The 72,089-nt window shown below is 33.9% G+C and overlaps 1 protein-coding gene and 1 non-coding gene across 2 annotated transcripts; one reads left to right on the top strand and one right to left on the bottom strand.

Moving 5' to 3' along the window:
- Positions 1–24,744: 24,744 nt before the first annotated feature.
- LOC122476666 lies at positions 24,745–24,851 on the bottom strand. Its single transcript, XR_006295580.1, has one exon. It is a non-coding gene; the product is annotated as a U6 spliceosomal RNA (small nuclear RNA).
- Positions 24,852–29,452: 4,601 nt separating this feature from the next.
- On the top strand, positions 29,453–52,216 carry RGS18 (regulator of G protein signaling 18). Its single transcript, XM_043567829.1, has 5 exons — positions 29,453–29,775; positions 30,241–30,342; positions 31,413–31,474; positions 49,135–49,301; positions 50,750–52,216. Exons 1-5 carry the CDS (start codon positions 29,657–29,659, stop codon positions 51,005–51,007), a joined length of 708 nt encoding a protein of 235 aa, XP_043423764.1. The 5' UTR covers positions 29,453–29,656; the 3' UTR covers positions 51,008–52,216.
- The last annotated feature ends 19,873 nt before the right edge of the window (positions 52,217–72,089 follow it).

The following is a 72,089-nucleotide window of genomic DNA, read 5'->3' as shown; positions in this document are numbered from 1 at the left end:
CCCATGATCTCTAAGTGATGAGCAGTAGTCACTACAGCAGGTCCAGTTGTGATCCTCTCTTGATCCACAGATATATCAGAAAACTGTATGCCCACTTCCAAAAAATCTACAGTGATTGAAAACAAAGCAAAACAAAACAGGACTATCAAAGTAAGCACTCCCATTCACAAGTAGTAAAAAAAGGAAAGGATGTTAATGGTCCAGAGCAGTTCTGAAATCCCATGGTCAAAAGCTCCAAGAAGACCCTATACTGTTTGTGGCAAGCATATCTCAGTTGAGCCCTGATTCCAATGTCAGGAAATTCTGGTCATTGGCTTCTTAGATCCTTAGCTCTTTCTCCACAGATATCTTCTCTCTTCTATTATTCTGGCACTTCTGAAGAGGGTATTGAAAACTTTGATGTCATTAGGGACTGATCTGCTTTCTTAGCCTACCTCTCATCCATAGAAAGCTGAGGACTTCAAATAAGCACAGATATTTTTTAGCCTAGGCTCCGTGGTTACTTTGGCAGGATAACTCTCTCAAGAAGTTAGCTTCAAATCTGTTTGATTCCAGCCAGTCCCATGAGCCATGAGCTATATCCAGATTTAATGTATCTCTCTTGGTTTAACTATAGGAACCTTGAGCCTCTTCAGGCACAGTGGGAGAGTTGTACCCTTAGACTCATTCCCTGAACTATTTTGTCCAATGAAATGAATATACCTTCTATCACCTTAATCCATCAAGTAGTTTTAACAATGGATGTGACAGCCAAACCATTGATTGCATTCTTGCTGCACGGCTGAGTTTTAATCAACCTTTGTTGTTTGAGGAATTTCTCGATAGTATCTTTTATTGCTCGGGATTGAGAAGCAATTGCTTTTTCCAATCCTATAATTCCTTACATTTTTGGATGCTCTCTATGCTCTCTCGTTTCTGCTTACAAATTGGCCAGTTATTTTTTAATGCATTTCTTCATCTCTTCTTTGTATTTCTCAAATGCAGCCAATGATAGCTAGCACACATTACTAATATTCTATTTTCCAAACACATTCCCTAAAGTGACAAGGTCAGAAGATTATCTGCATTGCACATTTTACAGCTTTATCATCATGTATTTCTCCATTGTATATCATGGATGAATATCTTTCTAATCTCTAATAACAGTTTCCTCACTACTAGGCAAATTTCTTATAGCAATGCAAAATATGTTGTTTTATTATTATAGCTCTTGTCTTTCAGTGCCAAATTTGCATCAGTTAAGATAGGCTATCTTAGGCTGTGAAAAAAAGAAAGATAGGAAGGAAGGAAGGAAGGAAGGAAGGAAGGAAGGAAGGAAAGAAGGAAGGAAAGAAGGAAGGAAGGAAAGAAGGAAGGAAGGAAGGAAGGAAGGAAGGAAGGAAGGAAGGAAAGAAGGAAGGAAGGGAGAAAAAGCCCCTAAGTATCAGTATTTAAGGAAACAAAGTTTTAGCTTTTGTTCTCCTTATATGTGCACTGTTGTTTAGCAAGAGTACTGTATACATACAGAATCTTAGTTCAGGAAACTAATCTATAACAGCAATCTTGTAAATATTGCTGCTTATGTGTTAGGGTTTTTTTTTTTATTGCTTTGTAAAAAATTACCACAAGCTCCATGGCCTAAAATAACACTTAAAACAATGTACATTTATTATCTTATAGTTTTTTGTGGGTCAGGGCCTGGGCACAATCTAGCTGGGTATTCTCCCATCATATCAAAAAATGGCAGTCAGCATTCTTTATGGAACCATGGTCTTCATCCAAAATCACATGGTTGTTGGCAGAATTCAGTTCTTTGTGGATGTAGGACAGAGGTCTACTTACGGTTGTTGACTGCTACTCAGGGTTTGCTCTCAGGTTCTAAGAGTCACTCATAGTTCTTTACCACTTACCCCACTCACAGACAACATGTCAGCTCACTCTCTTAAGGTAAGCAGGAAATTTTCTCTTTTAAGGGATTCCCTGATTAAATCAAGCCTGGCCAGAATAATTTTTTTTAATTCAAAGTCAACTGATTAGGGATGTTAATTATATCTGTAAAATCTCTTTAGATTTTCCATATAATGTAACCCAATCACAATAGTGATATCTCAGTGGGTCTTCTCCACTTCAAGGGAGAGGGGATTGTACATGGAATGTATACTCGCAGCAGGAGCTTTAAGGCCATCTTATGCCTACTATGTGTTATAAGAAAGAACAAGAGAAAATTTGAGGGTTCTGTCCTGCCATTCAATGCCCAGACCATAGTTTCCTTCTGCTCACAACCCATTGGCTAGAACTAGCCTCATATCTCTACTGAAACAGAAGAGGCCATAAAATCAATCTTACCATATTTCTGAAAATATTAAGTCTTTGATCAATGATTCCCACATAGCCTGCAGATAGAAAAATGTGTAGAAATCACTATCTACTAAATCTTTTAGATATCTATAACACAGACTCAAAACCAGTGATATGAGAAAGCAACATTATACACTTGTTTTTTTGGTTTTTTTGTTTTGTTTTTTAATCATACATATTAGTCTGAGTGTAGAGCCCAGATCTGGAATATGGAAAAGAAGGAAACAGCCTCTCTGAGGTTAAAGGACTTACCTTTGGTCATACTAGGTGTTAGTAACAGAGTTAACATTTAACCTAGTTTCTCTATGCTCTGTCCACTATCCAAGCTATTTTCTATGTACGTGGACTGTGTAGGAACACTGTTCTGTGAATTTCCAGAGTGCTAGAAATTTGAAGCAGAGATTTTTCATGCTTGATAAACAATAATCATCTAGTAATTTTTTTCATTGATTTGCTCAAAAACAAGTATTGATCATCCACCACATTTCAGGCATTAGCTTTGAAGTAGAAATAAAACAATATTAAGATACAAACCAATACTTCAAATTTGTTTCATTAAATTTAAAGATAACTGTGTAGAAGACTCTTCTGAAGTTTCACAGTAAAAAAGTTTCATAGTTTTTCATAGTAAAGATAGAGACAAGGAGCTATCTTACCTCAGCTCTCCCTTTCCTTCTTAGTATGAGAATTCTTTTATTCCACGATGTAGGAACATAACTATATTCTGCCTGTGAGATGTAAGTATAAGCCTTGGAGTCTGGTTTAACAGCCAAATCTAATTCTGACACCCTTCTACCATTCAATGTTCTTGTCATCATTCTTAGAGACGTCAGTACCCATGAAAATGATTTGCCCAATATTATGACTTCTCAATTTCTTAGTCTTATCAACCCCAAAGATCTATGTTACTTCCTGATCTCACCCAATCATTCACATCCCCATCTTGATTCATAGTAAGAGTTTATTTCTTAAGCTTCTTTTCATTTATTATTAAAATGTCACATTACTTCCTCCCTGTACCTTACTCTCAGCTGATGACCTGACACACTCATTGAGCCTTTGCACTTACTGTTCCGTCTTCATGAGTGCTTTTCTGTGCATGACTGGTTTGTTCCTAGGACCTTCCCACAGAGTCAGTTAAGAACAAGAGTCTGAACGGGCTGGAGTTACAGTTGAGTGAAGCATGACCAAAAGCCAAAAGTGAGAATTGGCATTATATACAGAAACAAACAAACAAACAAGAAACCCTGAAGTTAAAAAACAATGCAATAGCTTTCTTACAAAGTAAACAATAGTTGAATAAGCAATGCTGGAACTGAAAAGATAAGACATAATAACACCTTTGTCAGAAAGATATTGAGAAAGAAAGGCCTGGAAAATGTAGTTGACCAAGGTCCTTACTCTCCAGCAACAGAGATGAGTTGTGTGAATTCCTCCTCAACTATATAATGGACTGAAATACAAATGTTAAAATATATATAACTATATTTATTGACTTAGAAAAATGTCCCTGATATATTTTTAATGAAAAAGGTTTTTAAAAAAAGAATGAAATCTTGCCATTTACAACAATGTGGGTGGAGCTGGAGGGTAATTAAGCTAAGCGAATTAAGTCAGTCAGAGGGAAACAGATATATGATTTCACTCACATGTGGAATTTGAGAAACAGAACAGATGAACAAAGGGGAAGGGAAGGAAAAATAAGATGAAAACAGAGAGGGAGGCAAACCAGAAGAGACTCTTGAATATAGAGAACAAACTGAGAGTTGCTGGAGGAAAGGTGGGTAGGGAGATGGGCTAAATGGGTGATGGGCATTAAGGAAGGCACATGTTAAGATAAACACAGGATGTCATATCTAAGAGATGAATCACTGGGTTCTACTTTTGAAGCCAAGACTACACTGTATGTTAACTCACTTGGATTTATTTTATTTTATTTTATTTTATTTTATTTTATTTTATTTTTAAGTTTATTTATTTTTCAGAGAGACAGCATGAGCAGAAGAGGGGCAGAGTGAGAGGGAGAGAAAATCCCAAGCAGGCCTTGCACTGTAAGCTCAGAGCCCAATGTGGGGCTCAAACTCAAGAAACCATGAGATCATGACCTGAGCTGAAACCAGAGTCAGACACTTAACTGACAGAGCCACCCAGGTGTCCCACTAACTTGAATTTTAATTAAAAAAAAAATAATAATAAATTTTAAAAAACATTTTTAAAACTACTAAGAAAATAAACAATTATAGAGAAATCAGAGTGGTAGTATGTAGTTCAGAGTGCAGGGGAATAGGCAAGGCCTGTCAAGTACAGTGAAAATAGCACTCTAAACTCTCAGGTTGAAGTCTGGCTTCAGCAGTAACTAACTGAACAACCTAGGAAAGCCACTTAATATCTCAGAGCTTCTGTTTCCTCATCATAAAAATGCCTACTTCTCAAGGTTGGTATGAGAACCAACTGAAATGATGTACAGTAAATATTTCACCAACACCCCCTCACACACACACACAAAAGAAATCTGTATAATGTACTCTGCTTTTTAAAAAACAATGGAAGGCCATAACCCAATATTAAAACTAATAACTTGGAGTAAAATTATGGGTAATTTATTGATTTTTCATGTTTTTCATATTTTGTTTTATACTGAATATACCAATTATGTAATAAGAAATAATGGAGAATGACTAGTTTGGAATAAATCATCCAAATGGTCCATATGCATCCTGGCATATGAAAAATATACATTGGGACAGCAGATGAGAAGGACAAGACAAGATCAAGAGTCATAATCTTCATTGTATGCATTAGGTATACTCTGATAGAAAATAATATCCATGTGGCCAGCCTGAAATGTAAGAAATAACATGTACAGAACCCTAGAAAGATTCACTAGTATAATGACAACAACAAAAAAGGCATTTTCCTAAATGCCAATATTTCCTAAATGCCAGTTATTTTTATAAGTTCTAAAGCTCAAAATAAGTTTGATAGATCATAGTGTTTGTTTCAGTTCTTTATATTACCAATTCTTAGAGTTTACTTATTGGGAGATATGTTTCAATGATACCTTCAAAATCTATAAAAATTATATTAGAATTATGTTTTTATTAATTTAATTTTTATTTATGGGTGGAATTAGTATATCTACCTTTTTTTTCAATAGGACTATTTATAGGATGCCTGGAATATAGGCTATTACTAGGAAAAAATGTGGTGACAAGTCAAGGAACTAAAATTTTTAAAAGAGGGTTTGGTTCCTTGGACAATATGACCTTTGCAGCAGCCCAGTGCTCAGTGGGCATCTACACTTGATTTAATGCTCTGATGTTGCCATCTCGAAATTCTTAATAATTTTTTAGTAAGAAGCACTTAATTTTATTTTTCCCTGAGCTACACAAATTATATAGCTGATTCTGCTTATAGTATGTTATAACTTGTGATCTGCATTGCTCTGAGATGAGATGGGAAAACTCACACCATCAAACATAAAAGATTAATTCATTGGATGTCAAATATACAGATATTAGGAATAGTCAACTGACAATTTGGGCAATGACCAAAGGAAATATTAGTTTGGAAGATATCGGGAAGTTTAGTTTTAAAACTTGATAATTACATAAAGATTATTGTTTAAGATTTGTATAGAGCAGGATATCAAAGCTATGCATGCATTTATGATTAATTTCAAAGGTGTTTTGAAATCGCTTTAACTATTTCCTGATATAAAAAAAACTCTTGCAAAGGATTTAAGGTAACAGAATCAGAAAATAAAGTAGGATTTCTAGAATTACATAGATTATTTCAGCATGACTTTGTCTATGTCAGGACTTGTTACCATCAGAAGCTGGCAGTTACAGGCAACCCCTGGACCTTGTGAGTGGTAAGAAGCAATTGAACAATTTTATATTTATTTATTGCCTATAGGATTTACCCAAGTATTGTCCCTGTTGCGTCAGCATTTTTTACAAAGTCTTTGGAAAAACAGGACATAGGGGACAATGGCAATCTTTAAGAAGAACATTTTTTTTTAATGTGAAAGGTGAGAAAGAAGAAATTTTGTTTTTCTAATAAAAACAGAGCACAGCTTGGTGAATATGATACCTTCTCACAAACCCATAAAGAACTGAAAGTTTATGCAATTTTAAAATACCTCAGGAAATGTTCATGAATATCTTTTAATTCCAAGTCATTTAACTTGCATTTAAACATGCTAGCCTAGCAAAATCATATTGGTAATTTCATTGGTACAAATGAAATAGATCTGAATGGAGTGGGATTTGGGGAAAAGAAAGAAAATTAAAATTATTGCCTTTAGGAAATAACACTTTTATGACATAAGAAAATTTTAATAACTTTAAGTTTATCTACCAAAAAAATCTTTTTAAAGAGTTTGAATCCAAGCAATTAGTCGAGCTGGAGAGACTATTGTAAAAATTCTCACTCCTTTAGTTACAAGCTGACTTAGGGTATGTGATATAACCTTTCTCAAGAGCACACTGTTCATCTGATTATAATGCTTTTTTTTTCAATGCTATTTGGAGACTGAATGTAAAAATATATGCAAAATGGTTGGCCTGTTGATGTACAAAAGATGCAACTTCTTGATCTCCATTTTTATTCAATAAAATTATATATCCATATGCCACATGTATACATATTTGGCAATCAGTTTGTTGTCTATCCACTCTGTGGGCATAAAAGAGAACCCAGGGTCCATCTTTCTCCCTTCTCAACTCTCCTCTTAATTCCTCCAGTCTCCCCCAAGATCTGACTTGTTCTTTTCTCAGCCTCTGGCCTATGTCAGTCCCATCAAGTACTGGAAGGGTTTAATGGGCTTTAGCAATCCCAGGTGGGAGGGGAAGGAAAAAAGATATATATATTTTTTCCCAATCCAACTTTAAAATGAAACAACTAGCAGGCAAATATATCTTACCATACCTAAGTTTGTTTGGCCACTTAGCATTAACTTTCGTATGTTAATATGCTAAAAAGAGTTCCGGTTTTTCTTTTCCAACCATCCTAGAGGCTCCCTTCTGCTCTCCTAGATTGATCAGGTGGTGGGTAGGAGGTAGTGTGGTGGTACCCTGCACTGAGAAAGGGATAATCCTGGGAGTCAGAAATTCTGGAAAATAAGTATTTAGAGAAAGGTGCATATTTAGAGTGTATTTTATATAATCAATTAGTTGGTAAGTGAGATACATCTTTGAACATTTAATGGATAAATGGACTATTCCGAGAGGTTTGGATAGTTTAACTGCAGGAAGATGAACAAAGCAAAGTATGCTCTATAAATATTGATCTCAGTGGAATCAGACACAGACTCCTCACTATTTAAATCTTCATAGGGTCCAAACTTCCTGCAAAAATTACAAATTATTTACATTAGAATATTGGACTAAAAGCAGTAAGCTTCTTACAAAAAATGATTAAGAAAGCCTGAATGGTTAAAAAAAAAATAGCAGTGGAAAAGAATAATGATTGTGTGGTAGTTTTCCTCTTTGAATCTAAGGGTGTAAGCACTAAGGAATATAGTAGAAATAAGAAATTTTAATTTGTCCAAAAATGACAGAGAAAAGACAAGCAGTTATATTATTTTAAAAAATTACTTGAGCAATTTAAGGTAGGAACACTTCAGTGTGCTTTTGTTTGTCGTTGGGACAGCACAGTTCAGATCATAAATTACAGGCCTGGAAAATGCTATAGTTTAGTGAGATTAATTTTTTTAATGTCGCACAATGCTTTGACATTGCAATCTGTACTTGTGTTTGTGTGTCAAAGGCCTTTACATTACTTTATACGTACTTTATATAGAGAAACTATGTTTGAACTTTGTCTAGGTGGTTAATTGCCCTGATATTCCTAAAGGAAGAATCTTTATAAAGGAAGCTCCCTTTCCTTCTCATGAACGCTGTATCAGGGACTGTGCTAAGCTACCTAAGTCCATACATTTGGGAATCTCTGTATTCTATCTAAGCCACATGTACTGCCTCTAAGTTGGCAGATTCAGACAACAACTTCTTCCTCCACATCATGGGAAATTAGGAAATAGATGTCTTTCATGGTTAAAGGCTAGTATTTATATGGTTCTCAACAATTAATCAATGAAAATAATATCAACTTAGAAGTTTAAAAAGCTATGAGAGATATCCAAAAAGTGAAATATCTTCCAAAGTAATAATAATAATAGTGTGTACCTCTCCACAGGTACACATAACATACACATTAACACATATTCCAAGGCACATACATACACACACCACACTCACACATATAAGTGAAATAACATTTTTAAGGAAAACAACAACAGCTATTTTAGATATTAAATATAATATAATCAAATACATGAGTAGTCTTATAGGACTAAATATGTTTTAGGAAACATGTTCAGCTTTATTCTAACTGATTTATGTATGAATTCCTCACATAAGTTATATCTATCCTAAGAAATTAGTCAGTGTGGTTAATACGCACCTTAAAAATGCTGATGGGAAATACAGAGAAAGTAGTATCTTCCTCTGTCAAAGGACGTGCATTTAAGATTAGAAAGCAATAAATAGAATTTTTATAAAATAGAAAACAGTGTTATTAAAGGGATTGTCAACTGAAATTCAAAATACTAAATTAAATAACTTGGTAACACTCTTTAAAAATTATTCCTCTGTTTTAAAAAATATTTTTAAAGCAATTACTCATTCATTAATTTTATAAAATTGTTGGTGTAAATCAGTATTAAATCCTGTAACTGATGCTATACTTTCCGGAGTAAGTAATTTAGTTTTTTTTTTTTTTCTTGCACTCGTTTCTATGCAGTGTCTCCACTGTCTGGGGACAAATAGAAATATGTACACCTAGAATATTATTATGAAACTATCTTATCCTACACAAATACTGTATGGTATCAGCTATATGTGGAATCTAAAAAGTCCAACTCATAGAAACAGAGTAGAATAGAGGTTACCAAGGGCGAGGTGTTGGAAAAAATGGGGAAATGTTGGTCAAAGGGTTCAAACTTTCAGTTATATGATAAGTAAGTTGTGGGGATCTAATATATAGCATGGAGATTATAGTTAATAATACTGTACTTGTACTTGAAAGTTGCTAGGAAAGAAGGTTTTAAATGTTCTTATCACAAAAACGAAATGGAAGTTTTGTGAGGTGATAAAGGTGTTACTTAATGCTATGGTCATAATCATTTTACAATATATAAGTGTGTCAAATCAACTTGTACACCTTACACTTATATAATGCAATATGTTAATTATGTCCCAATAAGACTTGAAAAATAAAATAGCATATGATTATAATAAAAATTGAAAAGATAGATTGCTTGCATTCATCAGTTATTATGCATAACATGTGGCCCTAAAAGCACTCATTCATTAATGTAGGTGGTGCATCTTTGCATTTTATTCAGTATGTGACATCATGATAGAGTGATACAATTTCATAAAATGTAAAAATATGTAAATTTTACTCCATGCTATAAAAAATACTGTGATTTACTTAGTCTTTCAGAAATTCAAAATATGTTCAAATGTAAGTTTGGTTTGAACTAAATTATAATACAGAATCTAATTCTTTTTTCCTTTGCCAAATCTCAGATCTCCATGTGTGCACCAAGACCCATTTTTAAATCACGTTCAATAAAATAGCTAAATTTATGTTATTTTTCAGTTAAGGATGATGTTTGCAATCTAAGACAATTATCCAAGATGCAAATTGAAAATTTTACATGCTATTATATTAAAACCATTCTGAAAGACTTTCTTTATAATAATACAAAATAAATTGCAAGCATTAACATGGTCTGTGAGATGTTCAATGATACCTCCTCTCCCTACTGCTCCATCCTTATCTCAAGTCTCCAGTTAGCACCTGCTTCATTCTTCATATCAGGGGCTACAGAAACAAAAGTCTTCAGAAGTTTGACAACTTACCTAAATGTGTGTCCACAGTTGGGCCCTCTTCCTTAGGTCCACCTCTGAATTCACCTGCGGCTATAGAAAATGGTTCTTGGCATGTCAGTAGCATTTCACTCTAAACACTGCATCTCTCTCCTTTCCTGCGTGAGGGCTAATTCTAACCCCACGGAAGCTTGCTGACTAGGGGCAGTTACAACTGAAATTCTTGAGAATGACTGCTTCAAGGGTGAACCTTCACCCAATGGTGAGTGTGGACAGGTGGAGGTTGGTGAATAAATGCCCGTCTCTCCATCTTCTTGTGGAACAATTCAGAAGGATGTTCTACATGGTTTCTCAGAGGGTCCCCATTTTGAGCTCCAATTGCCTAAAATGGAAACCCACTTATTAACACACACCTATTTGTGTTTCTTTCTGTTTCTTTTTCAGCTCTTTTTCCTTTGTGCTTCTTAGGATCATCTCTCAAGCAGGTACCTATTCCCAAGTTCTTGTTCCCAGGTTTGCTTAATTTAACTTAAAAGGAATGGGAAGCATTGTGTTCATCTGAAGAATCAATGACCAACACCAAAACATTTGATTTCTTCTAAGCAAATGAAGGTGGGGAGGAGGGGGTCTTCAGAGGTATAAGTCCTTATGATTAAGCTTTCTGATACTGAATTGCTAGAAGTTCCCTGCATATATTGTTTTACTTCATGTGTCTATGTCTTTTGTGCTATTTTCTGAATGAAATGCCCTTCCTCAGCTTTTCACTCAGGTAATTTCTTACCTTTAAGAAGCCGTTCAGGTATTCTGAGAAACCCAGAGCTCAATTTCTTCCATAGAAACAGGCATGGATTTCATACTCTACACATTATATTGAGATGATCAGGCTAAGTTCTTTGAAAATAGAAGCCACAACTAATTCACCTTTGAGACTCCAGGATAGCACAGTGCCTGGTATGAACTCGGTACCTATAATACTAAATGAGTTAATACCTTCCCCCCCCCCAAAAAAAAAGCACATAGATGTCAGGCAATGCTTTAAGTGCTTTCCTATATTAACTCATTTAATCCTCATGACAACCTCTTGAAGTCTGTACCATTATTATCACCATATAAAAATGAAAAAGCTGAGGCAGAGTGAGGCCAAGTGACCTGCAGGTCACACAGCTCGCAATTTATGAGCCCAGGACAGACTAAGGCTAGAAGCTATGTTGTTCACAGCTCCCTATCATTGCTTCTCATGAATTAAATATCAAACCATAACACCTAACCAATATAAAACACCATTTCCCAAGGTGCCTGGGTGGCTCAGTCGGTTAAGCATCTGACTTCGGCTCAGGTCATGATCTCATGGTCTGTGAGTTCGAGCCCCACGTTGGGCTCTGTGCTGACAGCTCAGGGCCAGGAGCCTGTTTGGGATTCTATGTCTCCCTCTCTCTGTGGCCCTCCCCCATTCATGCTCTGTCTCTCCCTGTCTCAAAAGATAAATAAACATTAAAAAAAATTTTTTAATTAAAAAAAACACAATTTCCTACCATTTTTAGAGACCTCTATATAATCTGAGATAGTCCTTATTCTGTGTCTCTACCTAGTTTTCAAAAGAAGAAGCAAAAATCCTCTCTCAAATTACACAATACTATTTACAAAAGCACTAGTAAAAAAAAACATTTGAAATGCAACATTCCTAAACATCATATGATTTGTAAGTAATTATTGTAGATTTCCTTGTGTACCAGAAATTTATTTAAAAAATTTTAACATTCTATGAAAAATAAGATGCTCTGGGTGTTACTGGTTTTTAGAGGTCACTACTCTTTTGAGAAAAGATTCAATGATTATTTCTCAAAAGCGAATGACAAATGATCAATTCTCAATGCATTGTTTTGCTATGTAAATAAAACCAAAATGTTAGGCTCCTGCTACAGATGCTGTTAATGGCAATAGACTTGGTAAATTTCAGAGAACAAGCCTCAAGTGATGCTGCAAGTCCTGTTTCACACTGTGTGCATCCTGTTTCCTGTCGACAGTGGCTGTAATGGGCACATAAACTAAAATTTACACACTATTTAGTCTGCAAATGTTCTGTGTCCTTAGCCTTTAGCAATGGAAATATGCCAGTATCTTTTTCTTACATAATACCCTATCTTTATCAGATTTGAGGCAATTTTATCTATCATGGAATTATAAACTGTTAATGTCATATAAACTTAAATCCAGATAAAGAGTTAAACTTAAATTATACCACAGTTATCTGATCAGAAAAGCCTACAGTACATATCTAAAATATATTGCATTAAAAACAACTTTAAATGCATAACCTACATAAACTTGAGAAATTATTTACAAATTTAGGAGTCGTTGGCCAAATCTCCACTGAGAGATGAAACTTCTAAAAGCATTATCTAAATGAGTAGGGCAAAGTGAAGAGATTTATTTTGTTAGCCAAATCATATAATTTAACATTGACCTTTACTTTTTTCCTTTCCTAAATTTTCTATTATCTCATTTAAGCCATTATTTTAGGTATATGATTTATTCACCACATTCTTCCTTTCTAAGTAAATCTTAATAAGCAAACAGGATTTTTTAAATGTGATGATTATTTAAAGTTTCAAACTCTTTTGTTTTTTCTAATAAATATTCTAGTAATAATTTACCAGAAACTACAGACCAGAATAAAAAGGAAAATTAAATGAAAGGCTATGACCATACGTAGAGTAGGATATTGACTTATTGACAGCTGAGTTTATATATCTCACCAAATACATTATTTTTATTTTTCTAAGAGTTATTTTCCAATTATGTTTGTCATAAAGCATGGTAATCTCTCCAGCATACAGAACTACTCAATGAAACAATGTACTTTAGGTTTTAGGTAGAAATTTTAGAATTGTTATGAATGCCTTTCTTCATTTGTATGGAATTGGGGTTTATCAAAAGTGGGAGTACTATTTCTTGAAGGCTTAAATCAGGGATGAAATTTGAAGACAGATTTGGCTTAACAATTTTAAAAATTTGATCTGAGACGTTATGAGGTAATTATCAAGTGGCACTAATGAGTATATCTTAATTCTGTAAAATAAATGAATTTTAAATTATTTCTTTAATGTTATACTAGACAACTACTAGATGGGAATAAAAAATCAATTTATTTGCATATTTATGTTTCAGAATTATCAACACATTTTCCTCGTAAATTTCCAGATTCTTGCTTATTTTGAAGTGTCAAAAATGAAGCAATAGTATTTTGCAATGCTGTGAACAAAAATTGTGTTGTTGATGGAGATTAGGAAGATAGACTTGAAAGGCTTTTGACTTGTAGGAAGTGGTTTGCAATTTGCATTTACCATGCATTTCTGGAGTTCAGAGTTAACTACAAAGGACCTGTGAACTTGAATATCTATGTGTACAAAACTGCATAAAATGAATACGTAGATAACATCACACACTTCTTGTTCCATTGCCTAAAACATATGCATGGTAAGGAATGTAGATACTTACTTAAAGCCATTAATTAAATCACAGTATTTTTTGTTATGATATATTTCTCGATCAACATATGCTGTAAGTATCACAACTAACTTGGTATAAAATTGCATTGATATTATAAAAAAAATCTTCATATTCAAAACACTTCGGAAACTTTCCACCAAGGGGAAGACTTGCCACCAAGGAGAAAATTATTTATACGTTCAATTTCAGAGTATTTACTGTTCATATTGACTGATGTAGAGAATAACTTCAGTATGTCATTGTAGTAAAAGAACCACTTTCTACTAGGAGTGAGGAGGTCAAGGACATGAATGGATTGTAGAGACAAAAAATTCCTCTTCATTCCACATTTACATTTTTACTAGAGATCTGAACTGTAATATTTAGGCATCAAAGAGACCATAGAAGAAAAAACAATTTAAACAATGAAATGTATGCAGACTCAAAATCATTCTTACTTTCAAAAGTATACACTGTCATTAAACCAAACTCTCAACTATGAGGATAATTGAAATTTACCCTAATCCTGTTTTATGGGCTTTTCTTGTTATGAATGTATGTGTGGTAGAGAGACTAATGGTCTTCCAAAAATGTCCGGGCCCTATTCCCTAGAGCTTTTTAATATGTTTCATGGTCAAGGGGAATTAAAATAATAGACAGAATTAAGATTGCTAGTCAGTTGATCTAAAAATAAAGAGATTAGCATGCATTATCCTTATGGTACCAGTGTAATCACAAGGGTACTTAAATGCGGAAGAGGGAGGCAGAAAAGTCAGTGTTAAAGTGATGCCAAGGGAAAAAAAAAAGAAGACGTGGGGCTCCTGGGTGGCTTAGTCAGTTAAGCACCTGACTCCTGCTTTCAGCTCAGGTCATGATCTCACCATTCGTGAAATGGAGCCCCGTGTCAGGCTCTGTGTTGACAGTGTGGGGCCTGCTTGGGATTCTCTTTCTCCCTGTCTCTGTTCCTCTCTCTCTCAAAATAAATAAACATTAAAAAAAAGAAAAAAGCGTCAACTGGACATTGCAGTTTTTGGAGCAGGACCATGAGCACCTCTAGAAGCTGGAAAAGGCAAGAAGATGGATTTACTCCAGAGCCTCCAGAAAGGAATACGGCCCTGCCGACACTTTGATTTTAACCCAGTCAGACACATTTTGGATTTCCAACCTACAAAACTGTAAGAGAAAAAAATGTGTGTTGTTTTAAGTCACCTGGTTTGTAGTAATTTCATACAGCAGCAATAGGAAACTGGTAGAGTATGCTAAGGTCTATGCATTTGATAAATATATAAATTTTCATGAACATAGAAAGAATTCAAGTGAAATAACAATGAATTAGTTTATCCCTCTCCCAACATAATTGCTTAAACATAATGACATTTTTGATATAATGACAAAAGATGCCCTGCTTGTCCTTAGAAAAGAACATTTGAGCAAGTAGGATGAGGCAGAAATCTGGATAGGTGTATCAAGTTTATGGGGGTGAACAAAGCACTGGGCCAAAACTGTTCAATCAGGGCCATTCCAGGACCACCTGGTCTTTGACTTGATCATCACAGCACTGATTCTGCACAGAGACAGGCAGAACAACTTAATGAAACTACATGATTCATAGGCAAGTGTGAATACTCCACAGGAGATAATGGGACTTTCTGTGGGAGAAGAAATCCCTGGGTAGGGGGAGGTAAAGTTAGAAAGGAAATTATGAATTTATTCTGGAAAAGGCAGAAGCAGCTCTAAGTATAATTTTATTATTGAAAAGACTTACATACTCAAGGGTAGGAAGGGCTAGGCATTTGATTTACATTTGAACGTGTCTCAATGGATTAATTAAAGAGGAAAAAAATGCAAATAATAAACGAGGAATGTAATTTATGTGTTCAAAACCAGAGCACTTCTTCCCTGGGTCTTCAGTCAAGAGCACTTCCTTTACAGTGCCAAGGCAACCAGGTACTTGAAAGCTCGTGTTTGCTTCATGGACAGAGAACAAGAGCAAAAGAAATAGAATGTCCTGAAAGAATATTTTATCTGGTCATGAAAAAACACAATGAACTATCCTTGCTCAAAAACCTTGCTCAAAAACTTTCCAGTGAGTCAAACACTAATGTCACTTGAAATACTACAATATTTCTCTCAGTGTCTTGGACTTAGACTGACCTGGAAAGAAAATGTCAAATTTTAGTATTTAAATTGTTAGAATAAGCAGTTAGTTAGGTCTAACAAGATGCCTGGAGGCCAGCAAGGAGGAAGTCATGGCTACTTAAGAGAAAGTTAGAGGACTGTCCTGGTAGCATTCCAAAAGAAAGCCACAAGAAACCAGATCAAACCAGACAGGTCCAAAGTAGCTGGCAAAGTAGGCTGGAATCCCCTGAATAAACAAGGAAGAAAAGGCACATTCTTGGAAGAGACCACCCTGCTTCAAAGAAATCCCCACCTGAAGTAATGAATATTCCACCCATCTGTTAACAACTGTCTATAAAAATAGAAACCTAAACCCAGAATCCAGCTCTCCCTTGAGCTTGTCTGCTCTATGCTTTCACTTTAATAAGTTTTCCTGCTTGTACTGCTTATCCGCTGTGTTGTCTGTCCTTTTAATTCTTTCTTGTGACAAGACCAAGAGACTTTGGCAAATCTTTTGGATGGGCTGGGTTGAGGCCTCAGGGTCTAGGTCTCCCAAGTCCACCTAGCAACAGAATCACCTTTATGAACTTATATGAGCCATATTTAAACACAAAGTTATGAAAAATGGCTTAAAACAAAAATATAATTTGTTATATTTTATATTTAGTTTTATTTTTGTCCTAAGGGTAAAACCTGGTCAGCTGGAATTTGAGAGTCTCCTGTCTTCATTAGGAATTCAATTATATAAGCAATATTTTAAGTTGGATTTCTAAAGATTGTCTGTCTGTCTCTTTTTTAACTCTTTCTCATTCTTTCTCCCTGGATACATAGGTACTTTGATTATTATCGGTATCCTTCTCAATTTTGACATCAGCTCCATATCCTAGATATTTTATTTTGGCCATCTATATTCTAATGTGAAAAAATAAAGCAAACAAACAGCAAAACTTTTTTGACTAATGCTTAGGGAATATGCATATGAAAGTTACCAGGTTCCAAAAGCAGAGTAAAACTAAGACCAAAGACAGTTTTCATTAAAACTGTTTCTCAGAGGTCATTTCTTTCACACACTTCCTAAGAATGACAACATACTGATCACAGAAGGAAACTTAGAATCATAGGCAATCAGTGATAAATGTCAGCACATCCAATCAAGACCACAAAGGAAATGTAGAAACATCACCCAAACGGTGGCCATTTTTACCCTTAAAAGAGTGGTGTGAGTAAATATGTGCATGTGGAGCTGGGAGGGAATTTCATTATAAAAACACTCCAGGACTCTGTGTGAAATGTTCATGAAATTAAAAATAACAGAATTATGTGTAAATTTCCAACAGAGATGCCTACAACTACAATATATACTTAATCATTACTGGCCTCCTCTGACTGAGACACTCATTTATACTAAATGTGAAAAAATCACCACAATCAAGCTAAAACACTTATCCATCCCTCCATATAGTTACCATTGTGTGTGTGTTTGTGTCCATAAGATTTAAGATCTATCCTCTTAACATATGTAAAGCAGACAATGCAATATAATTAACTATCATCACTATGCGGTTCCTTAGATCTCCAGAACTCATTCATCTTGTATAACTGAAAATGTGTACCTTTGGGAGGTACAATATAATTAACTAAATTATTGACTTCACTCAGATTTCCCCAATAATTCCCTAAATACCCCTAAATGCTTGTTCAATTTTCCCTCGTCCAATGACTAAGACTGAGCATAGTTTCATATATTTAAATCCCACTTACATTTATTTTTCTGTGAACTCTTTTTATAATCTTTTCCATTTTTCCATTGAGTTTAATCTTTTTTTATTTTTAGTAGCTCTTTAAATATTAGGGATATTAACCCTTTCTATGTGTTCTATATTTTATTTGTCCCACAGTTTGTTTTTTGGCTTTTGTTTCTGGTTTTTCAGTTTATGTTTGAATAAAATTCTGTTTTTATTTTAATATGCTCAAATTTATTAAACATTTTAAAAACTAAAACACTTTCAGATTTTGAGTTATTTTTAGGAAGAATTCTATCCTCTCCCAGATTTTAATGAAATCTACCCATGTCTTCTTTTAACTTGTAAAGGGTTGTATAGTTTCATTTTTAATATTTAAGTCCTTGGGGCATTTGGATTTTATCATCTTATAAATAACAAGGTAAGGATCTACATTTATCTTTTTATAATGGTTATACATTTGTCTCACCATAATTGTTTTTAAAACGCCAATCTTTTCCCACTGATGTAAAAGGTACTATTATTAAATATTGATTTTCTCTAATATTTAAGTCTACCTCTAAACTTCAGATTTTTTTCTATCGGTCTATCAAAAATTACAACACATTTTTTTAAACTGTGGAAACTTTATGATTTGTTAAGTATAGGCTTCTTCTCTTTGTTATATGACTTTCTTGACCATTAATATGTATTCTTTTTTTTCTGTGTCATTGTTTAAATAGCACTGGGTTGGGAGGCAGGGGCACTGTTTGGATATAACTGAAATTTTATTAACATCGTGTCCATTTTTTTTAATTAAAAGTAAAGTCTTTATTTGTATTTCAGGAGTGTTTTAATGTTTTTCCCCAGATATATTTTACATATTTTTATTATTATTTTATGTTATATTTCAAAAGGGAACAAAAAGAATATAGAATGTTTTTCTTGAAAATCATCAGTAGGTGGGAATTTTAGAAATTTTGTCACAATGGTAATGCATATATAAATACTATACCTCAAAATGGAATTGAATTATTTAAAAAATAAGGACAGGGTGCCTGGGTGACTCAGTCAGTTGTGCATCCAGCTCTTGATTTCAGCTCAGTTCATGATCCCAGGGTCATAGGATCAAGCCCCACATTAGGCTCTATGCTTAACATAGAATCTACATAGATTCTCTCTCTCCCTCTTCCCCACTCCCCAGCTTATGCTCTCTCTACAATAAGAAAGAAAGAAAGAAAGAAAGAAAGAAAGAAAGAAAGAAAGAAGAAAGAAAAAGAAAGAAAGAAAAATAAGGACATAAAGGATAAATAAAGTGTGGCAACACATTGCTAGTTTTAAAACTGAGCATTAAAGTGTATGGGGAATTATGATATTCTAATTCCAAACTATAGCAAACATTGTATGTTTTTTTCAAAGATTTTTTTTTGTCAGCAAAATCCATCACATTAACTTAAAAAATTATTTCAAGATTTATTGATATAAAAAAAAATTGCTTCCACTAGTAACAGTTAAGAAATGAAGTGTATTTAATTACTTAAAAATCCTGCAACAAGGAACTAATTTGAGTTACCAATGACAAAAGCTGGAACTATTGGATATCAAAATAAATACTGCGGTTACTAGATTGTAACTGAAAATGTAAATACACATGAGTCTGTATTGATGGAATAAATTATTGAATAAATAAATGTAAGAGAAGAGATAAATCTTCCTTACAAAAGAATTAGAAATAATTTGTGTGGATACTTCCTCTTCCAGGAGGTAGAACTTAATTTTGCCCCCCTCCCTCTTGAAGGCAGGCTGAACTTAGTGACTTGCTTCCTATGAATAGAGCATAAAAAGTTTGGGAAAAAAACTTTCAGTGGAAAATCCTGGCAAATTCTACCTAAGCCAAATGATCAAGGTTAACATCACCAATGCAAGTCATGTTGATAGTATATACCCACTGATAGGTTGTGATAAAAAGACATTCCACTTCTTTGGTATTTTTTTCCTAAACTCATCCAATCTAGTCATGGTAAAAACATCAGACAAACCCAAAGTAAGAGATACTTTACAAAATACCTCACCAGTATTCCTCAAAACTTCCAAAGTGGTGAAAAACAAGGAAAGACAGACACTGTCATGGATAGAGGTAACTAATTAGGCATGACTAGTAAATACAATGTGGAAAAAATAAAAAAAGTGCAATAGGGAATTCTTGATTAGAACTTGGAACAGAAAAATGGCATTAGTGGAAAAAAGTGAAATCCAAATCAAAGCCAGTTTAGTTCATCATCTAGGCACCAATAGTGATTTCTTTGTTTTCACAAATACACTATGGTAATGTAAGACATTAACAATGGTGGAAACTGAGGAAAGAATATGTGGGGAACTCCTATACTATCTTTGCAATATTTCTATAAATCTGATTCTTTCAAAATAAAATGTTTATTAAAAATAAAAATTTCTAATAAAATTTAAAAACTTAAAATATATTGAGTCCTATTATAATTAGCAATAAAGGATCAGAAAATAAGCCTGTTACAGGTCTGCAGGTGGGGAAGACCACCATCAAACTATGATGTAATAGTAGAGCAAAAAAAGTGGGAGAACTGTCAGAGGACTAGAGGCTAGAAGAGAGGCAGAATAATGGTAGCTCTTTCTTTTAATGTTTCTTTATTTATTTTGAAAGAGAGAGAGAGAGAGAGAGAGAGAGAGAGAGAGAGAACACAAGTAGGGGAGGGGCAGAGAGAGAATCCCAAGCAGGCTCCATACCACCAGCACAGAGCCCAAAGCAGGACTCGAACTCATGAACAGCAAGATGATGACCTTAGCTGAAGTCAGACACTTAACTGACTGAGCCACCCAGGCACCCTGGTAGCTCTTTTTTTAATCTAGCTTTTTTTTTTTTTTTAAATCCAGTTGCAGGTTAAAGCCCCAGTGGAAGAAAAAAAAGGAATCTTGTAGGAGGCTAGTAAAGTCACAAGCAAACTGGAGTGCTTAGACATGGGACATGAGTAGAGCATTTTCCAAGCCAAAAGCTTTTAGTCACTTTCAGATGAGCTGAGGGAAGGCCCAGGAGTTATAAAAATCTTATTCCATTTTCAACTCTGCCAGTAATATGCTGACAGTCAGCAAGTCATTAAATTTTTCTCATCCTGGTTCTCTCGTCTATGGGTTGAAATCCATCCATAGTTTTGGTTCTATGAATTTACAAAGACAAGTTTTTTAATCCTTTTGGAAATGTTAAATGAAGTTGTATATTTGACAATGACATAAAAATTAAAATAGGTTGCAATATAAAAAGGAAAAAAGTTTTGGTCAATATATAAAGGTTTAAATTTTCATTTTGGCAAGTCCTTGGACATGGTCCAAGGTAATTTATCATACGATTACAGCATAGGCAGTTTTGACCATAGTCATGCCTTTAATTCCTGAAGTATTCATCATGCTTGCTATAATAATACCTGAAAATATCATTCATAATCAGAAGAATATGTTGAACTGCACCATGAATGTACAATCAGCAAGATTCAGATAGTGGGGAAAATTATAGCTCAGTTTTTCAACAGATAAATTTTAAGGAAAAGAAGGGGATTGATGAGGGACCTATTAAAAGAGACTTAAAAGTCATAGTAAGTTGAAAAAAGGGAGAGGATAAATATAATATCAAAGGATACATATCTGGGTTATAAAATTAAAAATCAATGATCTTTTTGAAATTCAGAATAATAGTTACCCATGAGAAGATGGAGGGCTGGTAATTGTGGTGTGGCACATGGATGGGGCTTCTGTGTGGCTGGCAAAGTACTGTTTTTTTTTTTTACCTGAATAATGATTACAAGGGTGTTAACATTTAAATAATTTTTATGGCATGCATTTGTTTTGTGTGGTTTTCAGCACTTTTAGTGTGTATTACAATGTGTGATTAAATGTTCAAAAAGGTAAAATTATGATTTTTTTCCAAATGTAAAATAAACATACATCTAAGGTTTTATTTAACTCACTAGTTAACGAGGGAATCAGTAAGACATTATAAGGGGTTCAAAAGAGAATTGAAAACATTCGCACATATACTGGTCATCAAGAACACTAAAATGAATTTACAAATAGATGCAAAATTATCAACATCCATAGGGCAATAGTCAAATGCATCTCCTTAGGGCTAATCTGCATATCTGTGAACAGGAATCACAGGCATTACTATCCGTGTTCATAATTTATAGAACTGTAATATGCTTCAAAGACAATGAAAAGGGAAGATAACTCTGAAGGGTGAACTGGGCAGGACACTCAGTAATCTTTTCCCTATTTTAAAGTCTTTTACTATTATTCCTGACAGTATAAATACTAAGTATTGCAAAACAGTACCATCCATTGTAAGAATGGCAATGATTTTATATAGCTGGGGTTAAAAGGACAGAATGGACGGGGTGAGAAATGAGGCTGGAAAGATGGGCAGGGCCCATATCATGAAGCTGAGTGATGCCTTTTATTTTGTTTGGCACTGGGGAAGAGGTAGAGACAACTCTGGATGGCTCTGCTTGTCCTCTCCTCTTCTTTTTTCTGTAGGATAGGAATAATTTAGCATAGCAGTTGTGAGTTAGCTCAGTAGAAGAGTGTAGTAGACTCTGGAGATTCTTTCTTTCAAATAAGGGCATTTCCTCAACCAGTGCACTCCCATTGATACACAGCTGCTATCTGTCCTCCTTTCCTTATAAATATTTTGATGATTGAGGTAAAGTCTCTGTCTTGAAGCTCTTCTATGAAGTTGTCAAGTGCAGTTATGCCCATGTCAAACATACTTTTAGGTGAAGCAGTGCAGGTGTGGGAGATCTTTTACGCTTTGCTGTTTCTCTGCCTGTGAGCTTCCTCAGTAAAACATAATATATAACATTTGCACTGAGGATGTAGGAACTTTTTCCCCCTTTGCATTAGAGGTAGTCATTGAATTTGTTTTCCGTTTGGTTTTTTTATTGCTATTGCTGGTAGTAGAAATATCGTGATTTTTGAATTAGTATAATCCTGTAGAGTATTGGAAGAACTAGTGTGTTCCAGTATTCACCCTGAGCTCCTGTGTTGAAAAATTACCAAATTACTATGATTGAGAGTAGTTGGGGGTAATTATGGAAAGGGAGACTTGATTTATTTTCTGATATGTAAGTTCTTATAGAATTTCCTTACCCCGGGTGTTTACGCAGTTATTCTTAAAATGCCTAGTAAAATCATATGTCAATTTTGACCACGTGATTAGTAGTAGAACATGGGTGTTTTCTAGATAAAAATCAAATAGACTTTCAGGTCGAACTAATGAAGCAATTAGTTCTTTATTTGAAAATACATATTTGGTTTATAGATTAATATTTTTCAGTCGGTCCACAGATACAATTCTAATTCCCCCTTATTTCAATCACCTTTTCCTTGAAGAAGTGAACTATATAGTTTCCCCCAGTCTGGATCTCACTGATTGCACATTCATGGTGCAGTTCAACATGTTCCTCTGTCTTCTCTCATTCCTGCTAACTAGCAACTGGGTCCAGAGACTGGATCAAACTCTGATCTGATCTCTTTGGAAAACTGTAAGCGGGATATGGCAAGGCTATAGGAAACCTATAATGTTTGTCTCTTTTTGTGACCTTAGCAACCATTGAAGCTTAATGCCTATATCTAAATATTTGTTTGTTTAAAAAGTTGAAATTTCGATGCTATTATTTCACTTTTCTTTGTTGGTTAGAATAATTTTAAGAGAAATACTTCCTCTTATCTACTGTTTGATTACTCATCGCAGAATTAATAGGAAAGGCAGGAAAACGGCTTAATTCTTATTTTAAAATTTTTATTTAATTTATTTTTTAAGTTTACATCCAAGTTAGTTAGCATATAGTGCAACAATGATTTTGGGAGTAGATTCCTTAGTGCCTCTTACCCATTTACCCCATACCCCCCCCCACAACCCCTCCAGTAACCCTCTATTTGTTCTCCATATTTAAGTCTCTTATGTTTTTGTCCCCTTCCCTGTTTTTATATTATTTTTGCTTCCCTTCCCTTATGTTCATCTGTTTTGTCTCTTAAAGTCCTCATATGAATGAAGTCATATGATGTTTGTCTTTCTCTGACTAATTTCACTTAGCATAATACCCTCTAGCTCCATCCACATAGTTGCAAATGGCAAGATTTCATTCTTTTTGATCGCTGAGTAATACTCCATTTTATTTATACACCGCATCTTCTTTATCCATTTATCCATCGGTGGACATTTGGGCTCTTTCCATACTATGGCTATTGTTGATAGTGCTGCTATAAACATTGGGGTGCATGTGCCTCTTCAAAACAGCATACCCGTGTCCCTTAGAGAAATACCTAGTAGTGTAATTGCTGGGTCATAGAGTAGTTCTATTTTAATTCTTTGAAGAACGTACATACTGTTTTCCAGAGTGGCTGCACCAGTTTGCATTCCCACCAGCAGTGCAAAAGAGATCTTTCTCCACATCCTTGCCAGCATCTGTTGTTGCCTGAGTTGTTAATGTTAGCCATTCTGACAGGTGTGAGGTGATATCTCATTGTGGTTTTGATTTGTATTTCTCTGATGATGAATGATGTTGAGCATTTTTCATGTGTGGGTTGGTCATCTGAATGTCTTCTTTGTAGAAGTGTCTATTCATGTCTTTTGCCCATTTCTTTACTGGATTATTTGGTTTTTTGGGGTGTTGAGTTTGATAACTTCTTCATAGATCTTGGATACTAACCCTTTAACTGACATGCCGTTTGCACATATCTTCTCCCATTCCATCAGTTGCCTTTTAGTTTTTCTGATTGTTTCCTTCACCATGCAGAAGGTTTTAATTTTGATGAGGTCCCAATTGTTCATTTTTGTTTTTGTTTCCCTTGCCTCTGGAGACATGTTGAGTAAGAAGTTGCTGCGGCCAAAGTCAAAGAGATTTTTGCTTGTTTTCTCCTCAAGGATTTTGATGGTTTCCTGTCTTACATTTAGGTCTTTCATCCATTTTGAGTTTATTTTTGTGTATGGTGTAAGAAAGTGGTCCAGGTTCATTGTTCTGCATGTTGCTGTCCAGCTTTCCCAGCACCACTTGCTGAAGAGACTGTCTTTATTCCATTGGATATTCTTTCCTGCTTTGTCAAAGATTAGTTGGCCATACATTTGTGGGTCCATTTCTGGGTTCTCTATTCTGTTCCATAAAAATCTGGAACGCTTCACGAATTTGCGTGTTATCCTCGCGCGGGGGCCATGCTAATCTTTCCTGTATCGTTCCAATTTTAGTATATATGCTGCCAAAGAGAGCACAAAAACTTCTTAATTCTTTATTATTCCTTTTATTAGCAAGTTTTCATGATAATAAGTTAATTTTTATAATCTTCTGAAGGTAGACAATTATTTTTAAATAATATTATGTACCCCACAGATATAAATAAGTTTGATGTGTTCAATCCATTCTAATTATTAAAATTATTCAAATTCAAATGGTTTCATTTTGTTTAGTGGAAGACTTGCAGTGTCAGTCCTTGAATATCTTTTATATCTATTATTTTTGTCTTTGATAGTTACTTGCTAACTGACATGACAAGATTGACCGGCTCAGCATGTTCATTTCCTGTCTCAGACATCAGCAATATCTCCACTAAACCTAAGCTGCTTTTAGTAAGAGGTGACATTTCAAGACCACAATCTGGATCTTAATGCTAATGCATTAGTAATTATATATAGGTCTTTAGAGTGGAAAGAGGTAGGAAATATTTACAGGTAGGAAAAATATATATCCTGTGTCCAATATAAAAGACTAGAAACTGTGACCAATCAAGTATCAACTTGCAAAGTTGATACTGATTCTTGCAATCAAATTTCAAGACTAAGGAGATTTTAATTAAACTGTTTCCTATTGCATCTATGTGTCCCTTATTTCACCCTAAGAATTCAGTTTCTCATTGGCACAGGGAATGATAAATTAGAACATCCACTAATTACTCATTTCTTAAATTATTCTCAGAATAATATAAATACCACCTCCACTCTGATTACTGAAATTTAATAAAAATAGAAAAGCTTCCTTGAAATCTGGTCCTTTCTAAAAGCACAAGAAAACTAATTTCACAACAAAAATGTATCAAAAGAAAATAAACAACAGAAATATATCAAATTCAAATTCCATACAAAGTTATAATAGGGAGAATAAGGAACATAACTGTATAAATTGTGTAAGTTCACAAAAGATAAGTATGAAACCCAGCCTAATTTTAATGGGCCCTAATTTTTCCTAATGCAATTGAAAAGAAGGTGAGGATTCCAACTATCAACTTACTACACTGAAGTTATAAACCAATCATATTAGACTGGAAAATAAATTAGAGTATAGCAATTTTAAAAGGGTTTGTTGAAACTACTAATATTTATACAGAATCTATTTATTGATAAATTTAAGAAAACTAATTGAAAAAAAATCTATGAGTTAATTCTATGAGCAATAATAGAATTCAGTAAGGTAATTGGACATATATATGTCAGGTAAAAGATGGCCAGGATCGTGACTAATTGGCCATGATCATGATGGCCATGGCCATGATTAATTAATAAACACATTACCTTTTGCCAAAAAAACTACAAAACTGAAAAAATAAATGTAATATAACTGTTTCTAGACACTGAGGAATCTGAGATCCTTAACATATGAGAGACAATGAAATGAACCATACAACATCAATCACTTTCTTAAAAGACTGTAGTGTGGGGAAGAAATATCAGTCTCATTTAGAAACTGAGAAGTTTACAGGGGTATTCCTTAAACAGAAAAAAAATACGATTTTAAGTTGAGGAAATAGCAAGAGTAAGGGGGGCAGAAATTTGTAAGACAAAGTATTAGAAAGAGTACAAGAAATTTGTGCAAGGTTACCTTTGAGTCTGGCTTATTACCAAGCAGCTCACATGCAGGATAAAACTCCATGAGTATTGGCAAAGAATACTTACCATAAGATATAAGTTAATAATTTTCAGAGCTCATGCAGAGCTGAGGGACATTCAATTTCTTAACATCCAAAATAGGAAAGCTTTAATGAACACCCTGGGAATTCATTATAAATTTAGGTGTCATCATACCTCAGTAATTAAGGCTAATATGCACCCATAATATCAAGCTTTTAAATAAAAGTCTTTAAAGACAAAGCTGATACTTAAATAACTGCTGATCAATGTTAACTCATCATCATTAATGAAGACCAACAAAATTCTGATATTTAACATCATAAAATTCAAATACCCAGCATCCAATAAATAATTATTGGACATCTGATGGATTGAGAAACTGTGCTGTCATCAGGGAGAAAACAAATATAAAAGCAGACCCAGATCACAGAGATGAATTTTCAGAAATAAACTTCAATATAGGTATTTAAAATATGTTCAAGAACATTAAAAAACATAATGAAGGTAAAATATTCAAATTATAAAATATCAAATCTCTGGAGCTGAATTAACATTATTGGATAAGCTTAACAACAAATAAGGCATTGTGGCAAAAAAGATCGGCGAAAATTGTTGTGAAGACATAGCGATGAAAAATATCTGTGAAACAGAGAGAAAAGAGGCAAAAAACTGAATATTTCCTAAGTGACTAATGGGACAATATCAAGAGGTCAGACATACCTGTAATTTGAGTCTCTGAAGTTGTGAGAAAGGGAAACAAAAAATGGAGAGCTAGTACCTAAAAGTTTCCAATTTTGACAAAAATTATAAACCCACAAATCCAAAAGGCTCAACGAATCCCAAGTAAAATGAACACCTTTCATATCTTAATCAAGTCTTTAAAAACCAGAGATAAAGAAGAAATCTGAAAAGTGGTCACAGTCTTACATTAGGATGTAAGAACTCTTAAACGAATTAGCAGTGACTTCTTAACAGGAATAATGGAGGCCAGAAAACAAAAATACAACATCTTTAAAGTTGCTGAAGGAAGAAAAAACAACTGTCAACCTAGATTCTATCTTGTGAAAATATCCCTCAAACTGAGAAGGAAAAAAAAAATTTAAGAGACATTTTCAGAATATCAAGAGCTGAGAAAATTCGTTTTCAGCAGACCTTCACGACAACAAATGTTAAAGGTGTTCAGGCTAAGGGACTTGTGTACTTCTGCACAAAGAAGTGAAGAGAACTGGAAATCATTAACTGGTAGGTAAATATAAAAGACTGTTCTCATTTAAAATATATATTTAAGAAATTATTGTGCCCAAGAATGCTGGCCACCATGCAGCATCCACCCTTTTCTTTCTCTCCTGCTTCCGACTGTTTGCATACAAAAAGAGTAAATCCACACATCTCATAGTTCTCTTTCAGATCTTTACACAGGCCTTTAATGTAGTTTCCTTGTGTCCATATTTTCACAATATCTCTCTCCTTAGTTCTATGAGCTTGCACACAATTTCAACACATCTAATGAAAACACCAGTAAGTTTCTGTCTCTCCTCTGGATATAGTACTTCAAATATAGTCTCATTATAGCCAACAGTCAAGATGAATTTAAAAATGTGTTCAGGGGCACCAGGGTAGCTCAGTTGGTCAAATGCCTGATTCTTGGTTTCGGCTCAGGTCATGATCTCACTGTTCGTGGGTTCAAGCCCCACGTCAGGCTCTGTGCTGACAGTGCAGAACCTGCTTGGGATTCTTTCTCTCTCCCTCTCTCTTTGCCCCTCCCCTGCCCTCTCTCTCTCTCAAAATAAATCAATAAACTTTTTTAAAAATTATAAAAATATGTGCAAAGTAAAAGTTATCGAATCAGGAGGGTGTGTGTATAAATATATACTAAATATTCTTTAATTTCAGTTCTGTAAATGTTTTGAGCTCCTAGGTGGCATCCCTGTCAACTATTTTCTTGAAATCAATAATTTGAAAAGACTAAAAATAAAAAAGGTTTCTTATACATTTGTTAACTTCCTTTTTAGTAGACAAAATTTTAGAGGAATTAAAGCATCCACTACTGGAGATCAAAGACTTTTCGAAAGACTAAATCACATGCTCCTGGTGATCAAAGGCTCCGATAATTCCAGATCTTTTCTTCCGCTGACCTCTGGGGCTTTGCAAGAATAAATCACTTAATATCTATCATTCTTGGTTTCCTTTTCTACAAAATGTAAGCTACGGACTACATCAGTATTTCTTAGATATGTGGGTGTCTTAAAACAGTGGAATAAGTGGATGTTGAACCAACTTGGAGTTGTCATTTTTTTTTTAATAAGGACGTAAAATAAACAAACACAAAACCTGCCTCTCTAGTTAAAATGTTTCATCAAAAAGAATTTTTTAACAATCAAAGAGGTAGAAGGGCAACTTCAAAATAAGTAAATCCTTCATATTAATATATATGTAGTTTAAGAAAAAGTTTGCATATTATCTTTTTATCCCCATTTTTACCATGGACTGCTTAAAAATTTCTTAAATGTCTAAAATCATTCCATGAAACTATGCTTAAAAATTATTGAATTAAATGCTTTCTACTGTCTCTTTCAACTATAAAACTCCATGATCTATATTCTTATTTTGATACAATATGTTAATCAAAGGTAATTTACATTACATAGCATTATGTCAAGTAAATGAAAATACTTAACTCCTTGTAATTAAAATATGCACAAAAAAAATTAAGAACAAGGGAAAATATCTCCTAATGTTTGATGTAGTACTTCACCACAACATATTTGAATACACACTATACACATTTAAAGATGTTTTAAAAAGTTCCTGTGGGAAATGACAGTGTCATTTGGGTCAATTAAAGCATCATTCTGGTTGCACAAACTAGAAAGAGAAGTTCCACTGTGGTAATGCTAGTCTTTATCTTAGGGACCAACAGTCATTTTGCAAATTTGTAGTATCATTTCCCTAAACAACTCAGAACCAAATTGCACTTCAGTTCCTCAGTTCTACTTTTTTTGTAGAGGCAGACACACAGCTCTGGACTCTTTTTTTGTTATTGTTTTTTGGGGGTTTTCTTTGGCACTGCTGACAGAGTTGAGATAACTTTTTATTGTACCATGTATAACTGTGAAATACCATTAACAAGTGAAAGATGTAATAAACTAGACATCTCTTCCTTTTAGAGAAAGAAGATGGAAACATCTTTGGTTTTCTTTTCTCAATTAAATATGTGTGAACCAAAGGAAAAAGCTTTTTTCAAGTTAATACATGGTTTAGGAAAAGAAGAAACCAGCAAAGAAGCCAAAATCAGGTAAACTCAGTTTTATACTTCTAAAGACATGATTGATGTTGAATATTTGTTAGCAGTTGTTTTTAAAATATCTGGTTGAAAATATATTGACTGTACTGTTAAAACTGGAGGAAAAATGTCTCTTTGTTAGGAGTAAACAACTGTCAAATCTAAAGTGTTTTTATTTTTTTTTAATGCAACAATTTTAACCACACAAAAGAAGTAATAACAATCTTAATTAAAATATAGCCTCAAATACTTCCTAGTCACTGTGGGAAAAAACAAATATATTTCACATATGCTCTCCTAATTCCTCCACAAATTGAATGAAATTCATTAGGAAAACCATTTTGAGTGTGTGGAGAGTGGGTGGTGGATGAGAAGGGATGTTCAGGTGATTACCAATTCCAAATTTGTTCGACAGTCAGAAAGAAAGATTTTAATTGTCATCCAAATAGTCCTGAAGCTAATGCGTTTTCATTTCAGAGCTAAGGAAAAAAGAAATAGGCTAAGTCTTCTTGTGCAGAAACTTGAGTTTCATGAAGAACCCCCCTCCAGCAGATCTGGGAACTTGGCCAAAGAAACAAGGTGAATAACTTTTAATTATTTCAGGGAAGATTTTGCTGATTCTAACATTAAAGGTTTAAGAAAGAGGAAATTAGGGATTTGCATTTTATTGGAAATTACACCGTAATATAAGGAAGGTTAGAGATCTCATTTCAAAAAAACTAGGAATATTCCATAAAACTAAACTATTTTAATAGCTCAAATTAAATAACCTTATAAAAATTTAAAGGTGCTCTTTTAAAATTATATACCTGTCAATTTTAAATGATATATTTTACTCCTTATAAACTGATGAAATACTCATTAATTTAAGAGTTTTCACAATGTAATATTGTCATAGAGGAGAGCTATTCATCTCTTCATTTAGTAGTTTGAAAAAAAAATTCCTCTAAGTATAAAAGAAAGAAAGCACAAAAAGGGATGTTTTGTCACTTTAGGCCATTTCTTCAATTCAAACAGAAAATGAAATAGCCTTATCTACTAGTATAATACAGATTCTTCCAAAAATGAAATATGACCAATAAAAGATCCAAAACAAATATATTATACTCTGTAAATTATAACTCTAAAATACTTGTTGTATTGCAGCTTTTTAAATATATTTCTTATCCCTTTAGAACTTCATTAGCCAAACTTCCTGTATCTGTTTTTTTTTTAAATTGCTGCATATTGTGGTAAGAGCTTCAAGGAAATTGCAGTTAAAAAGTTTGACTACAAGACACCGTCAGTTTATGTTCTTCTAATTGTTGAATTAAACTGGATATGCAGAAATGAATAAATTGTTTTCTTAAAAAAATAAAAAAGATAAGTGACCTGATTTCTTTTCCTTTGTTCTTAACCTAACACATGATTAATTTTAAATAAAATGATTTGTACACTCATGAGAAAATAATGAATGTTATTTTATTATATGTTAAACTTGACCAATGATTTTGAAGTTTCCAATGTAAAAACAACTTTCATTGAATAATAATAAAAGAAGAAACCCCATGAAATATGACTGAAAAGAGCAGTGTAATAGCATATGTTACAGCAGATCCATAAACAGACTTTCTGCATACTCCATTATAAACATTTTGTTTCTTGAACAGAGTCTCCCCTGAAGAAGCAGTGATATGGGGTGAATCATTTGACAAACTGCTTTCCCATAAAGGTTAGTGGTATTTTCCCCAAATGCTTTACATCTTAATGGAAAACTGCACAAAATATGCATGTAACTATACAAAATAGGCTGCAATAAAAATGTAGTCTGATTGGTAATTGACGGCAATCTGAGTTTCTTATCAAGAGAAATAACTAAAAGAATAGTCAATAAATGGAAAGTATTTCTTCAATATTCTAATTTTACTGAGAAATACTTATTGTGGTTGAAATATTACCTCTTTGTGTCATGATTAACAGTTTCAAATTTTTCATTTATTGATTTTTTTAATGAGATCCTTGGATTTTTAAATTTTTAATATTTATTTATTATTTATTTTGTGTGTGAGAGAGAGAGAGAGAGAGCAGGTGAGGGACAGAAAGAGAGAGGAAGAGAGAATCCCAAGCAGGCTCTGCACTGACAGTGCATAGCCTCATGCAGGGCTGGAACTCACAAACCATGAGATTGCGACCTGAGTTGAGATCAAGGGTCAGACGCTTAACTGACTGAGCCACCCAGGGACCCTAAGATCCTTTTTTTTCTTTATTAAAAAATTTTTTTAATGTTTATTTATTTTGAGAGAGAGAGAGACAGAGCATGAGTCGGGGAAGGGCAGAGAGACAGAGACACAGGATCCGAAGCAGGCTCAGGTTGCCAAGCTGTCAGCACAGAGTCCCACGCTTCAAGATCATGACCTGAACCAACATCAGTTGCTTAACCAACTGAGCCACCCAGGTTTCCCAATCCTTGGTTTTTTTAAATACTTGATTATCCTATGTTACTTTTATTTTTAAGTGATCCAAAATGTAAAGAAATTCTTTTATTGGAAATTCAGGAAACCCTCATGAAAATACTTATTTTTCCAAATTTTGTAAATATTCCACTCTTCGTATCAATAATCTCTTATGATGAGTTTTGTAGGTGACATGGAAGGTGAGGACAAATATTGAGTCCTTGTTTGACTATTCAACACTATGATAAAGCATGAGTCAGAAGATAGGCTGCCTAGATTGTTACTCTTTAGTGTCAACTTACATAAAGCAGCAGGGGTGTGAGCATTTTTTGTCTTTATTGAGTCCATGATTCCTTTCACGAAGCAAAATTGATAAGTTTAACTGAGTAAACGATGGGTCTATGAACCACAGGGTTGATCATTTTCGGCAACCTAGCAGAGTTGTTTCAGAAACACTTTACCATTACACACTTCCTCAAGTGCACCACCTTTACTTGTATCTCAAAATTTTCCTGGTTCCTCACCTCATTCTTTGTCTAAAACACAAACCCTCCTTGCTCTTGCCCAGACCATTCCAAGATGAGGCTAGCTAAACTACTGTACTGTCACTCTACTGTTTATAGTATTGCTAGTGGAGTTCACATTCTAAGGTTTCTGTTGGAAAAAGAGGTTTCTGTTGCTAGGACAGCTAAGAGTGCACTACTTGTAATTCAGCCTCAAGTACTGTGCTCTGTTTGACGAAACACCAACTTTTCTTGTCTGTCTTCATTTTCTGTATTTTTCTCCTTCCTAGTTGTCCATCTCTGTAAGGTCTTGGTGTTCTGTTAATGCTTCCCTGAATTTACTGACACAAGAATTCTATTTCTGTACACCATCCCTGAATACTTTTCCTCTTCCAATGAAAATACATTCTACTTATGAATTGTAATATGGACTGAGAGAAAGAAAAATATAGGTAGAAAAACCAAGGCTTACAGTTAAGCAAGAATGTAATCAATGAAAATGACATAAGAAAGAAGTTGATGCTAAAAAAAAAGTAACTTCTTACTCCTTTCTCCTTATTTCACCTTAATACTGTATCAGTCCATATTTTGGAGAAGAGTAATTTAAACATCTCTTTCCTCAACTGCTCACTTTTCTTCATCCCCGATATCCAATCATTTTTTAACTATTATTCCAATTCTTGCTCAATATATGTCAAATCTGTCTTGTTCTCACTAAGTCCACTGTCTTGGTTCAGGAATTTGTCAGTTCTTAAGACGAATTACAACAATCTATATAAAACTTTCCTCCATCATTAATTATGCTCCCCAAATTTGTTTCTTTTCTTATTTCTTAGTATTTCCAACATTTGAACACATCCCCCTTTATTCTCTTCACCAGTCACAGCAAGAGAAAAAAGGAATGGAATTCTTTCTTTCTCTTTCTTTCTTTCTTTCTTTCTTTCTTTTTCTTTCTTTCTGGAATTTGATAGTTTATTACAAGAGAGCAGATGTCTTTTCATCTGTGGAGGCTCAGCCCAGTCCATCACCTGATAAATATTAAGTTCTTAAATAATATAACCAAATTTGTTGCGAAGAAAATGTTAGCCCACGTTTCCTTTGACATTTGAGTTCTGGTTCTCTTCAGCTACATAATGATTGCGTAATCTTAGTTAAGCTTCCTAATGTCTCTGACTTTCAGCTTCTTCAACTGTAAATGGAGATAACAGTGTCTTTAACTCCAATAGGAATGGGTTTCTCTCAGGATTAAATGAGATGATGAATACGAAACCAGTAACTGACACTCCATAAATGTGAATTATTACTGCTATTCTGAAAAAATTAGAATTATCAACAATGAATTTAATAATCTTTTTCTATTTTCCAGTTCATTCCCAACAGGGTTAAATTTCAATTAAAAGAAATATATAAGCTGTATTTATTTATTGAACTTAATAAATTGGTACATAATAATTTCATCATATTCTCAGGACTCAGAGAGAAGAAAGATTTAGCAAGGCTAATTAGTCCTACAGAAAATTCTCCCCTGGCATTCTGTAATCATTTTGCTTTGCAAGTAGTCAAACCTGAATGGAAAAAATTGAATCTGCTGCTGTCTCTCTTTTCTCTGCTGGTGGAAATATTAAAGAGCTGTAAAATAGCAATTTGAATCAAGAGAGTTCAACATGATAACAAAAGTCAGCACTGACCCACTTGGACATTATTATCATTGTTCATGATCAAAGTGCTAATTAAATTATATGGCATTCACAAAAAAATTATGTTACTAGTATTCGTTTAATCAATCCCTCAAAATCCAATTATTTTTAATTGCAAAGCTTATCATAATATTAAATAATAAAGCTTAAAATAATCAGCTAAAAAGGTCTTTTTGGTTACAATGGTTAAATTCAGCTCAATTCTACTGACTTGACTCCAGACCAAAAAAAAAAGGAAAGATCTTACTCATTAGTACCCTCCCCCCCCCCACACACACATATGCACACACTTAAAGAAAGATCTTACTCTATCAAATTTTATGTAATTCCCCTTTGGTTAAATGAGTAAGTTTCTCAAATTCTATATGTCATGTCTATATAAAGGAAATAGAGATTGTATTAAATTTAAGCAAATAGGAAATGTAGTGATACATAACAAAATGTAAAATCAAAATACGATGGAAATTTGAGTATTTAGTTTGACAAAAATGGCTGATATTTAAAGCACTGTATGCTGATTATTAGTATCTTTAGAAATGGAGCCACAGAGTAGATGGTTCTTACGCTAGATTTTAGGGGATTAATCAAAATTCACCAGCTGGACAAGAAGAGAGAACACCCAAGTGGAGAGTCATCATAGGCGTGGGGCATTAACCAATTTAACTTAGGGAATTAAAAAGAAAGTAATTCTTTGTTGAGAAACATAATTTGAAAAAGGAAGCATGGCTGAGAGTGACACACAATAGACAGATAAGACTAAAACAGAAAAAGCATGATTTTTACTATATCTTCCATGGAAGCGACAGAATCCATGGAGTATTTAATAATTCCACTATTTTATCCAAATTTCATTCTTCAAATGTAGTTTTACTCTTTTAAAAAAACAGAAGATAAAATACAAGTAAATCTAAACAAAGTATGGACTTTAGTTAGTAAAAAGTTTCAGTATTTGTTTATGATCATATATGTACCTTACCAATGTAAGATGTTAATAATAAGAGGGAACTGGTTGTGGGATATAAGGAAACTGCACTATCTTCATAACTTTTCTGTAAATTCAAATCTATTCTAAAACAAAATATTCCTCATTTGTTTCTATACAGATATTAGGATACATTTTTTCCACCATCCCCGTTTATTGACAAATTTGTCTGGAATTGTGAAATGAATCATAAAAGTCTATAATTTAACTATACATATAAAAATCAGTAATTGTTTTAATGTCTTTAATGTTTATTTATTTTTGAGAGAGAAAGAGAGAGAGAGAGACAGAACACAGCAAGGGAGGGGCAGAGAGAGAGGAAGACACAGAATCCAAAGCAGGCTTCAGGCTCTGAGCTGTCAGCACAGAGCCTTGATGTGGGGCTCGAACTCATGAATGGTGAGATCATGACATAAGCCGAAGTTGGACACCCAAATGACTGAGCCACCCAGGTGGCCCTCCAAAAATCAATAATTTCCAAATGCTATTTAATAGAAATAAAATTTATGAATAAATCAAAAACTAATGTCAGATTATATCTAATTCATAATCACCAATTTCATAGTTATCAGTCTCCTCATTCACTGATTGACTTTATAAAAGTAAATGCTATTAATATGAAGTTAGCAAACCAATTAATACCAATAAAGTTATATATATATACATATATATTATACTTACATATATATGGATGTGTTTGTATGTATATAGGTATGTTCCATGTAAGACATCTTTGAAAATAAAATCATGATGTTGATCAATATATGTTTGAAAATTATTAGCTAGTTTTATAAATGTTATATAACTTGCAATGTATCATGTAGCCTTTCAAAAAATGTTTAAAGACATTGGATAAATGGGTACAAGTTTTCAACAGGCAAGAAAAAATAATTCCTGAGCTGAGAAAAAAAGGCAGGAAAAGTGCTGGAGTTGTTGTAACTTGGAAAAGCAACCAGTTATCTTTCACTGAGGCAGAGTACTAAAAAAACACATTGGAAAATCAAGTTGGGGACAAATTTTGGAAGAGTTTGTCAGAAAACTCTGATGGACAGAAAGGTAGAATTCTATACATGTAATATGGACTACCCACAAGGTTGTTACAAATATAAAAGCTAACCTCACAGTAAGTGCTATTTTGGAAAGAAAATGGATGAACTTGGTGATTGATTGAATGTGTATGTGTGTTGTAAAGTGAGATGGTGAAGAGATATGAGACGAAGAAAAAAGATGAGCCAAAGTTCCCTAGATTTTATTCCACATTAAATAGGAAGATGACAGTGCCTTTTAAAGATGAGAAAAAGAGGTGGAAGAACAAGATTTGTGAGAAGATAACAGGTCAGAGTTTGAACTTATTTAGTTCCTGGTAAACTACATCAGAAGTTTTGCAGGGTTTTATAAGCATACACCTGGAATGTGGAAGAGTAATCGATCATAAAGAGATTTTTCTAGCCATCTCACATAATTAATAATTGAGGATGTGAAAGAGGATGTTATTTCCTGCAGGGAGTCTCTATCAATAAGAAAATCTTTCCACTACATAACTGTATATTTTCCTATGCACCCTTTTTTCCAGTCATTACAAATAATTCCAATATTTTTGACCTTTTCATTAATGAGTATTTGCTTGACTTTTTGCACCCTGAATTGTGGTTCAAATAAACTTAATTCTGGGAATAATTCATAATAGATGAGAGAAATAGAATATATAGGTCATTGCACCCCCTTGATTTAAAAGTATAAACTAATTATACTGTGGAAAATACTTATTACTGACTGAGTAAAGGCTGCAAGGAAATGAGTACTTCTCCTTACACTTTCTACCTTGTGGCTTTTCAACTTGCCCTTCCCGATTTTCGGTTACTGATTTTCTGCAAGATAAGGGATTCCAGTGTTCTGCAAAGTTAAATTTCTGAGTCAAGCTGAATCAAGCTAAACACTCAATTTCTTAATCTGTTTAAGAATAAAAATAAGTAAAATCCAGTTAAAACTAGGAATGGGTTACATAAGTAAATCATTATTGCAAAAGTAACCACAACATTCTGTGTAGGGTCAAGAGCTATAAAGCCCAATATTAAAGGGGAAACAATGCAACCTAGTAATACCGTACTTGAGCTTCCAACTTCAGAGTTTCTTGACTTTTTGTTTCATTTGGTTTCTTGGCATCAGAAAAATACTCCAACAGATGCCAGCGTTTTAATTTAGAAACATGCAATCACAAGTGTTTCATATTTGTATGACACATTGAGCCAGCTTCTTCCAGTGTGAATTCTAATCCCAATAGGTTCCATCAGGCACTTATGGCAGCTGCATTCACCACTGCTGCCTTCTAAAGGACTGTTTGGTCAGTTACTCCGTCCGTGTGAGCAGTGGTTCCATGATGACCTGACAATGCAGCTGCCCAGAGTAAGAGAAACAGGAAGTCACTCATGTGCTGGAATAATCTTTCACAACATTGCTTTTTACTGTTTTTTTTTAAGTTTTTATTTAAATGCTAGTTAGTTAAGCATATTACTTTTTAAAAAGTAATTTACTTAAACTTTTTTTTGTTTTGTTTTTTGTTTTTAAATTTTTTTTTTTTCAATGTTTATTTATTTTTGGGACAGAGAGAGACAGAGCATGAACGGGGGAGGGGCAGAGAGAGAGGGAGACACAGAATCAGAAACAGGCTCCAGGCTCTGAGCCATCAGCCCAGAGCCCGACTCGGGGCTCGAACTCACGGACCACGAGATCGTGACCTGGCTGAAGTCAGACGCCTAACCGACTGCGCCACCCAGGCGCCCCTACTTAAACTTTTAAAATGAACTACTTCTCATTCATTTTTTTTAAAAAATTTTTTAATGTTTATTTATTTTTGAGAGAAAGAGAAACAGTATGAGCTGGAGAGGTGCAGAGAGAGAGGGAGGCACAGAATCCAAAGCAGGCTCCAGGCTCTGAGCTGTCAGCACAGAGCCCCTCGCAGGGCTCGAACTCACGACTGTGAGATCATGACCTGAGATGAAGTCAGAGGTCCAAGCGACTGAGCCACCCAGCCACCCCTCATTCATTATTAACTCATTTCTTGAATCAGTATTTCTTCTTCTTTATTGTATTCATATATGCCAACAAAATCCATTCACTTTGATTTTCCCACTTATCAGCACTTTTTAGCACATAGCACTTCTCCTATTCAGAGTTGGACTTCACTCTGAGTGTCCATATCAAACTCAAGACCAATCATGGTAACAAAGGCCTTTTGCATGATATTTCAGAGCACAATGGCAGGCATATAGTCAACACTCATATTTTATGAATTACTAAAGGACTGTATTTTAAGAAACATTTGTGCTATTTTCTGAAGTCTTCAATTTGAATTCCATACAAGCTGATTTTCCTGGGCTGCTCCAAATAGAATAAATCACCCCACAAATATCCTTCCTTAGTCCTTGGTATATAAGTGCGTGCCTTGTCCATTAACCTTCATATTACTCAACACTAGGGATTTTGTTGTTTTATGGCAGTTTATAACTTTGAACAAAATACACTACAGTTCAGACGTCTGCTCTATAGTTTACCAGCTATAAATTTAGGGCAACTTAACTCTTTGAATCTCAACTTCTTTATTTATAAAAATGGGTATAAAAGGACTTACTCTACAAGGTTGACATGAAAATTAAATGGAGCCACACTAATAAAAGTCATATAGCAATGTGCCAAGACCTTAGCAAACACTCAAAACTTCCATTATAATTAATATTATTGCATTTTCAGTATATAATACAGTTCTCGGGCTCATACTAGGTGTTTCATAAATAAAATAGATGAAGAAAGTTATTTTTAATATGTAGCAATTTCAGTTGCCTGACATATGGATGATCCCTTTTGGATGTTAGTGCAAAAATTGAGATCTATTAATAGGAAAAGTAATGATCATATTCTCCCAAAATTATGACATTTATTAACTCACTTTAGGAATAATTTGGCATTTAAAAATTGATCAATCATGCTTATACATGTCATGTGGATAGAATAAATTGAAATCTGAAAAGTTTTTTCCTTCACTTGGGTCAATGTAACTTTATTCACAAGCCCAATAAAGCTTATAATTTATTTCCTCTTTCTAAACTAGGTTTAACCTGGAACAGATTATTGTCTCATTGTAAGATAGCAGGATTTTTTTTAAATTTTTTAACGTTTTATTTATTTTTGAGACAGGGAGAGACAGAGCATGAATGGGGGAGGGTCAGAGAGAGGGAGACACAGAATCCGAAACAGGCTCCAGGCTCTGAGCTGTTAGCACAGAGCCCCACGAGGGACTCCATCCCACTGACCGCGAGATCATGACCTGAGCCAAAGTCGGCGGCTTAACAGACTGAGCCACCCAGGCGCCCCATGATAGCAGGAATTTTATTTTTAGTCTGAAACATATACATTTTAGGAATTTGAGGAAAAGCTTCTGTGTATCAAAATGCTTCAGAGAATCATTACCCATTCATATTTCCCTTGCACCTTCTGAGAAAAGCACACTGCTCAACATGAGAAATAAATCTTGAAAATGAAACACAAAGTGAGCTAAAGAAATTAGGAAAGTGGTTAAATATCACCTATATTGATCATTCTTGCTATTCTCAGTGATAAGAATTTGTTGACTCACTCAGGAACTGCTTAGCACTAAGAGCTTTTTAAGAAAGTTCTGTTTAACCAGGAATTATCTTACCAGCATCTAGTGACTGTGGACAAGTTCTGAGTTGCATGTCAATCTTAACTGATAGCTTCTCAAATCTTGTAAGCCTGATCTTTGCTTGTCTTCCTAGTTTTTCCACGAACAGTTAACCATCAACATCTGCTCAGTGTTAATTTACTGAGAAAGAAAAATGGCAGAATCTCCCTCTTTATCTCAGTAAAAAACGCCAGCGGCAGGAGCAGTGGGTAGAGACATGATTCTTTTGTCATGGTTGTGGTTGGAGTGATGCCATAGTCAATATTTTGTAAATGCTTGTAGGTTGTCATGTCATTTTCTGTTCCTGTATCTCAAATATATGTTTTAATTGCTTACAACATTAAAAAAAATGATGCTTCATGACAAAGAGGACAAGTTCTATATACAGGAGAAATAAAAGGTGAAATGTAAAGCATCATTTGAGGATTGTATTAGTTTCCCATTGCTACTGTAACAAATTACTATAACTTTAGTGGCTTCAAACAACACAAATCTCTCTTATAACTCTGTAGGTCAGAAGTATGGTATGGGTCTCATTGAAAAAAAAAGTCAAGGTGTGAATAGGCTGCTGTCCCTTCTGGAGGGTCTAGGGGAGAAACCCTTTCCTGCTCTTCAGGGTTTTAGCAGAATTCAGTTATTTGTAGTTTTGAACCAAAGTCTCCATTCTCTTGCTGGCTCTAAACTGATGGCCATTCCCACCTTCTAGAAGCCACCACATTTTTTGGCTCATGACCATCTTCTTTCATTTTCAAAATCATTAACAGTCCTTCTTGTGTTGTATCTCTCTGACCCACTCTTCTGCCTTTTTCTGCTTTTAAGGATTTATGTGCTTAGATTGGACTTGATTATCCATCTGGGTAATCCAGGATACTCTCCCCATCTCATGGTCCTTAACCACACTCACTTTTTCCAGGTAAGGTAATGCATTCACAGGTTTTGGGGATTAGGGCATGGACATCTGTGGAGGGCTGTTGCTCTGCCTACCATAGGAAGTGTTACCTTCCTGAGACAGATACACTTCTACAATTTTTGTTTTGTTGTTTGAAAATGAGATCTGGGGAAATTGAACTTATTTGAAACTCAGTTTCCTCATCTATGAAAATGAATATAAGACATATCCCAAGCAACTGTTGTAAAAGTTAAATGGCTAAATGTGGTAGTGCATATAAGCAGCACTTAGCCCTCAGAACCTCTAAACATGTCACAAATGCCAGATCTCTTAATTGCCTTCATTCTACCAATAGATTCATTCTTCTTGCTTCACTCAATATGGAACTTTTTTTTTTTAATTAAAAAAAAGTTTTAATATTTATTTATTTTTGAGAGAGAGACACACACACAGAGTGCCAGTGGGGGAGGGGCTGTGAGAGAGAAACACAGAATCCGAAGCAGGCTCCAGGCTCTGAGCTGCCAGCACAGAGCCCAACGTGTGGCTCAAATCCACAGACCATGATATCGTGACCTGCTTATCCAACTGAGCCACCCAGGTGCCTCAGAACTTTTTATATTAGACACCATCACTGACCATAAGGAATAGTGCTAGACAGAAGTGAGTATAAGAAATGAATATAGGTGAAAATGAATCAAGGGGGAAAAAAAGCTATCACTTTATTTCACAGTATTTTTTCACCATAATGCTAGAATGCTTGCTTCTTTTAATATATTGCTAAATTTAAGTCTTTAATATTTTTTCAGATTCTTTTTCAGATTCTTTTTCAGAATATTTTTCAGATTCTTTGCATCTGTGACCCTAGATCAGAGGGATCTAGGTCTGTAATTTTCTTTTTGCTTTCTTTCTTAATATTTATTTTATTTATTTTGGAGGAGGCAGGTTTTGGTATGAGAGTTATCCTAGCTTCTTAAAATGAGGGGGAAAGTATTCATCCCTCCACTGTTTTAGAATACTTTCTCTCTTTTTTTAGGGAGAGAGAGAGAGAGAAAGAGAGAGAGAGTACACACATGTGAGCACAGGTTGGAGCAGAGAGAAAGAGACAGAGAGAGATAGAATCTTAAGCAGGCTCCACTCTTAGCTCAGAGCCTGACTCAGGGCTCCATCCCATGACCTTGGGATCACTACCAGAACCAAAATAGAGTCAGATGCTCAACCACCTGAGCCACCCAAGTACCACTAGAACACTTTTTCTTAAAGGTTTGATAAAATTCACCAAATCTGGGCCCAAAATTTTTTAGGGAGAAGAGAGAATATTTTTATTATAAAATCTGTTTATTAATTGGATTAGGGCAATCAGATTTTCCACTTCCTCGGTGTCATTTTGGGTAGGTTTTCTTTTTTTAATGATTTTCTCATTTTATTTAAGTTACATTTATTGGTGTGAAGTCATTCATAATATTTACAGTCTTTTTACTATCTGCCAGATATGTGGTAATATCCCTGATTTGCTTCCTACTATGAAGCAGGCTTACTAGGGGTTCTATTTTATTAACGTTTTCAAGGAACCAACTTTTGGCTTTTGTTAATTTTCTCTATGTTTTTTTTTCCTTCATATAGATTTCTGCTCTGTTTTTAATTATTTTTCCTCTCTACTTAATGTGGTTTTAAATTGTTCTTATTTTCAAGCTTCTTAAAGTAGAAACTTAAATCTTGATTTTCATACCCTTTTTTTATTAGTACAACTTTACATGTAATGAATTTTTCTCTAAATATTGTTTAAACTCTACCCCACAAATTTTGATGTGCCATATTTTCATTATAATACAATTGTAAATATATCATAATTTCTCATGTAATTCCATATTGACCTATGAATTTATGTGCATATTTTATTTTCAAATATATAGAGACTTTTATAGCTATGTTACTAGTTATAATTTTTTATTAAAACCCTTGTGGGCAAAGGACATACTCTGTAAGGTATCAGTCTTTTGAAGTTTGTTTAGATTTATTTTATACCCTATCTAGTATGTGGTCTGTCTTGGATAATCTTTTCTTGTTCTCTTGAATTTTATAAGTGTTTTATAATTAGCAATTAGGTCAATTTGTTTGATAATGTTTTACATTACTTTATCAATATTCTGTCTACATGTTCTATAAATTTATACATGAATATAATTAAAATCTACAATTATATTATAATTTTTTTACTTCTTTCAGTTCTTCCAGTTTGCTTCATTTATTAAAGCTCTTCATATATTAAAGGTCTACAATTAAGATCATGTATAGGAAGAATTGTTATTTACTACTTTACAATTATGAAATGGAAAGACGCTACTTTGAAGTCACTGTGTCAGGCCACATCAAATTGTGTTTTTGGGTTTGTTTTGTTTTGTTTTGTATTGTTTTGTTTTGTTTTGTTTTCTCCTTCCCTCCCTCTCTACTGAGAGAGAGCCATATCAAATTGTTTTTATACAGATTTCTTATGCAAAACACCTTGTGAATCATTTTCATCTTTTTATACTACCTTCCTGGTATTTTATTTTTAGCATGTGTCTCTTATAGCCAATATATAGTCGTTTTAATTTTTAATAAAATCTGACAATCTCTGACTCTTAATCAGAATGTTTAGTCCATTTAAATGTAATGTCATCATTGATATAAATGGAATCTATAGGTTACATCTTATTTCCTGGTTGTCCCATAATTTTGTGTGGTCATTATTCTTTTCCTCCTTTCCTTTTCCTTAGATTAAGTAATTTCTATTCAACTCTGTTCTAGTTTACTTGCCCTTTCTTCTTTAATTTGTTGTCATGCCCATTCAATAACTTTTTACCGCAGATATTTTTAAGATTCAGATCTAGAATTTCCATTTGATTCTGTAGTTTCAGTTTCTATGCTGAGTTTTTTGCATTTATTTACTCATTATGCCTTAACTATTATGTTCTTCAACAAATTAATAATAGCTTTTTTACTGTCCTTGCATGCTACTTCCAATATTTTGGATACTTCATGGTCAGTTTCTTTTTTTTTTTTTAATTTAATTTATTTATTTTGAGAGAGAGAAAGAGAGAGAGAGGGTGGGAGAGGAACACAGAGAGAAAGAGAGACAGAAAGGGCTCATTTCATATGTTTCTTTTTTCACACTGTTTCCAGTTCCTATTACCAGTTGTGTTATGCTTGACAACTCCTGCCTTGATACTGGGTCAAGTTTTATGGTTATGTATAGTCAGAGGGCAAATTGGGTTCCTGCTACTCTGTCATGGCCCTCTTATTTATAGTTTAATAGTAAATATGTCTTCTTATTAACATGGGGCTCTATAGATTAAATCAAGAACTTTGTCTACTTTGTTTAGCTGGATTCTTCAGTATTGAGAACATTGTCTGGGATATAATTAGCACTCAATAAATATGTTTTATTTTTTTTTATTTATTTAAAAAAATTTTTTTAACGTTTATTTATTTTTGAGACAGAGAGAGACAGAGCATGAACAGGGGAGGGTCAGAGAGAGGAAGACACAGAATCTGAAACAGTCTCCAGGCTCTGAACTGTCAGCACAGAGCCCGCCACAGGGCTCAAACTCACAGACCACGAGATCATGACCTGAGCTGAAGTCGGCCGCTTAACTGACTGAGCCACCCAGGCGCCCCAATAAATATGTTTTAAATAAATTAATGTGTTGCTCACTGGAGAATTTGGGATAAAAACAAACTTACTTAATAAGATAGTTGACCAAAGTTAGGAATACAAAATAGAATTAGAAATATGCTTGAATAGCCCACAGTGATATCCAAAAGGGAGCAATGTACCCCCAGGAAAATATTTCAGCTTGTCTGAAATTACATAGGATGGCATTTACCACAAACTCTAACCTTGAAGGTTGTGAATATTGATGTTGTCATCTTGTTAACACACCATGGACCCAATTCTCAGTAGAAGGCTCACATTGGCAAAACTCATGAGGCCAACCTCCAACTTAGTAATAGAGATTCAGAAATAAAACGCATCAGTTGCCATTTCTCTCCCTTTCTGTTTGCTCAAACAAGTAAAATTATAATAAAAATTCTGCCTGACAAGCTTGAAATTAGAACATTACTTAAATATTTAATAACAATAGGCTAAGATAAGTTTTGACTTTTAAATGAATATATTATTAATTTAATACCTTATGTATCCATATTTATAATATGACAAGATTTTTTGTTTTGTTTCTTTGTTTATTGCCTTTTTATATGTACTGGCTTTAACAATTTCTTTCCTAATTATTATAGAATTGATGTTTTATGAAGAACACAAAACATTTTCCAAAACTTTTTTATTTTTAATGAAATTTTTTCTCATGTATTTAATTATTTGTAGATCATTTATTTCAGTAAGTAATCATTGAATGGTTTCTTCATGTTGGACATTTGGTGGCAAATTGGACAAGGGTCTTCATCTCATGAATCTTAAAAAGTAGCATGAGATATAAAAGCAAGCAAGCAACTATAGCACAATGTTCTAAGTTCTTGGATCTTAAAATGTGAAAAAGAGAGTGGAAAGAGATGAAGGGCACCTGGAAAATTTTAAACAGCGAAGAAACATGATAAGGTCTATACTAGCAAGATAATACTGACCAGACTGTGGATAATGAACTAAGAGGTTGTGGGAAGAAATAAGGGAATTCTGGAGCCAGGGTCACTAATTAGAAGGTTGTTATAATAATCCATGGATAAAATAATTCTAATAAGTAAAATACGTTTAAGAAAACCAGCCTCTTTATGTTTTTCAATGGGCAAATAGTTAAACAAATGGTGGCATATTATTATCTTACTTGTGATACTTACTGTATTACACTTGACCCTTGAACAACATGGGTTTGAAATGCACAGGTGTACTTACTCTTGGATTTTTTCAATCAACACAGTGCAATACTATAAAGGCATTTTTTCTCTTCCTTATGATTTTCTTAATAATAGTTTCTTTTCTCTAGCGTACTTTATTGTAAGAATACAGTATGTGATACACATACATACAAAATGTGTGTTAATCAACAGGTTATATTAGCTGTAAGGCTTCTGGTCAACAGTAAACTATTAGCAGGATAGTTTTTGAGAAGTTAAAACTTACAAGTGGATTTTTGATTGCATGGCACCCTTAACCCTTGCATTGTTCAACAACAACTGTATAGTTTTGGAAGATGTTACCTTGGTGAAAACTGGGTAAAGAGTACATGGGACCTCTGTTCTCCTACAACAACATGTGAATTTATAATTTTCTCAAAATAAAGAAGTTTAATTTTTTAAAATGTATATAGGCCAAAAAATGTAGACTATCAGGGACACCTGGATGACTCAGTCAGTTAAGCATCCAACTCTTGATTTCAGCTCAGTTCATGATCTCACAGTTTGTGGTTCAAGCCCCACATCAGGCTCTCTGCTGACAGTGCAGAGCACTCTTTCTCAAAATAAATAAATATATAATCTAAAAAAAATTTTTAAAAAGTAGAATATCATAAAAAGTTGAATGAGCACTAGTTTTAAAGTCAGTTTGTCTTAGAGAGGAATTCTAAGCCTGCCACATTCTAGCTATGAAAACTTAACCTGACTGAACCTTAAATAAATAATAGTCATCAAGACCATTATCATCACCACCACCACTGAAACCCATACAGTATACATACTATGTGCCAGTCACTGATTTAAGCACTTTGCATGTTTTAACACTTTTAATTCTCTCCTCTCTTGTTTACTTCTCTCATGGTTTGCTGACTTATTTTAGTGATATACTTGTATTTTGTGTCATAATTAACATCCTTTTATTTTCTTAATCCCTTGACCTATTTTTTATAGATATACTTACTTTTACTGTTTTCATGCTTTCTACTTTTCTTACTTCTACTTATGGTTTTCCTTTCCTTTCATAGAGTTCCTTTTAGCATTTCTTTTAGGGATAGTTTAGTGGTCATGAATTCCTTTAAATTTTGTTTGTTTGGAAATCTCTTTATCTATTCTTCTATTCTGAATGCTAGCCTTCCTGCATGGAGTATTCTTGGTTGCAGGTTTTTGTTTTTGTTTTTTTTCTTTTAGCATTTTGAATATATCATGTCACTGCATTCTGACCTCCAAAGTTTCTGCTGAAAAATCAACTGATAGACTTTTAGGGTTTCCCTTGTATGTAACTGTTTTCCTTTTTTTTTTTTTTTTTTTTTTTTTTTTTTTTTTTTTTATGCTTCTAAAATTCTCTTTTTATCCCTACTTCTTCCCATTTTAATTTCTATGTGTCTTGGTGTGGACCTCCTTGGGTTGATTTTGTTGGGTCTCTCTGTGCTTCCTGGATCTAGGTTTCTGTTTTCTTCCCCAAACTGGCAATTTTTCAGCTATTATTTCTTTAAATAAAATTTCTTCCCCTTTTTCTCTCTCTTTTTCTTCTGGGATCTGTATAATGAAAAAGTTATTATACTTGATGGTATTGCTGAGTTCCCCAAGTCTATTTTTCTATTTTGTCCTGCTCTTTTATTTGGGACATAGCCCCTGTCTCCTCATTTTGTCTAGCTCTATGTATATCTTTCTAAGTGTTAGGAGGGTCAGCTAGATCTGCTCTTGAAAGTAATGGCCTTATGAGGAAGTCTTGTGGTTCCCTATAGTGCAATGTTCCCTCTTCAGCAGAACCTGGAGCATTAGGGGTGTCTCCTATGTGTGTTATGTGTGTTATACTATTATGGCTGAGCCAGGGGTGCCTGACATGAGGGTCCATTTCTCTCCCCTTTCAGGGCCTTCAGCATCCCTTCCTCCTATAATCGTATGGATCCATTTGACTCCTAACTATGTCTCTTTCCTTCCTACCTACTTCAATGTGTCCTCTTCCCTACATTCTCTACATTTAGCTGTGGAGTGTCTGTTCTGCCAGTCCTGAGGTCATTCTCTTGGTTATTTACACTGATGTGGTTGCTATTTATGGAGCAAAATGAGCTTAGGGTCCTCCTTCTCCATCTTCACCTGAAATCAATGCTTTTAATTCTCTAAACAGCCCTATCTAGTAGGTATCATCATTATCTTAATTTTAAATATTGAGAAAATGAGGCAATGAAAGAAAAGTATTTCACTCAGGACCACATAGTAACTGGCTGAATATGAACTTGAAACCGGGTTATCTTCCAAAAGGCTTGATACCAATGACTAACATTGAACGAGCTCAGGAAAAAAGTAAAAATGGAGACCCCCATACTAAATGTCTAAATGCTTAAGAGCTATAAATCAAGATAACAAACGGTCAAAAATGTATATATTTCATCCTTCTACTTAGACAAATATACTGTGTAACCATTAAGTTTAAATTTAAAATTCTCAGACTTTTTACAGTTCTACTCTATCAAGATGGACTGCCTTTCTTCTCTTTCCATTCATGGTTTGGTTCCACACTGTGAAAGTTCTTTTTGTACATTTTTTTGGACACCCCAGCCTGCAGATCCAAGTCCTGTCCTAAGGATATACATACCATTGAGTCAGTGTGCCTTTAGTGGATGAATTTAGGGAAAGAAGACCATGCAAACCCTGGTAACACAGAGCTTTTAGATAGGGAATTCCAGGGTCCTGTATACAAAAGCATAGTCTAGAATGGATGAACTCCAGATAGAATGGTTTCTTGACTCTGTAGAATAACGCCCACACCTCTGAGAGAAGCGCTGAGAGATTTGAAAGAAACCCAAGCAAGGTCCTGAATAGGGGTTTGTCACTCTTACTCAGATCTAAGTGTGATACCAGCCTCATTACAACAGGAATGATACTTACCTTTTATAATTGTGAAGATTACAGCTTATTTACATGATGTCCCTCATTATATTCTTCAAGATGTGTGTCACTTCACTGCATTAGAGGGAAGAGGTAGTTATTCTGTTAACATTTGCAATTGTACTTTAATATCAAGTAGTACATTACTGGAGGGGAGTTGGGCAGGGGATGGGTTCCATAGGTGATGGATATTAAGGAGGGCACTTGTTGTGATGAGCACTAAGTCTTATATGTAAGTGATGAATAACTAAATTGCACACCAGAAACAATATGACACTGCATGTTAACTAACTGGAATTTAAATAAATATTTGGAGTAAAAAATAATATTATGTAATATAATTTCTCAGCATTTAATTAATATTTTTTAGTTAAAATATATCACTTCTTTTCTTGGTAGATGGACTAGAGACTTTTACCAGATTTCTTAAAACTGAATTCAGTGAGGAAAACATTGAATTTTGGATAGCCTGTGAAGATTTCAAAAAAAGCGAAGACCCTCAACAAATTATCCTTAAAGCAAAAGCAATATATGAAAAATTTATACAGAATGATGCTCCACAAGAGGTATAGTAAAGATGATCGTAAAAATTTAAAACTGTTTGAAAAATTTTTTGAGAAAGTCTGCCTTGATCAAATTGATATCCTCATACATTCCACCAAAAGGTCAATATTTCACTGAAGTAAAAATGGGTATTAATGTAAATTCCTACATACAAACAAAATTCACTATAAGACTTTGCCATGGAAATAAAATTATAATTGAAGTTATTACTTGGGGTTATTTTTATTCTAGACTAAGAGTCAATGCAATTATTTGCAACATTTAGATTCATTCACTTATCCATATTAATAACCTAAATATAAGCAATGTCTCATCAAAACTAATGATTTCTATAAGTGAGGAAGGCAAGAGAAATTAAGAAGTTTGTATAATGTGCCATTTTAGTGTGAACTCATCTACCAATGCAAAGTTTTGATTGCCCCAAAATAATTATTCCTCCACTTTAAGATAGACTAAAGAAAATTTCATAATAAATAGTTGAGGGAAACTAATTTGGCAAACAGTTGTGATTTTCTTTGACCATAAGCTCAGTGTGAGATAACGGTGTGATACAACTACTAAAACAATAGCTATAAAACTAGCCAATATTACCTCACTACCCTCAAAAGTAATTTAAATAGAGTTTCTATATTTCTGTGTGTTCAAAAAATAGTGTTTCTTCGCTAAAGGAGTAGAACTGGTAGTCTATCACTGGTGAGAGTTCTGTTTTACTATAAATTACTATCGTCCATGAGGTAGCATCGTCTATGTGGATATCATTTCACATGGAATGATGACTGTTTTTCTTGTTTCAGCATGTTTCAGTTGGTTCTGTGTTTCAGTGCATTATTCTGTTTTTCCCATGGCCAACCTTATACATGGATTTTTAAAAACAGCTAGTTTTATGGTGTTATCTATGAGGGAAAAGGAAGGACCCTTACCTGAAAACACCTCTACCAGAATCAGATATAGCAGTAGTAGTTTCATAAAACCATTGAAAGATTTTATATCTTTAAAAGATCTCCATTTTCAGCACACATTTGCTTGTAAGAAAGCATCATAATAAAATGAAAAGAGCATGGTGATTTAAAAAAAAAAAAAAGCCCCACATTGAAATCCTAGATATGCCCCAAACTCACTGCCCTCACTCAAAATAATTTGATTTCTGTGAAGCTTAGTTTCCACTTTGAAAATGAGCTACCCTGATGGTCTTTATGATATTTACCATGTTTCATTATCTTAAATTAGCAGAAGTGAGAAGGACCAGGAACGTAGGAAGAGAAGACCCTCATGAAATGCCAACCCAGAGTAAATCATTGGATCCCTAGACCCATAACAAAGAAAATCACCCAAGCATTCAAGTACATTATGCCCACTCCAACACTGGATCAGTCCTGCACTTTGTTTTTCAAAGGTGTTTACTTAAGTAGATTGACCATATTCATGCTTTTTTGTTATTATTATCATCTAGGTTAACCTTGATTTTCACACCAAAGAAGTTATTACTAAGAGCATCACCCAACCCACCCTACACAGCTTTGATGCTGCACAAAGCAGAGTGTATCAGCTTATGGAACAAGACAGTTACACACGTTTTCTGAAATCTGACATCTATTTAGGCTTGATAGAAGGAAGACCTCAGAGACCAACAAATCTTAGAAGACGATCACGCTCATTCACCTGTGCTGAGTTCCAGGATGTCAAGTCAGATGTTGCCATTTGGTTATAAAGAAAATTAATTTTGTTTATTTTGATGGCAAATTTGTAATCTGCTTTTAAGATATAGAATATTTACTTTTTACAAGTGGGTACATCTTTTAAAATAAAATACACCATGTCAATGGATTTTTAAAATGTAAATCAAAACTTACATTCTAACAACACATACTATATCTGCCAATTTATTCTGTAAAACCTTCCATTTGACTTCATTCCATTCATAATCACAAAAACATTACTTAATTAAAAAGAAGTAAAGAAGTAATAATATTTTATGAGACTGTAAAGTTGAATTAAAGTTAAGCTTTTGCAAAATTGTCAATGGTTAGACCCAATATCTACTTTGGATTATTTTTCTAGATTAAACAATTTATTGCTCAGATATCCATATATTCAGAACACAGTTTCCATACTGATGAAGACTCTTTCTTTCTCTTTCAGTCATAGAGAGTGTAGAAGTGATCTGGTTCTACAATAGGAAGAGACAGTCATTTGCTCTTGTGTTACTAACACTGGTTCATGAATAAGCATTGTATCACCTCTAGTTATAAACCAGAAACGGGAACTTTGGGGAAGACACATTCACATCTATAGAATTTCCAAGTTCAACATAACCCATATTGATAACTGAGAATAGGATCCACATGTGGGCTCATTCCTAAATGAACATGGGCTTACCCAATAAGTGGAGCACATTTCTGGTGGTCACAGAAACATGACCAGGTCATACATAGCTCCAGGTTGAGACTAGGAGCATCTTCTTACCTGCTAACATAAGTAACCTGCTACTAAAATAGTGGCAGTCAGTGGTTTGAATGACGCCCAGAGGAAGTTTACCCCAGCTGTAGTTAGGTTTCATGCTTAGACTTTTAGGATTGGGATGAAAGTTAGAAATGAGAGGAGGTAAAAAAGCAAGGAGTCAAAGGCCTGGAGACTCATGCATCTGCTACATTGGCTCATAGAAAGAAAGTGTTCCCCATTGATCATGTTCTTATTTCAAGTCTCATTGAATCATTTAATTCTATCTTATTCAAAATAAGATTATGCTAATAAATATATGTCTCTACGTTAGGGAAATATATAATTTTCAATGTGTGCTGCATGTAAATGCCTATATAATTAAAGATGTCTGACATTTGGCTTTGGCAAATGTTATATTAGTTGAAATGTAAAATATAAAAATCATGGATTACCTATAGTAATAAATATTTTTAATTTCTTCTTTTGTACAGTTAATGTTTATTTTACCATTAAGTGTTCTTGCTAATTATTGAATATTCTTTCTGTCATCAAATTACACATAGACATTTTCTTATTTTAGAATGATAATGGAATAGAAAGAATTAAAATGTTTTGTCACTGATCTTAATGCTAATTCAATTCTTTATACAGTTATAGATATGAAACAAGGTATCATGCTTTTCAAAAATCAACCAAGAAAGTGATTTTTAATTTTTCTTTGGGTGATTTGTATTTTATTTGTTGTCTGATTGCCTCATGCACAGTTAAGACTTGATACAAGGTACCTTTTTTATGTTTATTTATTTATTTTGAGAGAGAGACAGCACATGTGGGGGGGGAGGGGCAGGGGAGGGACAAAGAGAGAGGGAAAGAAAGAGAATCCTAAGCACGCTTTGCACTGTCAGCACAGAGCCAGACACAGGAGTCAATCCCATGAACCATGAGACCATGACCTGAACTGAAATCAAGAGTCAGGTGCTTAATCGACTGAGCCACCCAGGCATCCCTGCAAGCTTTCTGATATCATCAGAAAAATCATGGGCTGATTTTAACAGCATTGTTCTAGGACTACAAATACATATTATGTAGGGTTTTTTTGTATTTGTAATACTTCACAGATGTGTCCAATATCTTGTTTAAAATATTCAATGGGACCCTTCAAAAACATACCAAGGATAATGTGGCCACAAACAGAAAACAAAATAAACATTTGGAGAAGTGAAAGAAGCTGAGTAAAACTGTGCAGACAGTACTGAGCAATGGCTGAAGGAACTGCAGAAATATATAATAAAAGTCTGAGATCTTGAGAACCTCAGTGCCTGGGCTCCCTAAGCAGATGTATAAGCCTCAGAAATTCATTTAACTTCTAAACATATCTATCTTAACCATGTTTTGTTTAATAAAAGGGCTCAGCATTTCTAATTCTAATCCTCTTTATGGTCCCTACATTTACTGATTCTAAGTACATCACCTGATATTCTCCAAAGCACCTCTTGATTAATGCCCAAGGAAGGAAAAGAGGCAAATATGTATAGTTAATGAAGGAAAACTTCAGACTAAAAGTTAATATGGTATATTGGTCTAATAGTAAGGAATAATTTTATAGAAAACTTAGAAATACATGAAAGGAAAGAAACCACAGGAAATGTAGCTTACATTTTTTTGACTGATCATATGTATAAAACAGAATGTCTTTAAATGGCTTGAATAAGATAATTTGGAGTATCTTGAAGTCCATAGACAAAAGTCAATACCTATGCTGCCATGTTTTGTATATAATAGAAATTCAATACGTGAATATGGAATCAAATGGAAGCAAAAGGAAGCATTATGAGGAAAATTCACATTTCAGCAAAGAATAAAGGCATACTTTAATTGAATGTGGCATATTTTATTTGAATCCTGGGTCTGCCACTTATCAAGTGTGGTATGTTGGGAAAGTTACCTAAAATACCTAAATATTTTGAACTTCAATTTCTCATTTGTGATATTGAAATAAACATTCACAGTGATCTTAAGATGATTAAATTTTAAAATATTTGTAAAGTGCCAAGTATAGATTCATTGAGTTAGTGCATGAACATTAAAATATCGGAATTATTCTCAATATTTACGTATCACAGTGTAATTATGATATAAATTTTCCTAATGTTTATGTTAAAAACAAATATATGTTCCTTGAGAATAATGAGATTTTTCTTGAATAAAATACGGGGGCGGGAGAACAGTTCTTGCTCTCACCTAATCTTTTATAAATTTTCCCTCCATTGAAAAGTAAGTAATGACATTTAGTCATATAAAAATATTAGAAAATTATAAGCTAAAATATTCTTCTAAAGAAAAGCTAAAAAAAACTTAACTTATTAATTATGTGCAATGAAGTCCTTCTCTAGGAGAAAAAAAGAAGGACAAAGCATATTAAAGATCCAAAAGTGCTCACAGATTTAACAATAACATTAGCTAAAATTTAAACACATTAATTTTATTTTCATTGTGTTACATTGATTGGTCTTCTATTTAATTCCCTTGCTTTTTAATTATTATCTATCTATAAAAGAGAAAACAAATACAAAGATCCTTGCCAATTTAACCATGGGTTTATTCATAAACATTAACTGGAATCTTTTCAATAATGAAAATTAAAGATAATATAACATAGCCAAACCCAGCTTCTGTTGCATGTTGAATGAATGAACAAATATTTATTGAACACTTTGTGTTTGACTGGTACAGTTAACTGCTGGACATTAAGAAGTGAATCAAGCAGAGTGAAAGGGAGAGAGAAAGAAACTTTCTTCATGGTATGTTCTCTGATAAAATTTGCATAATACAATATTCAGCTAAAAGCCATGCTTTACACAAGATGTTCCTTCATATTTATGCCAGATAGTAAATCCATCCATGACTGATGATGCAGATATCATTTATCTTTTGAAGCTAAGAGTTGGATAGCTAATTTCTTCACTTGTTTAAGAGAAACACAGTAGTCCCACTAACTTGTACAAATTCCGTGCACCTTTTATAAAATGAAAGAGGAACTAAAAGCATACACATATCTAAGAATACATTTTATTTAAGACTGAGGGGTTATGTTAATTTCATGTGTTTTTACTTTATAAACAACCGATTGTACAAAAGTCCTTTGTAGAGTAAAAAAAAATCTAAACATTTAAAAAAATCATATCATTTGAGGAACAATAGAGAAAAATGAACAGCATAAGTAGAAAAATATTGCATATGAAAAATAATGAGCCAGTATTAACTGTGCTTTTAAAAGATATGACCATTTTACAGAAAATACACATATTTTTTGTGGAACCTTACCTTCAAATTGAATTTTGTAGAGTGGAAATGAAACTTTTGGAAGTAATAACCAAGGGAAATATTTAAAATATCACAAATTTAGTAAACACAACAGTATTAACTTTCAGATAGTCTGTTTACAGTCCATTTCTGATATCACTAGCAATACACAGAAAATAAATAATAATCAAAATAAATATTCTTTTTGCTAGAGCAAGGAAGGAGATAGAAAATATTTGGAAAGATGGCCATCAACATGTAAAACCCAATAATTATCTTCTGAACATTGAACTATTGTTACCTGTAGAGAAATTAGAATATTTAAATATGAATTCAAATGATGTCAAATCAGTATTAACAATATCTGTAATACATTTATTTAATAACCTATAGTTTGGAATACTCTATACCTAATTTATCCTTATTTTATCATACAGAACCCCTGAAGTTCAATAAATATTGGCTATACTTCACCTTTGTTCCAGTCACTGTACTGGATGGTAGGAATGCAAAAGTGAAAAACATAGAGTATATTGTTGAGGATATTACACCTGATGATACTCCTATGTAGGCAAACACATAAACTAGTCATTTCAATCCAACATGCAAAACAGTCACAGATATCTTGCTATCTCTATCTCTAAAAAATTGCCAGGCATTTTCATGTGATGTAACAAAACACCGGAGTCATACCTTTGTGTCTTCACAATACGTCTGAGTATATTTTGTAGTATGAGGTGAGATATTGAATTGTTATCTTGCCATTGAAACTTGCTTTAAAATGCTTGTCTTTATAAACCTGAGATCTCATGGAAGAGATAAATGGACTTCATTCACATTATGATTTGATTCATTAAAGGCTACCTTTAAGTAGGAGATTTCAAAAAAGTATTTAGGTTTTATTGACAAAAAATTACTTAACATAGAGGCTTTGGAAGTAGATCTTTAATAGAAAGTGACAAGCAGAGTATTGAGACTCTGGTAAATGAATATCAACCAAAAAATCAGATGAATGATATCTGAAATTATGAAATATTCATTGAAAAATCATTATTGAAACCATAACATTTTACTTATTTATATTATTTATAATCATATTTATTGTGAAATAAAATTAACATTCTCTAAAAGGAATCACATGCTTATGAAGGAAACAATAACCTTGCAATTTGGTCCACTAACATTATTTGCTAGCCATTTATAGTGTATTTTCTTGTTTGTTTTTTCTCCAAATGGCTATTTTGCCAAGAATTTGTAAGTAAAAGATGATTTCAGGATGGTATACACATATATATAAATATACCAGTAGTGTGATTTTTAAAAAAAATAATAATAATTACCATTATTTTTCAGTCTACTGGGTAAACTGTATTCTCTCTGCCACACAGTATCACAGTTTCTTCATCATTGAAGAAAGTCTTATAGGCAAATGTTTGGGGTGATATAAGACAATATTTATACTTTGCAAAAAATTTTGACTTGAAAATTAGAATCTCTATTTAAACAGATAAAAATAGAGAGAAATCAATAAGATAGTAATTTTTGTGCTTTAAAAATCATATAAAAATAAGCATTTTTTAAATCCCTGAATATTGCAAATAGTATTGTGTTTAGCAACTGTATCTGCCTAAGAAAGGAAATGATATCATTTAATCTTCATTTTTTCACTTTTCATACAGAATCTATGAATGTTTTAGAAATTTAGGAATAACTTAGATTGGGGCCTCCATTTTCTTGAATGGCTGAGTCAGAAAGATTACATAAGATTACATAATTATCATAGAACATATCATATTCTCAGCTAATAAATATCTTTCTCAGCTAATTTTCCAGCAAATATTTGAAACATGTCCAAGTGGTCTTGAAGTCATCGGTAAAGGTTAAATGGGGGGAAAATATCTTAATTTTAAGAACATGCATATTGGCAACAAAAGCAATGTATACATTCTGGAAAACAAGAATGCATTATAGAAAACTGAAAATTATCATAATCTGAATCACAATCTCTGACATCACATCATGGTTTTAAAAAGTACTATAAACATATCTAAGAGAAACAGTTTTTAATTCTACATATGATTTAAAGACAAATATAATGTATGAAGAAAATAAATTGAAGAAAAAAGACCTAATCTTTCAATTCAGAACAAGCATTTTAGTGCACATGTATATTTCCTTCTAATTGTTCTAAAATCTATTTACTATTGTCATCATTCTAATGATGGATTATAAACATGAATATTAATTAAGAGAATTCTGTTTGTTGATAACAAAAAATTAAATTTTCAAAATAATATTGAAGTTTGGAAAGAATAAATTCTCTTTATTTTAAAACTATAATTTATAATATCAATTTGAACTAGAGCAATAAAGCCATGAACAAAATATAGCCAAATCTCAAACATGACAGGTGATAATATACTTGAGGTAAATCCTAAAAGCAGTATGTGAAAAAAATTAATGGATTACAAGGTATGAAGATAAGGGATGAGGAAGAGTAAAGGAAGTCCAAAAGCAGAAAGATAGACATGAGGTATACAATAATGGCTTTTAAAAGTCAGTATATTTTTAGTTATAATGCTCTGGAGAGGCACCTGCCTGGCTCAGTCAGTGGAGCATGTGACTCTGGATCTCGGGGTGGTGAGTTCCAGCCCCACGTTGGGAGGAGAGATTACTTAAAAATAAAATCTTTGGAGCACCTGGATGACTCAGTCAATTGAGTGCCTGACTTCAGCTCAGGTCATGATCTCATGGTTCATGAATTTGAGCCCCACATCAGCCGGCTGCTGTCAACACAGAACCTGCTTCAGATCTTCTGCACTTCTCCCTCTGCCCCTCCCCCACTTGTGCTCCCTTTCTCAAAAAAAAAATTTTTTTTTTTAAAGAAAGAAAACATTGCATGTTGTTTTTGAACAAGGACAAATTGGGAAGAGTTGAAATTTTCTATTCAAAGCATGACATTGTTCTGGTAAGGGAAATCCACTCCATTATGGAGAAACTGCATTGGACAATTTGCAGATTTCTTACATTTTATTCCAACACTTAACACTAGTGCTGAAAGGAGATTTAGAGATTGTGTCCATCAACTTTCACATTTTATAAGTCAGGATAGTAAAGTCATCTCTAGAACAGTTAGAACAATAATAAAGAATTTGTGTGAAAACATGATTCCGATATCAACCAATATAATTTATTTATTCATCTCATCAGTAAAAATTTATCAGTACCTACTATCAGGATTTTCTTCTGATATAAAATACATTATCAGATGAGTATACCAAATACACCATCCTTTCAAAGAAGTCATCTAGTTTGCTTTACTGAAAATTAAACCTTAATCAAAAATCAAAATAAAACTAGATTCTACCCTTCAATTCTATTTTTGCTGATTTGTATAAATATATAAGTAAATATAAGTATATAAATATATACATAAATTTTAGTGAATACACACATGTACATATATAATTGTTTAAAGACATATTAATTATTTTTGTTTTATTTGTAAAATTCTAAAGACAATTAAATTGAAAGGCAATTTTTGAAGCAATGAAAATTCATAGAAGTTTATTTTATGGAAGAAATGAAGTAAATTAATTGCCAGGCATACCTCAGAGATATTGCTGGTTCAGTTCCAGACTAGTTCAATAAAGAGAATATCACAATAAAGCAAGTCAAGTGAACTTTTGGTTTCCCAGTCATATAATACTATGCTCACACACTTCTGTATTCTATTAAGTGTGCAATAGTGTTTTAAAAAAAACAATGTACATATCTTAATTAAAAAATACTTTATTTCTAAAAAATTCTAACAATCATCTGAGCTTTTATCAAGTTATAACTATGGATCATGGATTACCATAAAAAATAGAATAATATAATGAAAAAGTTTGAAGTATTGCAAGAATTATCAAAATGTGACACAGAGATAAAGTAAGCAAGCACTCTTGGAACAATGGTGCTGGTAACTTGCTCAAGCAGGGTTTCCACAAGCCTTCAAATTCTAAAAAATGCAATATCTGCAAAGCATAATAAAGTCAAGTTCAATAAAATAAGGCATGTGTGTGCATTTGTTAGCATAGTACCTGATTTTTTAGTCATAATTAATAACAGTATTATAATTTTAATCATATGTATAGATAGATAGATAGATAGATAGAGATATATATGTGCAATTCCCAACTTCTTGACTTTTGTAACCACTGAAATACTTACTATTATGCTTTACATTAAAATTGTATATTTAGTTTATATGACTACTCAGTTATAACATACTAAGCTAAGTAGCTTGGTATTTGGCTCTTATACTGAGGACGTGTGTCATATATGAAATGGGCTAATCGCTTAAATTCATTTTTAAATAGAAACTACCTTAATTTTTAAATGTTTGGTTGAATAATTTTAATAAAACATAACTGGAGCTCTGCTGATTTATTATTTTGTTTTATTAAAAATCTCATTCCTTCTTTCATACTTTATATATACTACATATACTTAAATGCTAGAATGAGTAATGCTAGTTAAAATTAATAATATAAAAAGTGAACATTTAAATTATAAGTTTTGGAGCACCTGGGTGGCTCAGTTGGTTAAGCGTTCAACTTCGGCTTAGGTCATTATCTCATGGTTTGTGTTTCAAGCCCCATATGGGCTCTGTGCTGACAGCTCAGAGCCTGGAGCCTGCCTCAGATTCTGTGTCTCTATCTCTCTTTGCCCCTCTCCCTCCTGTGCTCTGTGTGTCTCTCTCTCAAAAATAAATAAACATTAAAAAATAAAAAAAAATTGTAAGTTTTGACCATAGACATTAATTTTTCTCTTCCATATTATAAGGCTAAGTCTTTAGCAAATATATAAAATGGGTTGTTTGCTCAAGTCTCCTCAAAGGGTAAGTGATAATTCTGACCAGACTTGACCTCAATGAGGAAAAAAAAGGGGGGGTTCAGATACTAAATGTAAAATCACAATTATACATTTGAAAATTTGTGATTAAATATTCTTTTTAAAACCTCTAACTATGCTACATAAAGTAAAGGAGCATGTAAAGTCATAGTAAAACAATGGATTGTATAGAAGGAAATGTAGGATTGGACAAAAATGGCAAGGAGGAGAAGGGAAGTTCTGGGAGAAATGACAATTAATCTCTATGAAAAATTCCTCAGGTGGGAAAGAATTTTATACATGTATTGATATATGTAACTGAATCATACAATTTATTAAGCAATTATGGAATCTACTTATATATTTTTTTGTTTCTCAACCCCTAACATCAACAAGCTTGACAATTTTACCACTTCATATATGGCTATTCTTTCTTCTACTTCTTTTAAAATTAAAATTCCTAAAAAATAAACTGGATCTCTTGATTTTATAGATTTGGTTATTTTATCTCTCAGACTTCATCTTCCTAAACTAAGTAATAATTGAGATTATTCTAAAATATGTAAACTCTCTTTTTAGGTGTGTTCCCTTAAAACCTGGCTTACAAACAAAACTTTCTGGGTGCACAAGTAAACACCAACGCTTCTATTTTTGATGCCATGCATGATGTTACATTAAAAAATACTTTAATATGAAAATTGAATCAGGATGTTGGGATAAAAGAAATAAAGTCCATGTAATATGATTTCAGAGTGTTGAAAACAAGATGCTATGTGAATTTAAAATAAATGGTGCATAGGAAGCTCAAAGTTTTTCTCCTTCTTTAGTATACAAGACATCACTGCCACCAGGCATCATGAGGTTACATTTGCAAATTTTAGGAGAAAGCTGAGATTTTGTGAATAGAAAACACACATCCTGTAGTTTTATTTTCCTCAGAAATCATCAAGATTTAACAACTATTCTGAAAGCACTCTCAGATAAAACAGAAAACAGTTTATTATTTGTAGTAACATGGAAAATAGCATATCTTTTTTGTTTCTAGGTATTTAAGGTATTTTTTATTTCTTAATATGTGAATATGTTATTGGAAGTACAAGTTGAGGATTTTTAAATATTTCCAGAATTGAATGTCTTTGTTTCAATATGTGTTTTATCAATTTCAAGCAGCCTGAGAAAAATGTCAGCTATGCCAGTATATGGTGAAAAGCACCTTCAAATCCTGAAAATATTAAGAACTAATTGTTGCAGTTACTCTGTTTCTTATCTACTAAATTCTAATATTTTAAACACTGTTATTTCATTTTCATCTTGAGAAAAGCAAAGTATTTTAATTTTTTATCAATTATCTCAAATTTCATTTCATTATATAATAGGATTGATGACTTGGAAGGCTAAAGGCTTCTGTTAAACCTCAACAATATAGAGCAAGAGACATTTTTTTGAAAAAGATTTTCCTAAGCAGATTCACTTTACAATTTAATTTCCTTCAATGAGGTAAAGGTCAGTGTGAGGCTATAAGAAAGTTAATTTGCATGAGGTATGCACATGGAATATGAAAATAATATAATATGAAATATTCATAATTCAAGCTTTAAAAACCAACCTCAGGGCTAAAAAAGCAATTATTATAGGAAATGGCTCAACAATTACAACAAACTTTTTGTGATGATGTCAACTAGCATACTTTCATTCTGAGAGACACGAAGAGATGATCCTGTAGGATAAAAACAAAGTCTGAGAATTAGCCATTGTTTTCATTGTCTCTTTCATTTATTCATTGGCCTTAGAAAATGTTTATCAATGCTATTTGTCAACTACTAACATAATTCTCTATGCAATTCTACTAATCATGTAAGTCTATGTCAATTTTACATTTATGCTGATTGTCTCTTCGTCTCTCATTAAACCTATATTAGTATTTTTTCAACCATGGCAACCAACACATACATCTTTATTGACTATGTTCCATGTTTATCGATTTGAACAAGATTAAAATTGCATTCTTATTCACAGAAGTGCGGCAGATGTCTGTTGATCTGTTACTTCTTTATCTTAAAATCAAATTGTTTGAATAAAAGTTTCACAAAATTACAGTCTCTCTCCAGGTCACTCAACTGATTCCTATCCTGTTCCCTTTAAATCAGAATAACTAATAATTCTCTACATTTCTTGATAAAGAAGTCTGATTTTCATGAACCTTACTGAGTATGCAGATGAGTTTCTTGAAATTATATAAAGGGTCCTGCAAAATATTAATTCAGTAACATGATCCTGTGTTTCTGTTGATCAGAATGAGCATAATGCCTAAAAAACACATTGCATGACTTGTCTTATTCCTAGGTTTCTTCCTGTAGCATTGGGTTCTTGGGTATTAAACTTTTTAAAATGCCTCTTTGCCTCCTGTGGCCTCCTTTGTCCTTCCATAGCCACCTCCACCTGCTAGAGCAACTGTGACATAGAATCTGATTCCTAGTTGCTTGTTAGGCTTTGTAATCTGTGCTGAGATGGGAAAAATAAAAGCATCAGGGGCAGAGTGCACGGTAATAAGAGATGAGGAAAAGGCACGGTACTGTTGTTACCTACAATCAACCGTTGGGAGCTGGAGAGGTCATTACCTAGATTTCTGCTGGCACAGCCAAAATCAAACTTTGAGAGAAACACATCATCTTCTTGCATGACCTTAGCTTCTTTACCATGAGGTCAAAGTTAGGTTACACCAATAAATGAAACCTGGATTAAATGCTTTCCATTCACTATCTTTTTTTTTTTAATGTTTATTTTTCAGAGAGAGAGAGAGAGAGAGAGAGAGAGAACATGAGCGAGGTAGGGGCAGAGAGAGAGGGAGACACAGAATTCGAAGCAAGCTTCAGGCTCCGAGCTGTCGGCACACAGCCCGATGTGGGGCTCGAACTCACAGAGTGTGAGATCATGACCTGAGCCAAAATCAGACATTCAACTGACTGAGCCACCCAGGATCCCCTTACTATCTTTTTTTTTTAAACTAGTGCAGATCCTATCCTGGTTTATTTATATTATATAGCAAACTATGATGGGATAGCCACTTCCATAAATACACAACCCTGACAATTCCCTTGATTTCAGCATGGTGAGACCCTAAGTAGAAAACCAAGTTGAGCCCTACCCAGAGTCCTTACCCATGGCTAAGTTTGTTGTAGTTTGTCATGCAATAATAAAAACACTAATACATTTCTTTAAACTTCCAAACGCTTATGTATACACATTTATGGCAATTACAGAGTCATCATCTGATATGAATGAAGATATTAAGTATTTATTGAACAACTATTTTATATCATAAACATGCAAGAAAGGTTTGGGATACATGAATTGATAAATTAGACAGGATCAATTACTCCTTTTTAATGTTTTAATGTTTTAAAACATTAGACCTAAAATTGGTTAAATACATTAGATTATTTCAGACCAGTGCAAAGTTCAATGAGACCATTGATCTGACTGTACACTTTGAGGGAGACAAAGGGAGCAATAGATTTTCAGGAGCTATTTATTCAACGTTAGGTCATTTATTCCCATAGAGAAAATTCTTTTTAAAATGACATTTTTTAAGGAGATCTGTTTCATTTTTCACAGAGTTACTGTGAAGCAGTACAAAGATATTTAAAACATACTTTCAGCCTTTTGAAGGAAGCACACTTTACAAATGCAAAAGATTACTGTTAACAAAAGCCATTTTCATGATCTTATACACAGAGACACACTTATCTAAATATTTTGGATATATAATGTACTATTTATTTAAGAACAGACTTAATTTTTAGTTACTGAATCAGGTCAAATATCCTCCATCATTTTTAAAAAATATTTATTTATTGTTGGGGAGGACAGCATAAGCTGTCCCTCGGCAGAGAGAGGGAAACTGAGGATCTGAAGCGGGCTCTCTACTGACAGGCTGACAACAGCAACCCCAATATGGGGCTCAAACTCACAACTGTAAGATCATGACCTGAGCTCAAGTCGGACTCTCAACCAACTGAGCCACCCAGGTGCCTTGTCTTCCTCCATCTTTTAAAATGTTAAGCAATGATTAGTGCTAGAAATGAATATTAAATTACATTTTTATAAGCATAATTTTAACTTTAGTTTCCACAGAATCAGACTCAGTTGATTATGGCTTCATAATTTCACATAGTAAAGTAGATTAAAATACAACCTTATATTTAATCCTAGCATTAGTATTCACATTTAGAATTTTTGAGATGAATGTCAGACTACAATATTGTCTAACCTAACCACTTTATTATTATTTTACCATCAATCCTTGTAAGCCTCCAAAGGAGACAATTATAATGTCCAATTGCCTGCTGCCACACTTACTGACTATAGGAAGCGAAAGCTTTCAGTCATGTTGCAACTAGAGATGGAAAAAAGGAGCACCATGGAAGAGAAGACAAACACTTTTTCAAAAAGCCCAATGAAACCCATGATTTACTTTGAAAAAGAATGTTGGTAAAAAATACTTGCTTTTCATATCACATATGTACACACTTACCTGTCTTTAGCTTGTAGCAGAATAGTAAAATACCAATTAGAAGTTACTATTGGTGTCATGGAGTGAATCTAAACCTGAAAGCAGTGGACATTTCTGGAAACATCTATTGTAATTGTTTGGAGATTGACACATAGTAAAAATGTTTTATAAGCAGCTTGCATAATACTATATATTGAACTTCTGAACACACTGTAATGTACATTAAAGCTACTAACATTTAAAATAATTTTATGACCTCTGAAAATAAATATACAAGAAAAACCAGGCATGAATTTAGGAAATAAATATGTTTCATGTAAAGCCCTATGTTTTTTCTAGCCTTTTTGAGTATTTTCCCTCTTTATCTTGTGACCAAATTTTATCTCACTCCCTGGGACACACATTACAGGAGGATGAGGGGAAGGTTTAGAAGATTGTAGGAGAGCAAATGAATTATTCTGAGGTTAGTTCTCCAAAATACAGGAGGCTGTCAAAAAGGATCCTATATGGGGGAAAAACAAGTGTTTATGAAACTCTGCTTATAATAGAACAGCAATATCTGGGCCATAATAACTCTAACCATTCACTTGCCTGTCTTCCTTGAAATCTAGGAATTCCTTAAGGATATCAACACAGTTTGGAAAAAAAAAACATACTGCTGTTGGAGTTGTTCAGGCCCATGTTTTGTGCTAGCCTTTCACGTTCTACCTGTGTGATTTTATTAGTCAGAAACTAGCAGTAGCCTTAAAAAAAATTACAGCCTTGTTTTTCCTCACATAATAAGCAGGCCAGGACTGGTCTGTTGGCTCAATCTGACATATGTATGAGCTAGGGTTCCTCTAATTGCTCTGTTATTTTTTAAGGCCCTTTGTCCTCATGATGGCAGTATGCTGCAGCAATAGTAGGCCTGAGGTCTGCTTGTCCAACAAAGAGAAGAGAAAGTGAAGAAAGTGCTAGGGGCTTCCTCTGATCACAGCAGGACCCTCTTTTCTGAAAGGACACCCTCCCAAAGGGCCTCTGCCTATCCACCTGAACCAGAACTGTGTTTCATGGCCACAGTGGTTTAGAGACCTGAAATTTCAATTTTATAATTTTAAAATGGGTGAAAATTAAATGATATAATATATATGAAAAACCTATCACAGCACCTGACTCATACGGACACAAAATAAATATCAATTGCATAAATTAATACATAGAACATATTTATTTAAAAATAAAAATATATATTTGCTGAATTACTATTGTTTTTTTTTCCATGTGGTGAAGGTGGGAGGTGTCAGGACAGGGTATGGTGGTTTGTATTTCAGCATTTCATTAGAAACCTGAGTTTTTAGAACTAAAAGTAGATTTTCCCAATCACATAATTCATTGAGTAGCCTATTTACCACAAAATATGCATACTTCTATTTTACCTATAGTATACTTGAACTGTGTCTGCAGAATTATGTACATGTTGTTCTGACTCACTGGTAACTGAGTTAAAATGAACCACATCCACATGGGGGGAGGTATCTTGGAATGTATATATTGAGATACTTACACATTTGTCCATGGAAATATTTATATAATTTGTATGACATTTTTATATATGGTGTATACGTATGTGTTTATATGTATTTACCCATTTAAATGGTAGTATCTAGGGTTTTGTTTTTAATTAAAAATGTGAATTCTATTTGCCTCAATTTATTTTTAAATTACCTTTTGAAAGTTATGAGTCAGAATAAATTCATAGATTTATAACTAGTAGATGGATTCTAACATGTCAGTTAAGGGTAGATTGAACAGACCAGGTAAGGAGAACTCTTTATAGAATAATGACTCAAACATCCATTCTTTTATACAAATTAACTCACTTAATGAGTATACTGTGAATTTTTGGATAACAAAATTATGGAAGCAACCTGTGTCCATCGATAGACAAATGGATAAAGAAGATGCAGTAGATATATGATAGATGATAGATAGATAGATAGATAGATAGATAGATAGATAGGTGATGGATAGATGATAGATAGATGGTAGATAGATAGATAGATAAATGATAGATGATAGATGATAGATAGATAGACAGATGATAGATATTATTAAGCCATAAAAATAATAAAATCTTTCCACTTGCAACAACATGGATGGGGCTGCAGACTTAAAAATATATGCATAAGTAATGCTATAATAAGTACAATAAGCATATAGTATACTAATAGTATATAGTATATATGTATAATAGTATATAGTATAATAAGTATTAAGAGGTATATAGTATAATAAGTATAAGTATAATAAGTATAAGGGAAAGACAAACACTATATGATTTCACTCATACATAGAATTTAAGAAACAAAACAAAGGGAAAAAGAGAGAGAAAGAAACCAAGAAATCAGACTCTTAAATATAAGAAGAAATAAACAGTTACCAGAGGTGAGGTGGGTGGGGCGAGGGTGACATAGGTGAAGGGGATAATGAGTACACTTATGATGAGAACTGAGTAATGTATAGAATTGTTGTTATATTGTATACCTGAAACTAATATAATACTGTATATTAACTATAATGAAATGAAAATAAAAATGTAATTTAAAGAAGTAATTTTGCCATTCTAATTACCTATCTACCTTACAGTCCCAGCCCAGAGCTTAACTATAAATATCAGGCGTACTACAACCTCAGGTCAGTGAATTACCAACCCCACATTAAATCGTTCTTGTGGTAGATCAGAAAATGACTTTGGTACATCATTGGCCTCACTTGATTTCTCTACTTTACACTCTAGTTCTTTAGTGAAAAATACAGCTTTCAACCTATAAGTATTACAGTATTTTAATTGTCTTCCTGGGGTACACAAAAATGTATACTGGTTACAAGTGCAGAAACTGAAATACAATGAAGCCAACTTTAAATCTCTGTTCTAAAACTTAATTGTTGTATAGATTTGCCCAAGTTGCTAATGACTTTTTACTCATAAGTTTCCTCATCTATAAAATGAAAATAATTATTCCTCCTTTATTAGTTGTTTGGAGAACTAAAAGAGATAATGTATTTATCCAATTAATATTTTTTAATATCCATTATGTTCATGGCTTATTTTTACTTAGTATAGGGAAGCTTTTTTAGTTTATCATCAATACTGCTTTTTAATCATCTGTCCTACTCAATGTCTCTTGATTTTGGTTTTTGCTGTATATTGGTGGAAGCTTCATAATCTTTCTAGTCTTATATCAACATTCTGATGCAATTATATTCTACACATATGTTTTCATAAATTTTTTTAATGTTTATTCATTTTTGAGAGACAGAGACAGAGCATGAGTGAGGAAGGGGCAGAGAGAGAGGGAGACACAGAATCCGAAGCAGGCTCCAGGCTCTGAGCTATCAGCACAGAGCCCGACACGGGGCTCGAACTCACTAACTGTGAGATCACGACCTCAACCAAAGTCGGACGCTCAACCGACTAAGCCACCCAGGCACCCATCTTCTACACATGTTTATGGTTATTTCTTTTTTTTTAACGTTTAATTTTATTTTTTGAGTAATGGAGAGAGACAGAGTGCAAGCAGGGGAGGGACAGAGAGATAGAGGGAAACACAGAATCCAAAGCAGTCTCCAGGCTCTGAGCTGTCAGCACAGAGACTGATGTGGGTCTAGAACTCATGAGTGCAAAATAATGAGCTGAGCCAAAGTGAGACACTCAACTGACTGAGTCACCCAGGTGACCCATATTTATGGTTATTTCTATTACATCTTCTCATCCTCTATATAGAAATCTAATTTATGGTTTATTCATCTTTATATTCTATATAGGGTATCATATAGAGTAGAAACTGAAAAAAGTTTCAATGAATGAATGAATGTCTGGACTTAAAACAGAAACAAACTTCTAAAAAACTTTACACTAAAAATTTTTAAATATCCACCCCTGTTTTAACTTAAGATGATAGTGGTTAAAATGGGATTCAAAATCAGATCCCAACTCAAATCCAATTACAATGTCCCTCCTTATGACTTTCCTAATCAAAACAATAAGTGCAAAGTACAACAATGGAAACATTTAAAGCTATAATTATACCATTGGTGGAAGGGCTTATTTGGGGTTTTAAATTCAAATTAATTTTATATTAAATACTTTTCATCTTGTATTAAATTAAAACTACAGAAAAAAATATAGCTATAACTTTTTTTAAAAAAAGGGAAAAAAGTAATAGGTAATTTCATATGCATTGTCATACATCAGACCCAGCATATTTTGTTTTTGAGACTTTTATAATGTGGAGGTGTCTGATATTCTTGTTCGGATTCTGCCCAAACAGCTGCCATTCACCACCTGCTGTGCAAATCCCACTCATACTTTTAAAAGCCTCTAGAATTATGTAAAAAAAACCCTCTTCTTCCAAATCAGTTAACCGTACTTCAAATGTCACCCACACCTTTGCTTGGCAGTCAAAAAAAGTATCAAAGTGAGAAGGTAAATAACACTAAGATTTACTTCTTCCTCTCATCCAAACCCACAAAATCTTTCACATGCTAGCATAATTTACTTTGAATTATTCTGAAGAGTTAAAGAGTGAAATGGGCACAGGACAAAATGTGTACAAGGAGCTACCTATATTTTCATAGTCATGTCTACCTGGAAGCCAAGTTGTTAATCCACAGAAGACATTAGTGGATCCTAATTATAGGACTGATGCCAGCTTTCAGGAGACCCTTGTATCTATCAGCTTTATAATGCTTGAGTACTGCTGAAGCCAAGTTTATATTTATTTTCATATAAATCCCTGGACACTCTTCTGCAACATCAGCTTCGCAGGGACAATCCAGACACTTCCACCAACATCTCAAAGCTGGGGTAGGCACGGGTTGTGTGGGCTGTGGGTTCAGCTAGGCTACTGTATCCTAAAACAAATAGCACATGTTTTTAGGAACATAAAGGGACTTCTTTCTCTTTCACAGTTATGACACTCTGCTTCTTCATGGGACTCGATATGTTTGGGAGACAGAGACAAAAGGTGGTCAGGTTGAGAAGCTTGGTGTGGAAGAGACACTGGCAATTTGTTTTAATGGATATGCACACATACACACAAATCGGTATACATTTGAAGTTTTTATAAAGATAACTTTCTATTGTTTAGTCAGTTTCCCAGGACAAGTGGCAGCAGAGGAAGAGCAGGCCCAGCACACAATAGCTGCCCTGATTCATTTTTACTAAAAACGTACCACTATTATTCTGTCACTGCCCCATATACGTGACATGTTACTTGCAGTTTAGAAAACTAATAGAAAGACACTTCCTTTCACATGACAGGAGAATTGTAACATTATATGAACAAGGAAGAAAATTTAAGAGGAAGATTTTCCTGGAATTTTAATTTTCAGAAATTCAGATATCTGTTCCCATAATTTCCAAAGTTTACCTGCAATACTGACTCGTCCCGCCATGGAATTTTTATATGATTGCCAAAAGTATCGGAAGGGCATTAAATTGGGGAAGGCCCGCCAAAGGAAAAAATAATAACCATGAAGAGAGTTAATTCTGAAAGATAATTTCTTAGCAAATAACCTGATTACCTGTACAGTATCAAAGGAAGGAACACACAGTTTTATTTCATTTCAAATATGCTAACAGGCACAGTCTGCTGAAAAAATAAAGATTTGATGCTCCTTCAATCAAACAGGAAAGATTTATTTTTAATCTAATTGGAAGTTATTTGGGCCATAAAATATTATAAGAATGACAAAGAATGCATAAAACATGGGTGTTATACACTTATGAGGTTGTTGCCATTATTAAAAGTCACTAAGCATGCTCAATGTATTGGGCCACGTATATAAAAAAAAAAATGTTGGACCAGATCTTCCCTCAGAATTTAGGAGGTTACAGGGAGGAGTTAAGATGGCAGAGAAGTAGAGGGACCTGGATTTCCCTCATTCCTCAAACACAGCTGTACTGAGGTCAGAACACTTGGAACACCTAGAAAATCAGTCTTCAGAGTGACAGAAAAATCTCCACAGGTAGACAGAGACAGCTTGGTGGGACAGAGGTGCATGTATGAAAATTGGGGAAATAAAACAGCATGGGCACAGAGGGTGGGGGTACAAAAGGCAGAAAAAGAGACGCTATGGAAGGAAGTATGGTGTTGCGTTAGGACAAGAGAAAAACCTCTCTAGACCACAGACAGGGGAACGAGAAATACAGAGAGTGCCAGTTCTTCTTTGGAAAAAAGCTCTAAGAAGCTGAAGATCAGAGTTTTCAGGGGTGCATGACTTTCTGCCAACCAAAGCTGCCCTGGTGTGCGTGTGCGGGGTAGAGGATGTGGAAGGGAGAGCCAGTCCTGGGGCATGATACTGATCTCCCGAGTGCACTGGGAAAGACCAATCCACTCCCTTGATCACTGTGGGAAGAGGGTATATTGCCCCACCAAGGACAAAACCTTATAGTCGCCAACCATATAGGCAGGGCAGAGTGGCACCAGCCCAGAACCAGATCCTAGAGGTGAGGGATCCTTTAAGATGACAGTTACTGAATCCCAGTCAAGCACCTAAGAAGCACCGGGCACCCTGTGAGGACAAGCCACAGCCCGTGTTACGCTGTGAGGGCTCCCTGAACAGCATGGTTTGAGGCACCCGGTCCAGGGAGGTTGTGGTTTTTTTCCCCTTTCCTTCTCTTCCCCAACATGGTGGAGCTTCAGGGGACAGCGCAGCAGCCACTAATGGAGGTAGGACCTGCTTACAACAAACCCTACCCCTCTGTGCCTGGTAACTGCTTATTTACTGGAGCGAGGGACACTGAATGAACCAGATGGCCTCTCCTCCAGACCAGCAGAGCCACTAGTCTCAGGTACCAACAGACAACTGTCTTGCAGTTTTATATGTTAGTCTGTATTTTTTGTTTGTTTGTTTTGTTGTTGTTTTGTTTTTCTCTTTTCTTTTCTTTCATTCTCTTCTCTTTCCCCTTCTTTTTCTTTCTACCTTCTTCTTCTTCTTCTTCTTCTTCTTCTCTTTGTCAGTTGGAATCAGGCTCATAGTCTCTGATTTTAGTTTTGGTCAATTCATATTATATATGTATATATTTGTTTCTGTGTTTTTTTCATCAGTTTTGGTTGTTTGTTTAATCAGGCATTTTTACTCTATTCTTTTTATACTTTTTCTGTATTTCCTTCTTTATTTACCTCTCTCTCTCTCTCTCTCTCTCTTTGGATTAAGACATAGTTTCTTTTATTCTCTGCCTGGTCTTTTTTTTTCACCCCTTTCATTTTTCTCTTTGTATAGGATCAGTTTCCCCTGTCCTCCTTCCTTTTTTCCGGTGTTACTTCACTGAACAAATCAAAACACACCTGATGGAAGGGCCAAAGAATCCATCACTATAAGTAAGGAGGAGTTTTGTAGAGGGCTGACTAGTGGAATAGAGCAGCCAAATATTCAACAACAGAGTGCATGCAGCACACTCTAGAAACACTTACTGGAATGTCAGGTCCTGGACAGTGTATGATACCTTTTTAATATAGTAGCACTCACTGGTGCAGGACACATAACAAGCTATTAAAACAAGTAAAAGACAGAAATTTAGCCAAAATGATGAAACAGAAGAATTCTCCTCAAAATAAATTTGAGGAAGAAATGACAGCAGGAGAATTTCTTGAAACAGAAACAATATGTCTGA

Source organism: Prionailurus bengalensis, chromosome E4, assembly GCF_016509475.1.
Source record: "Prionailurus bengalensis isolate Pbe53 chromosome E4, Fcat_Pben_1.1_paternal_pri, whole genome shotgun sequence".
NCBI lineage: Eukaryota > Metazoa > Chordata > Mammalia > Carnivora > Felidae > Prionailurus > Prionailurus bengalensis.
This window is presented reverse-complemented; position numbering and strand designations above follow the sequence as displayed.

Excerpts from the sequence above, each read along its gene's own strand:
- RGS18 (XM_043567829.1), top strand. The coding sequence starts at position 29,657 with ATGGAAACATCTTTGGTTTTCTTTTCTCAATTAAATATGTGTGAACCA. Across the intron at positions 29,776-30,240 it reads AGCAAAGAAGCCAAAATCAG|AGCTAAGGAAAAAAGAAATA; the intron begins GTAAACTCAGTT and ends TTTTCATTTCAG. Across the intron at positions 49,302-50,749 it reads AGAATGATGCTCCACAAGAG|GTTAACCTTGATTTTCACAC; the intron begins GTATAGTAAAGA and ends ATTATCATCTAG.